This window comes from Mustela putorius, unplaced genomic scaffold (genome assembly GCF_011764305.1).
Source record: "Mustela putorius furo isolate JIRA1106 unplaced genomic scaffold, ASM1176430v1.1 tig00000835_pilon_pilon_pilon, whole genome shotgun sequence".
NCBI lineage: Eukaryota > Metazoa > Chordata > Mammalia > Carnivora > Mustelidae > Mustela > Mustela putorius.
The window spans coordinates 2,426,798-2,498,886 of record NW_025421492.1 but is presented as its reverse complement, the minus strand read 5'-3'; positions in this window follow the sequence as shown (position 1 = coordinate 2,498,886).

Genomic DNA, 72,089 nt, shown 5'->3' with positions numbered 1-72,089 from the left:
TCAAAGAACAAATCAAAAACACAAGGAACAAATGAAAATGAAAACACAACGGTCCAAAATATTTGGGATGCAGCAAAAGACTGGACAGGATGTCCATCTGCCCTTGGCATATTAATATAATACTAATTAACTACATTAACTGACAGCTTTTCACCTAAGGTCAGGAACAAGATAAATATATTCACTCTCACTCCTTTTTTTTCATGTAGTACTAGAAGTCCTAGCCACAGTGACAACAAAAAGAAATAAAAGACATTCAAACTGATACAGAAGAAATAAAAGTTTCACAATTTGTAGATGACATGCCACTACGTGCAGAAAATGCTAAAGACTCCATCAAAAACTGCCAGAACTAATAAATTCAATTAAGTTGTAGAACACAAAATCAATACACAGAAATCTGTTGCATTTCTATGAAATAATAATAATAAAGTAACAGAAAGACAAAATTAAGAAAATACTCCCAGTTACTGGGAGTTGTACTGAAAATTTTACTGAAATTGTACAATTGTACTGAAAATAATAAAACACCTAGGAATAAACTTAGCCAAGAAGCTGAAAGACCTGTACTCTGCAAACTATAAAACACTGATGAAAGAAACTGATGACAACACAAACAAATGGAAAGATATTTCATGTTCATGGATGGGAAGAAAAAATATTGTTAAAATGTCCATACTACCCAAAGCAATCGACAGATGTAAATGCAATCCTTATCAAAATGTCAACAGCATTTTTTTTTTCACAGAGCTAGAACAAATAACTCTAAAATTTGTATGGAACCACAAAAGACTATGAATAACCCAAACAAAATTGAACTAGAACAAAACTGGAGGTATCACAGTCTCAGATTTCAAGATAAATTACAAAGCTGTAGTACTCAGCACAGTATGGTACTGGCACAAAAAGAGACCCATAAATCAATGGAAGAGACTACAGGGAGCCCAGAAATTAACCCACATTTCTATGGTCAATAAGTCTTTGACAAAGAAGGCAAGACTATGCAATGGGAAAAGAAAGTCTCTTCAACAAATGGTGTTGGGAAAACTAGAGAGTTACATGCAAAAGAATGAAATTGGACCATTTACCCACACAATGGATTAAGGACCTAAATGTGAAACCTGAAACCATAAAAATCCTCGAAGAGAGCACTGGCTATGTTTTCTCTGATATCAGCCATAGCAACATTTTTCTAGCTATGTCTCCTAAAGCAAGGGAAACAAAAGCAAAAATAAACTATAGGGACTACATCAAAATAAAAAGTTTCTGCAAAAAAAAAGGAAACAATGAAACTAAAAGATGACCTACTAAATGGGATATTTGTAAATGACATATCTGATGAAGGATTGGTATCCAAAATTTATAAAGAACACATACAACTCAACACCAAAAAGCAAACAAATTAAAAATAGGCAGAAGTCAGAAGACAACACACTGATGGCCAAGAAACACATGAAAATATATTCAACATCACTCATCATCAGAGAAATGAAAACCAAAACTACACCTCACACCTGTCAGAACAGCTAAAGTAAAAAAACACAAGATACTAGTGTTGGCAAGGATGTGGAGGAAAATGGTGCTCCTTGCACTGTTTGTGGGAATGCAAATGGATAGAGCCACTGTGGAAAACAGTATGGAGATGCCTCAAAAAAATTAAAAATAGAGTTGCCATATGATTCAGTCATTCCACTACCAAGTAATTACCCAAAGAATATGAAAACACTCACTTGAAAAGATATGTGCACCCCAATGATTACTGCAGCACTATTTATAATAGCCAAATTATGAAAGCAACTCAGGTGTCCATTACAAGATGAATAAAGATGTGCAAACCCACTCACACACACACACTGGACTATCAGTCATAAAAAGAATGAAATCTTGCCATTTTCAATAACACGCATGGATCTAGGGAGTATAGTGCCTCAGCCAAATAAGTCAGAGAAAGACAAATTCTATATGGTCTTACTCACGGGAAACTGAAGAATCAGACAAACAAAGAAAAAAGGATATAAACCAAAAAACAGATAAACTATAAACAACAAACTAATGGTTATCATAAGGAAGATGGCTGTGGGGGGGGGAGTAAAATAGATAAAGGGGAATGAACAGTACACTATCATTATGAGCACTAAGTAATGCCAATTGTTGAATTACTATCTCGCATACCTGAAACTAATATAACACTGTACATTACACTAGAATTAAAATTAGGGAAAATATTTGTGGAAATACACCTACAGTATCTCTTTTGTTCCCTTACCTACCACACTTCTGAAAAATTCAATTTTATAAAATAAAACTTCATCCACAGAGTGAGATCTAATGATTTACCTGGAAAAATCACTCCTGTAAAGTAACCTCTATGAGATGTTCTTTCAAGCTTATGGAATGCATGATTTAAAAAATTCATTGCCTTGGGGTGCCTGGGTGGCTCAGTAGGTTAAAGCCTCTGCCTTCAGCTCGGGTCATGATCTCAGGTCCTAGGATCAAGCCCCACATCCGGCTCTCTGCTCGGCAGGGAACCTGCTTCCCCCCCCCCCCTGCCTGCTTGTGATCTCTCTCTCTCTCTCTGTTAAATAAATAAATAAACTCTTAAAAAATTAATTGCCTTTATGTTTTGGAGCCCAAGTATTCAAGAACCATCCTAAGCCTTAAGTCAAGGAAGGGTTAATGAGTGATACCTCAACCTTCTCTTCAGAAGCACTGTAGTGTTTGCAGAGGAGGGAGGCATACTTCTTTAATTTTCCCATCTCACCCTTCTCTTTCCTTTTACAAATGCCCATTTGTTTCAGGGTCATATATCAGCAGTTAGCTTTTATTTTCTGTTGCTATTATTCTGCATAACACTAGATGGTTGTTGAGTTTGCTGAACTGCAAATACCCAGGGGTGCTTCTCTCACATAGCCACATCAGATGAAGACATCAGGCATTCTGGTGGCCCCTCTTCAAAGCTCTTCTTAAGTATAACTCTGCCCCCCCATACCCCTAATCAATGTCACCCATGCTGGCATTTTGATCAGATTAGAGAGATCTTGAAGTAAGCATCTTACATTTATTTTCCTGGAGTCCAGTCTATCAGTGGCTGCTTGCCTTAGAGTAACGGAGGAGAATAGCATTTGCCTGGCTTACTCCCCAAGTAATCTCTCAACGCCCAAAGGCTCATTCCCTCGTACTCACAGCTTCTGTGTGAGAGTCAAACAATGATGTGAGACTTCCCTTCAGAGGAAATAAGGATTGCTATCTCTGCCCTTCCCATCAGGGTTGGGGGTATCTGTGGGAGAAATGGATAAGGTAGTAGTATTTTATAAATACTTTTCTTGAGCTCTATCTGCCTGGGGACTCCTCTTCTTGTAGGTCCCCTCTTAAGCTCCCTCATCTTTCAAAGTCTACTTCACAATGTGGGCTTCACGGAAACCAGATGCCTATTGCAATCTCTCCAGAAAATACTAGATGGCAAAATATCAGAAGGCTAAAACATAATAAAATTACATTAAACGTTGAAGATTTTTTTTTAAGTTTAATTTTCCTTAAAAGTCATCTCTTTCTGAATCAAGCAGGAAATGGTGCTGTTTTGTGAGGGTAAACTAAAGGGACTAATATTAGCATGTCTTTTCTTTGAGATCTGCCCTTGGAGGAGATAAGCCCTTAAAGGAAAAGGAAAGAATTGGTTTTTTTCAGTACAGTACCAGCCATGGTACCTGGGCTAGCACCTTCCTAACTGTCCCAGAACCGCAATCCTCAGAAATGTCCTCAGATCTCAACAATCTCATGCATAGTAGTTAGATGTCTGTCTTCTATTCAGAAGCGAATGGCTTTTCACCTGTAAAGACGTCATCACAGCGGGCCATACAAAGTGCCTTCCAGGGGACATGGAGAAGCTGCACACACAGGAGGCTATGTTTGCCGTCAAAGTGAGAAAGAACAGTTTCTAAAATAAAACCACAGTAATGACAATACAAAGATGAGTTAGAAATATGGAAGAGAATTAAAAGGGCTTAGTGACCAGTTTTGGTTGCAGCTTGAGCGGTAGTTATTAAAAATGTTTCTGAGATTCTGGATTTGTTGGTGTGTGGATATTAGAGACAAAGACCGAGAAAAAAGCAGGAGGTGCAGGCCTGAGAGAGGGAAATGTTGAGTTTATCTGTAGATATGCTGAGGGTGAAGCCCCTGCAAGATACAGAAGAGGATGCATGTTGGGCAGTTTTAAATATGGTTCTGAAGTTCCTGATATGTAAACACAGAGCCCACGGTGCCCGGTAACCAGTCGGAACTGTCACTGTGAACAGCGTGCTCGGTTGAAAAGCCCTGAGTGGGAGGAGCTGTCCAGAGGAAAACCAACATCTCAGGCAAGAGGAGAGAAGAGATATTAAATTGGTTTTGCTTAATATGAATTAATAATTAATATTTTCCATAAATATTTAATAGTTTTCTAACCATATTGCCTGAATTATTTAAAAAAAGAAGTAAAATAAATGTGAAAAGTTACACTTTTCAAAAATGGCAACATAAGGCTGTAAAATGCCAGGCTCCAATATGATGAAACAGACCGCACTCGTTAAGCACACAGAGAAAGGAAAAATAAGCAGAATGAGGGCTAATCATTAATGGCTAACTTGCAAAACTAAGGCTGCATATCACCCCACATAGAACTTATGAATAATATGCAAATTAAAGAAGAAGCCAATGAGAATGAGTGTTATGATATTTCTAGGACAATTCAGAGAAATGTTTCAAATTATTTTGTTAGTTGCTGTCTCACTGGTTTTTAATGCACACCATAAAGAAAAGAGTGGCAAGATTATATCCAGCATCTTTATGTCTCTTGACAATACTGGTAGAGAATCTTTGATTAAAAACAGCAATCAAGGCACCACTAATGGCAGATGTTTTAGATCATTGTGGGCTTAACCAACTAGTACCACATTTTTTACCAGTAAAATTGTACAAATGAACTCTCAAAGATGAATACAGAAATAATGCATCTGACATCTTAACATACTATGAAGAATCAAATAATTAAATATCAACTATACTTACTTAAAACCAGAAACGTGCATTTTAGAAAAAAAATGTTTTATTTTTAACCATTATAATCTCAGAGTATGTGAGTCTCTTCAGTCTGCAATAGTAGGTCAGGAAACAAGTGCGTATAGTTAAAGATTTCAACTTCTTTTTATTACGCTTTTTATGTTAATTCCAATATAGGTAACATATAGTATTATATTGGTTTCAGGTGTACAATATAGTAGATTCAACAATTCTACCCATTACTCAGTGCTCAGCAAAAGTGTATTCTTAATCCCCTTAAATCTAGCTCACCAATTCCACAGCTACCCCACCCCCACCCCAACCCCAACCACCTCCTCTTAGCTTGCTTAGGTTCCCATTTCCTTCTATGCTGAACTGAGTAAAGAACTAAATTAATAGCAATACATCTAGTGCCTGATAATTTTCTTCAAACACATCTTTATGAACTATGGTCAAGTAACACTAGCCCAGAAGCATTAAATTTCCGGGGCTGGGGAACATTTGCATTATTTTAGTTTACTTACTTTCAACAGCTTTTTATCAGGAACTTGGTAAAGGTTAAATCAAATGTCATTACCCTTTTTCTGCCATGACCATGAATTCTTCACAATGCATTTAATTTTTTTTTCAGAAAGATGTTACTTTAAGAATTTCCCTCAAAAATAATAAATAACATGCTTTGAGAACCTGATGCCTTTACAAAAGACAAAATGTTTTTCTTTTATGTTCCTAAAATCGAGATGTCCTGGAAAATGTCACTTATTGTTCTGCCAAAAAGAAAGTCTGTGTATTACTAAGATATCATCATTTTTACATATTCCCAATCCCCTCTATACAGAAGATCCTATGAAATGGACTAAAAGGGAAATAAGTAGACTTCATCCTCATTAATGATATTAACTGATATTCTCGAAACAAGGGTGAACACAATAGATTTATGTTTATTAATTATTTTAAACCTGACACCACAGAAGAAGAATGTGTATTCTGTATTCCTGATGTTTCCTCTCATGTGGGAGAAACTTCCACTAGAGGAACACTTCTGGCTTCCGCCTCCCTCCTTCTCAGGATATTAGACACATCCTTTCTGGTGGATGAGTTTGAGGAGCTCAAGGGAAGTAACCTAATGTGTTCATGTCAGTCCTTGTTTGGGGGGTTTTGTTTTGGTCTTTTCTTTTTCTTTCTTTGTTTCCTTTTACAGGAGCCAGTTGCCACCTTGATGCTCTTACCCTACTCACGGGGGTAAGGTATGTGGCCTTTAGCAATGTCAGTAACTGCCTGGCTATATTTGCTATTGTTGCACATCAAAGACAAGTTCAGCAAAATTTTGATCAATAAAAGAAGCTCACATTTTGACAACTGAGCATGTGAATACCTATGAACAAAATAGTAAGTCATATATTTAATAAATATTTTGTCTAACTCTCATAGGTGCTTTAAGAATGCTCATGTTAATGATAAATTTTTCACTGTATTATATAAAAACAAACTATTAAAAATAAATATTATAATTTGGCCATTTCCCCCTTAACGTCTGGGAAAACTTTGACTATATTACTTGTAGAGGAGCACGGGTTAATGTAATTAAACTAGTAATTAAAATGTGGTCATACCTCAATAAAATAGAAGCATACTAAAATAAAATATTTTTTTCCTTTCTTCCTGTATCTGGAGTTTAGAAATGTAGTGTGCATCTTTAGAATCTTTTTTTTTTTTTTTAGTAGCAAGCTACCAGGCAAATTGTACAGATTAACACTGGTTAAACAATGATCATCATTTTAAATGACAAACTATATAGCAATAAGGACATTCTGCATTTAAAAAATTACCTTTTACATCTTTAATTGTTTTAAACTGATATTAAAAGTAGATATTACAAGATGAGAATTAAAATGAATATTTTATAAGCTAGTAAGTATGAGTAATAGGTTAATTAGAATTTCAATATATTACCTGAAGCTGGCAAAATTCTAAATTTGAGCCACTCACTGTACCTAGATAGCTAGATTCAGATACAGCATAATTTTTAAATACTATACACAGACAGTATTTATTACTATATTCACACACTTCAGATAAAAGAATAGAAAGCACTTTATACAATGACAATTAATGATCAGCACACAGGTATGCTGGCTATTTCAGAGCAAATTAGGGCATATAAATAAGAGAGTGGTTTGGCTTATTTGCATTTCCATAAGAAATTTTTAAAAAATCAATTGATCTGTCCAGCTTTAATGATGAATTCTACTATGCAACAAGTTTGCCTTGTAAATGCAACAGTTATAGCTACAGAACTGTTTGGCACAATTAACAAGAATGAATTAAGCATTACCATGTGTCACCAATCGCACTATGCTCCTCACTTTGAAATTTTCACCACTTTCACAGGTGGAATCAACTCAGCATCCTGCTCCTACACCTCTTTTCTTAATCTCCTCCAGCATCACTGTATATTAATTCATCCGAGCTGGACTACATGCAGAGGATTTAGCAAATTCCTTTATGAAGCAGTCCCCTGGGCCAGGGAACATTCCCTTCTTTCCAGGATACAGGATTATCTACCAGTTCATGCACGGCGATCCTATCCTGACCATGTTTGATCTACTACCCGAACAGATCTACTCAGCAGTCATTCCTTACGCTATTGATCTTTTGTTTTCTGAATGACTCAGATTTTGCTCATCACTAAAGTTTATATATGACAGCTATAAAAGTAGATTACAGTTTACTCTATAGCCTTCTGTCTTCCAAACATTTACATAACTAAATGAAGTATCCTAGCATGAAGGACTCCTTGTATTAAGACAGGTACATGCTTGGAATCAGAGGCTTATCATTTGGAAGAGCTCATTATTTTCATCATGCAGCCTACCTAAACTTTGTTTTCGTGTGACTGTTCTATTTTCTGGAGGTGAGAGTCTCACATGAGCCATTCTCCATGTAGCCACACTCCACTCACTGCCCCCCTCACATCTTCATCCATTCCAAAGGGGCAGAGATGAAAATCACAACCACGTGGGGTCTTAACAGGTACTCCCCCTTCCCCAACAGTCCTTCCATTCACCTGTGGCTACCATGCTTGATCATTCAACGGAAGAATGAACGAGCCATCAATTTGGGCAGTTGCGACATTAGCAAAATGGCACATAATTTTATATTCCCCGCCTTCCATAGTCACTTGACTACTGCTTCTATTTGATCGCTTTATAGCAGCATCACAAGCAAGCCCTATGTTTTTTTGAAAGCACAACTTATTTATATTTTTTGAAAGAAAAGTGCTAGCAGCAGTAGGTTATTGTTGGATTAAATCTTTCTCAACATAGAATTTTCAATAGTCTACCCTACAACTGTAACTTTGAACATAGCAGAGTTGGAATTCTCAATGATATCTTGACATAATTCTTACAGAAGCACACTGGCTGCAGGGTATTGGGGATAGTTAGTTTCTCTTTAGTATCACTAGGCAAAATTAATATGTGGTTACATTTTTATAACTTTTCACTTTCACAAAAAGTTACCTGAAGTTACCCAGGTTTGAACATTTTTTAATTTCCTAAGTACAAATTACTTTAATACACTATTTCAAAATTTCCCTTAAAAAATAGATGAGATGGAGGAATTATATTTACACAAATATCTTCTGAAATAATGAACAACATTTAAGATTTTTCTATTTTTCATAAAAAACCTTTCTCAAATGCCTTCATAAAACCTATTTCTTTCTGATGATTAATAACAAATGAAATATAGGACAGCAGTATAACAAAGTTGATTATAGCTTTAGACAATAACATTACTAGTCTACAATACAGGGTTAGCAGCTTAGTAGGACTGAAATGTTTCCACATTAAAAAAATATATGCTGTATTAAAAATGAGAAAATATTTCCAAGTTAGAAAGCCACTGGATTTTATGTTCCTTACAAAAAGTAAGAATTAAATGTGTCAAAATTTAGAATTTTACAGTTTTTGTCATATTCTAAAATTAAATAAAGTAAATTAAAACATAATTCAGAGCATACCAAAATAATTCAAAGCAAAGTATCAGAAATGAGTTGGGGGAAACTGGAGGGGGAGACAAACTATGACAGACTGTGGACTCTGAGAAACAAACTGAGGGTTTTAGAGGGGAAGGGGGGTGGAGGGTTGGGTGAGCCTGGTGGTGGGTATTATGGAGGGCACCTATTGCATGGAGGACTGGGTGTGGTGCATAAACAATGAATTCTGAACACTGAAAAGAAATAAAATGAAAAAAGAAAGATGAGAGGAAAGAAAGAAATGAATGAAAGAGAGAAAGGGAGAGAGAAAGAAAGAAGGAAAGAAAGAAGAAATTTTAAAATGCTTTGTTACTCATTATGTCATTAAGATTAACAAAGGACTTAATAAAGGCAAACCAGTGATCAAGGATTTTAAAAAATCATGGGACAGTTTTAGTTTTAACATTGAGGTAGAACTAAGGAGGAGGCAAAAAGACAGCACTAGGATCAGATAAATTTTCATAACTTCGAACTCTTTCCCTCCCTACAATATAAAGGAAGTTTGTTTTTGTATTTTAAGCTAAATTACTTGAAACAAAAAGTAAATAGGGACCGCTGTTCTAGACTCTGAGCAAATGAGATTATCATTTTGACCCTAAGGACATTTAGACCACAGGAACACACTGCAGGACCAGTAAGAGATAAGTGGCTTCAGAAGTCTATAGGGAAATTACCTTATTTTCCAGATTTGATTCTGCAGTCTAACAATGGAATATATATTTGAAGGAAAGGGATGGAAAAAAAAAAGAAAAATAATGTATTTATAGAGCAAATTTATTTATGAGGCAAGTGATGTGTTGAATGTCTTTTGTAGACCACATTACAGTATTTCAAGCTTCAATGTCTCAGGGAAGACTACTCATTTTTCCCAATCTAGACTCATTACACCTGGCCTCCTCTTGGCACTTATCCTTGAAGACAAACCCTTTCTATTGCTGACTCCTCAGTGCTATTAAGCACTCATTGTTATGGGTTGAAATGTGTCTCCCCAAAAACACGTTGGTGTCCCATAGTACACCAGAATGTATCCTTATTTGGAAATCAAGTCTTTGTAGAAGTAAGAAAGTTAAAATGAGGTTATTATGAAGGACCCTAACCCAAAATGACTGGTGTCCTTATAAATGGGGAAAATTTAGACACAGAACACAAGAAGACAAGAAACATCATGTGACCATGAGGGCAGAGATTGAGGCGATACTTCTATAAGCCAATGAATGCCAAAATTCACAAGCAAACCACAACAAGCCAGTAGAAAGGTATGGAAGGAATTCTCCCTCACAGTCCCTGGAAGGAACCAACCCTGCCCACACCTGGATCTTAAACTTGAAACCTCTGTGAAACTATAAATTTCTGTTGTTTGAGCTACTTAGTTAGTGGAACTTTGTCACAACAGCCCCAGGGAATTAATATACTCATTGAATATTTATAAAATTTGAGAAAAATTGGTATTCACAACTCCATTGGATTTATATTAATGTCCCCATTCTAGAAAGAATAAAGTTTATCTTCAGTGATTTTTAAAAATATGTGCATGATCAAGTAATTCCTAAGCCTTAGAGCAGGGGTGTCGTATAAGAAGATATCTATAATTCGGGAGATCATGTCTTTACAAACACAGCTCTTCTTCAAATTCCAGTATCAAACCATCAGGATAAAGACAGTAATGGAAGTGAGGGCTTGCCTAAGAAAAATATGTGGGAAAAGATGGGTCCTGTGATGCAGCACAGAAAAAGACTTGCAGGGCTATTTCCTAAAAATAACTCCATGGGACTATATAGAGGTGTCAAAGTGGCAGGAGAGAACAAAGTTTACAAGAGATGGTGTTGCAGGGAATAAGAATAAATATGAATTAGTATCATTGTGAGGCATAATTCTCACAAAAACCACCATTTAGAAAACGTATTCTGAAAGCCAACTGAGAAAGAGCTGAAATTATTTAAATATATAATTTCGAATTAGAATATCAAAAGTTTAATTAGTTTACAAAAATTCAATACTGACTTAGATGTAAGGCCCTGGACATTTGAGGGAAAAGAGTAAGCCAACAAATATGTAAATGTATTAGAATATTTATCCCAATGCCTTTGCCTTAATACATTACAGAGTAAACAAGTGATCATTTTTTAGAAAGTTAAAACAATTTATATCATTATCTTGATCTGATTTGAAAATACTTAGGGTTTTGAATCATACTTGTCAACAGAGACAGCTCTGATTTCTGAAATATTATAAATGAAAATGCTTTTGAAACTGTCTAGTCCTTTGCAGATATTGTGCATTATTTCTCTAGAATCTACCTCTTGCTCTCCTTCCCTAATACTACTCATTCAAATAACACATACATAAAATCCAGAATTGGTTTTGTTTCCCTCATACATTCAGTTTCCTTAGCAATGTCCACTTACTCTTCATCACCTTCTTATATTATGTATCCCAGACTCTTTTTTACCCCAGAAAAGGAACTTCCTTTACCTTTTATGAGACTTCTAGGTTATTTTTTAAATGTATTACCTGCTCCCAGTTTCCTTATCACACTTATCGTTCTCATTACTGCTTGACAAAATTTCTAAACTAAAGCCTTGCCTCTACCTTCTCCTACTGAATGTTTAGCAATTCCTACAATCTTCCAGTATAAAATCTAAAAATCCTATCTTTACGTTTTAAGACTCATCACATGAGCAACTTCAAACAATTCATCTACTCACTGTTCCAAAAATAAATGTTACATTTATAACCTCTATAATTCTGTGCCCATCAACACTTAGAACACACTTGGAATTTCTATCAATTCATTTCCTATAATGAAAAGTACGGGAAACTACTAACAACAACAATGACAAAGAATATAAACCTACCAGAGGAATTAGCTCAGAGTTGTAGCTTTGGGAATATTATACATATATATGTGTATATATGTATAATACACACACACACACACACACACACATATATGTATATATACCTCTTCATAATTACTATTTGACTCTGAAAATCACATGCCAGAATTAATGTACTGGTAAACACTAATAATAATGGCATCCTATTATAGAATTAACAAATTATATATCATATAGTTTTGTTTTGAACTAAGCTATATTAAAAATAAAATTTATTGGGGTGTCTCAGTGGATAAGGCACTTAAGAACCTGACTTTTAGGGGCACCTAGGTGGCTCAGTGGGTTAAAGCCTCTGCCTTTGGTTTGGGTTATGATCCCAGGGTCTCACATTGGGCTCTCTTCTCAGTGGGGAGCCTGCTTCCCTTTCTTTCTGTCTGCCTCTCTGCCTACTTGTGATCTCTGTCTGTCAAATAAATAAATAAAATCCTAAAAAAAAAAAAAAAAAAAAAAAAAAAAAAAAAAAAAAAAAAAAGAACCTGACTTTTAGTTTCAGCTCAGGTCATGATCTCATGAGTTGTGAGACTGAACCCTGCTTTGGGTTCCCTACTCTGCAAGGATTCTGTTTAAAGATTCTCTCTCCCTTACCCTCCCCCTACCAGTGCTCTCTTCTCAAATAATATTTTTTTAAATAAAATTTATTAAAATATTAAGTTATTTTACCTCCAAGATAAAAATACAGGTTTTCACTTTAAAATTATTTGTATTTAAAATCAATTATTGGGGGCACCTGGGTGGCTCAGTGGGTTAAAGCCTCTGCCTTCAGCTCAGATCATGACCCCAGGGTCCTGGGATCGAGCCCCGAATCGGGCTTTCTGCTCAGCAGGGCCTACTTCTTCTCTCTCTGCCTGCCTCTCTACCTACTTGTGATCTCTGTCTGTCAAATAAATAAATAAAATCTTTAAACAATGAATAAATAAGTAAATAAAATCAATTATTGTCATAATCTAGGGGAAAACATTCTTTTAAAAAGTCCTCTTTCTAGGGTCTGCCCAACAAGAAGAATCTAACAATTTTAAATATGTAAGCCCCTAACATGGGAGCAGCCAATTATATAAACCAATTAATAATAAAATCAAAGAAACACATCAACAATAATATAGTAATAGTAGGGGACTTCAACATCCACCTCACTGAAATGGACAGAACATCTAAGCCAAAGATCAACAAGGAAATAAAGGCTTTAAATGACACACTGGACCAGATGGACATCAAAGATTTATTCAGAACATTCCATCCCAAAGCAACAGAATACACATTCTTCTCTAAAGCACATGGAACATTCTCCAGAATAGATCACATCCTGGATCACAAATAAGGTCTCAACTGGTACCAAAAGACTGGGATCATTCCCTGCATATTTTCAGACCACAATGCTGTGAAGCTAGAACTCAATCACAAAAGGAAAGTTGGAAAGAATTCAAATACATTGAGGCTAAAGAGCATCCTACTATAGAATGAATGGGTTAACCAGGAAATTAAAGAAGAATTGAAAAGATCCATGGAAACAAATGAAAATGAAAACACAACAGTGCAAAATCTGTAGACACAGCAAAGGCAGTCCTGAGAGGAAAGTATATAGCGTTATAAGCCTTTCTAAAGAAACAAGAAAGGTCTCAAGTACACACCCTAATCCTACACCTAAAGGAGCTAGAGAAAGAACAGCAAAGAAAGCCTAAACCCAGAAAGAGAAGAAAAGTCATAAAGCTCAGAGCAGAAATCAATGAAATAGAAACCAAAAGAACAGTAGAACAGATCATGAAACTAGGAGCTGGTTTTTTGAAAGAATTAATAAGATCGATAAACCCCTGGGAAGACTTATCAAAAACAAAAGAGAAAGGACCCAAATAAATAAAATCATGAATGAAAGAGGAGAGATTCACAACCAACACCAAAGAAATACAAACAATTATAAGAGCATATTATGAGCAATGCAATCCCAGCAAGTTTGACAATCTGAAAGAAATGGGTGCATTCCTAGAGATATATAAACTACCAAAACTGAACCCAGAGGAAATAGAAAACCTGAACAGACCCAATACCAGTAAGGAGATTGAAGCAGGCATCAAAAATCTCCCAACAAACAAGAGCTCAGGGCCAGATGGCTTCCCAGGGGAATCCTACCAAACATTTAAAGAATTAATACCTATTCTCCTAAAACTGTTCCCAAAAAATAGAAATGGAAGGAAAACTTCCAAAATCATCTTATGATGCTAGCATTACCTTGATTCAAAAACCATCAAAGACCCCATCAAGGGGCGCCTGGGTGGCTCAGTGGGTTAACCCTCTGCCTTCGGCTCAGGTCATGATTCAGGGTCCTGGGATCGAGCCCTGCTTCCCCCTCTCTCTGCCTGCCTCTCTGCCTACTTGTGATCTCTCTCTCTCTCTGTGTCAAATAAATAAATAAAATCTTAAATAAAAAAAAGACTCCATCAGAAAGGAGAATTACAGACCAATATCCCTGATGAACATGGATGCAAAAATTCTCATGAAAATACTAGCCAATAGGATCCAACAGTACATTAAAAGGATTATTCACCATGACAAGTGGGATTTATTCCTGGGCTGCAAGTTTGGTTCAACATCTGCAAATCAGTTAATGTGATACAACACATTAAAAAAAAAAAGAACAAGAACCATATGATACTCTCATTAGATGCTGAAAAAGCATTTGACAAAATACAGCATCCTTTCTTGATTGAAACTCTTCACAGCATAGGGATAGAGGGTACATACCTCAATATCATCAAAGCCATCTACATAAAACCCACTGCGAATATCATTCTCAATGGAGAAAAACTGAGAGCTTTTCCGCTAAGAGCAGGAACATGGCAGGGATGTCCATTATCACCACTGTTATTCAACATAGTACCAGAAGTCCTACCCTCAGCAATCAAACAACAAAAAGAAATAAAAGACATCCGAATCAGCTAAGAAGTCGTCAAACCCCCACTCTTTGCAGATAACGGGATACTTTACATGGGAAACCCAAAAGACTCCATTCCAAAACTTCTAGAACTCACATAAGAATTCAGTAAAGTGGGGGCGCCTCGGTGGCTCAGTGGGTTAAGCCGCTGCCTTCGGTTCAGGTCATGATCTCAGGGTCCTGGGATCAAGCCCCGCATCGGGCTCTCTGCTCAGCAGGGAGCCTGCTTCCTGCTCTCTCTCTGCCTGCCTCTCTGCCTGCTTGTGATCTCTCTCTGTAAAATAAATAAATAAAATCTTAAAAAAAAAAAAGAATTCAGTAAAGTAGCATGATATAAAATCAATGCACAGAAATCAGTTGCATTTCTATACATCAATAGCAAGACAGAAAAAAAGAGAAATTAAGGAGTCAATCCCACTTACAATTGTATCAAAACCATAAGAAACCTAGGAATAAATCTAACCAAAGAGAAAAAGAATCTGTACTCAGAAAACTAGAAAACTTATGGAAGAAACTAAGGAAGACACAACGAAATGGGAAAATGTTCCACGCTCATGGATTGCAAGAACAAATATTGTGAAAATGTCTATGCTATCTAGAGCAATCTATACATTTAATGCAATCCCTATCAAAATATCATCAACTTTTTTCAAGGAAATGGAACAAATAATCCTAAAATTTATATGGAACCAGAAAAGACCCCAAATAGAGGAATGTTGAAAAATAAAACCAAAGTCAGTGGTATCACAATTCCAGAATTCAAGCTCTATTAAAAAGCTGTAATCATCAAGATAGTACGGTACTGGAACAAAAACACACACATAGATCAATGGAACAGAATAGAAAGCCCAGAAATGCACCTTCAACTCTATGGTCAACTAATCTTCGACAAAGCAGTAAATAATGTCCAACAGAAAAAAGACTGCTTCTTCAACAAATGGTGTTGGGGAAATTGGACAGCCACATGCAGAAGAATGGAACTGGACCATTTCCACACACCACACATGAAAACAGACTCAAAATGGATGAAGGACCTCAAGGTAAGACAGGAATCCATCAAATCCTTGAGGAGAACACAGACATAAACCTCTCCAACCTCAGCTGCATCAACTTCTTCCTAGAAACACCGCCAAAGGCAAGGGAAGAAAGGGCAAAATGAATTACTAGAATTTCATCAAGATCAAAAGCTTTTGCACAGCAAAAGAAGCAGTCCACTAAACCAAAAGACAACTGACAGAATGGGAGAAGATATTTGCAAATGTCATATCAGATAAAGGGCTAGTATCCAAATCTATAAAGAACTTATCAAACTCAACACCCAAAGAACAAATAATCCAATCAAGAAATGGGCAGAGGACATGAACAGACATTTTCACAAAGAAGACAACCAAATGGCAAAGAGACACATGAAAAAGTGCTCCACATCACTCAGCATCAGGGAAATACAAATCAAAACCACTACAAGATATCACCTAATACCAGTCAGAATGGCTAAAATTAACAAGTCAGGAAATGACAGATGCTGGTAAGGATGCCAAGAAAGGGAAACCCTCCTACACTGTTGGTGGGAATGAAAGCTGGTGCAGCCCTCTGGAAAAAAGTAAGGAGGTTCCTCAAAATGTTGAAAATAGAGCTACCCTATGACCCAGCAATTGCACTACTGGGTATTTACCCTAAAGATACAAATGTAGTGATCTGAAAGGGCACATGCACCTGAACGTTTATAGCAACAATGTCCACAATAGCGAAACTATGAAAGAACCTAGACGTCCATCAACAGATGAATGGATAAAGAAGATTTGGTATAATACAATGGAATACTACGCAGCCTCCAAAAATGGAACTCTTGCTATTTGCAATGACATGGATGGAACTAGAGACTATTATGCTAAGCAAAATAAGTCAATCAGAGAAAGACAATTATCTTATGGTCTCTCTGATATGAGGAATTTGAGAAGCAGGATGGAAGTTTTGGGGGGGGTATGGAGGGAAAAAATGAAACAAGATGGGATTGGGAGGGAGACAAACCAGAAGAGACTCTTAATCTCAAGAAACTGAGGGTTGCTGGGAGTTGGGGGATAAGGGTTAGGGTGGCTGGGTTATGGACATTGGGGAAGGTATGTGCTATGGTGAATGCCGTGAAATGTGTAAGCCTAATGATTCACAGACCTGTAACCCTGGGGCAAATAATACATTATATATTAATTTAAAAAAACCCTATGTTCTAACATAGTTCCAAATTAAAAAAGAAAACTTTGATGAATCTATATTTTATCTGAACTAGAAGGAAATACTAAAATAATTAATATGACTACAAACATCAAAAACTGAATTTATATACTGATATGCATATAGCAATTTAACATAAAAATATTTAAATAGATTAAAATCCATATGAAAGCATGCTACATACTATGCATGTAGAGAAGTTGTATATTTATTTCCCTTAAAAATACTGCTCTCCACAGTTGCAAAATGCTGAAAAAAAAATCATGTTTTTCAACACTGTTTAGAATTTAACTTGCACGTATGTGAAATGATATGGGAATATCTCTCTGCATCTATTTTTTTAAAGATTTTATTTATTTATTTCACAGAGAGAGAGATCACAAGTAGGCAGAGAGGCAGGCAAAGAGAGGGGGAAGCAGGGTCCCCGTTGAACAGAGAGCCTGACGCAGGGCTCGATCCCAGGACCCTGAGATCTTGACCCAAACGAAGGCAGAGGTTTAACCCACTGAACCACTCAGGTGTCCCTCTCTGCATCTATTGAAAAAGAAAGAAACACTCCAAGATTCAAAGTGGGAATTCACACATACAGAAATGTGATTCAAACTGTACTTATCCTTTAAATACCAGAACTACTTCAGCATTGATCTGATCAGAATCTCCAATTAAACTCATTATTAGCTCTCAATAATTGGAAAAAAACTAATAAACCTGGGGTTTTGAGATCTTTAGATAATTGAGGTATTGAAATTAAGTTAAAAGTAAATATACAAATGATCTATAACTTTATTACTCAGCAATAATTACAGAGGCATGGGGTTGATTTAAAATCCTAACATTTAATAGCAGTTATTTACTCTGTTTTGTGCCTTTCAACTTAAAATTGTTTTCCATGCTTTGCCATATTTTAAAAAGAAAAAAACATAAACACGAGGTCTTTCTTCAGATTATTAGAAGAGAACAATTTGTGGAACATCTTAAAAAAAATAGAAAGTTCTGAAAATTGGCTCCATTCTTGATTAGCATTTTGACAATCATTTCAATATTCATAGTGAGTATCAGAATGTGAATCTGTTATATATTTCTTTGACTTGTTCATCTTTGAAAAATGTCATTTCTAGCAAATTATACTCTAGAATATGACAGTCTATAGAATTGACACAAACACAAAACTAGTAATTCAAGTTGCTGAATTTCTAGCAGTGTGCTGGTTTTAAAAAGGAAATACATACATATATAAAATGTACATAAATATTATAGACACATACTATGGAAGATAGAGGATTGCACTTGGAACAATGGCTCATAAAAAAGTAAGTTCCCAATAATTTTCTGGAGGAAGAATAAAGGAGCAAAGTAAATTTCTTTAGCTCTTAAATAATAACATATACAATAATCCAAGCACAAGAAATGAAATAGGTCCTGTATTTTAACAATAGAGATTTGTGGATAGTATATCCAAAAGGAATATGGCAGTAAAAGGTATCTTTCATTTAAAACTCAAATAGAAAGGATAATGAAGTTGAATTCACAAGTTAAAAAGATAAAAGACAATATAGAAATATGTGAAACAGGATAAATAAATCTATAACTATTGGATGTTAGGGCCTCTGAGGGATTCTATGACTAAGAAGTAATACTAGACAGCTTGCCACCATGCCCAGCCCATGCTGCTGGGCCTAACGTTTTGTCTCTTGGGAGTAGGCATAGGGCTCTGTGCTTCAGCCTAAATGCTCATCCTTGTTCCCCGCTCCTCCCAGAGTCACAGGAAAGACCTGGCTAAGTTACGCAGGCAACACTGAACTGGTTTCTGCACCTTGGCTTATTTGCAGGGGATAATGCTGTAAAGTGGTCCTGCTCATTATCATAGCAGGTAGGGAACACAGAATAGAAGAGGTTAGGTTTGGGAGGAGGTTGGGGGGGTATGCTCTGGCCACCTCGGGATTCTTCTCCATTGACATGATTTCATCTTTTGTTTTATACTTCATCTTCTTTGCTAAATTTGGCTTCTGAGTGGGACAGCCAGTTCGGCTCTGGTGACTGATAAGATGCACAATAACCCGAATCTCATCGCTCATGGACTGCTAGCATGGGGAGATTTCTCCTCCCTTAGGCAAACTGTACACCAACGCTTGGTTCTCTCAAAAACTCAAGCTTGAACTGAGGTTTTGCTTCCTTTCATAGCATAAGGAATGACTCAAACTTTAGTTAACACACCACAACATTATGCTTTTTTTTCTTTTTCTGCTCCTAAAATCTCCTGTCTCCAGTCCACTAACCATCTGAGTTCCAAAACACAGCAAGGGATGGCTTAATTAGCTGCTTTACTGCTCATAACAAGGATGGACAGCATCCTTGCTGGGAAAGAAAGAGCTTTACCTTACACCTCAGGTAAGTCCAGATTTTGTTGCCGATCTCTGGCAATACACTATAAACTATACCAGTTTCTGTTACAATATTTCAAGTAATTGATACCCAATTTAAATAAATATAAGCAAAAAAGTTTGAGTTTATAGTCATACATGTTTAGGGAGTCTGGGGTACTTGTGTCTTCAGAGATCATTCAATCATGTAATCCGAACTTTCATAGTCCTGCACATCTCTCTGTGGGGTGGACCAAGAATGACAGCACCCAGCCTGACATTTCCAAGTGAACAATTAAGCTTGGCTTTTCCTCTCACTGCCCAAATGGTACTCCTAGTGAAGAGCCTGAGTGATGTTTTCTGAGTATCATGACTTGAGCCATTCATTTAGCCAAAGGAATGAAATACTGTGCTCAAGTAGACCCAGATCACATGTCCACCCTTAAGAAAGAACGGGAACCTGTGTGTTCTAGGCATTATGCTAGTTTATTTTAGATATCAACCTGACTAGGCCACAGTATGCAGACATTTGGTCAAAGGTGTCTCAGTAGACTGTGGATGAGTAGACTCATGACCTGAGCCAAAACCGAATCTCTCTCTGTCAAATAAATAAAATCTTTAAAAAAAAAAAAGATTTTATTTATTTATTTGACAAACAGAGATCACAAGTAGACAGACAGACAGGCAGAGAGAGAGAGGGGGGAAGCAGGTTCCCTGATGAGCAGAGAGCCTGATGCGGGGCTCGATCCCAGGATCCTGAGACCATGACCTGAGCTGAAGGCAGAGGCTTAAGCCACTGAGCCACCCAGGCACCCCAAATAATAAATCTTTTATTTTTTTTAAGTTTTATTTTTTGAGAAAAAAGTTTGTATTGAATTTGAGCTTTAAAGAAACATACATAATATTTATAAGGACATATATACACATACACACTAAAAATTATTAATGAACTCCAGTTTTCTAAATCTATATGGAAATATATAGAGTGAATTAATATATATATATAAATATAGAAACTAGCTTTGCTGCAGAGAGGGCCAGAAACACTAATAACTTAGTAATGAAGTATACCTACCACCCAGATGTTGGTCTCATTAAAAGGAACTAGAGTTCTTTGGAGAAGTGATTGATTCCAGCACTAAAGCAGGGAAAATATAAGGTAAACCTGGAACAGGTTTTGTGATGCCAGAAAATAAGAAAACACTTTTTAAAAAAAAGTGTAGAGGAGGCTTATTTAAAGAATAGAAGAGCCAACCTGAAGGCATTCCAAAGGACTTGAAATAATTTTAGAAACAAATTAACTAAATACCCATGAGTGCCTAGTGATATAAACAAATATTTGGATAGTTAAATATATAAGAGAAAACAACTTTTCCTCACAGAATTCTAATTACAAAAAGAAGAAAACAGAGAATAACCAAGAAATAAAAAACATCACAAAAATACATGTTCTGGATAATGCACGTTGATGGATACTACAATTAATAGGAAAGTTTATATAGAATTAGGATTTTCAGAGTCTCAAGGAATCTCCTCCAAGATACTTAACAATGAAGAGAAATATAGTGATTTTAGGGTGGACAAACTGAGTAAACATTCACTGAACCAGTAACCCACTAGTAATAAGATATATGACCATCCTTAATCCCTTGATATAATAGAGTAGAACACGACGTGATTTCTAAGGTATTCTGGCAAAAAGTGCATAACCCTACTCTGATCCTGTGAAGATAGCAGACAAATCCAAATTAAGAGAGTCTACAAAATGATCTTTGGGTATCAAGGTCATGGAGTATAAGGGAAGCCTGAGGTCACAGCCTGGAGAAGGTTAGGGGGAAAGCATTACACACAGTAGGGCATCTTCAGCGGAATACTTGGGTATAAAGAACATAACTGGAAAACACTGGTGAAACTAGAATGACTCCCATGCTATAGTTAAGAAAAATATACCAATGCCGGGACACCTGGGTAGTTCAGTCATTTACAGTTCCGACACTTGATTTTGATTCAGGTCATGGTCTCGGGGCTGTGAGATTGAGCCTCACACTGGGCTCCGCACTGGGGGTGGAGCCTGCTTCAAAGTCTTGGGGCACCTGGGTGGCTCCGTGGGTTAAGCCTCTGCCTTCAGCTCAGGTCATGATCCCAGGGATCGAGTCCCACATCAAGCTCTCTGCTCCGTAGGGAGTCTGCTTCCTCCTCTCTCTCTGCCTGCCTCTCTGCCTACTTGTGATCTCTCTCTGTCAAATAAATAAATAAAAATCTTAAAAAAAAAAAGTCTCTCCTTCCCTCTTCCTCCACCCCCAAGCCATCCTGCCAGCTCTTGCACACCCTTCCTCTCTTTCTCGAAAAAAAATATAAAATAGAATAAAAATATGTCAATGTTAAGATCATTTTCTTCATAATTGTACTCTGGCTAAGTAAAATAATATCATTAGGAGATGAGAATGTGGGATATAAGGTAACTTTACATACTATTTCTGCAACTTTTCTATAAGTCTGCTGTAAATTTGAAATTAAAAGGTTTTAAAACTCCATGTGTTGGGGCGCTTGGGTTACTCAGTCTGCTAGGTGTCTGACTCTTGCTTTCAGCTCAGGACGTGGTCTTAGAGTCCTGGGACCAAGTCCCGAGACAGGCTGTGCGCTGAGTGTAGAGCCTGCTCGAGATTCTCTCTCCCCCTCTGCCCCTCCCCAACTCCTACTCGTGCATTCTCTCTCAATGACTAAAATCTTTTAAAAAAATACAATTATATGTGTATATAAACATGTGCATTCACGACAATCGTTTGCATTTTATGGTCCTGTAGCCTCTATACACACACCGTTCGAAAGTTCCTACAGAGGGAAAGTCCTCCCGGCCTCTATGTCCTGATTTATAACTATCACTGACGACAACCTCATTTCTAGCCTAACAACATAAAACTGCAGCATCATTTCAGCAGCTGAATAATTAAAAATATATATCACATAGTACAGTGGGATGAAAATTTTACTGCCATAAATAGTGAAATAGCTTTTCCATTTTATTCATAAGCATAATCAGTAACAAAGTCATTGCTAAAGAAAGCTCCCTCTCCTGCCTGTTTGTCATTGTCACTGGCACATTTCTGAACAATTCAAAGTGTCTAAATGCATGGAATTATTATCGAGAAAAGCTTATCAGAATCGGTGCATGTTGGCTACAAATAACATGGTATTTTAAAAATAATTTATGCTGTGTTTTGTTTCCCAAAACCTGCTGATACAAGCATCCCTGAGTAGAAGAGGGTAAGAGGCTAAGTAGCAGCAAAAGGCACCGTGAGGAAAAGAGAATATTTTTTTTTAAGTATCATTTGAAGAAAACTTCGGATACCCTGCCCAGAAAATAGCCTCAATCCACTCATACATAATATTTGGGGGTTACTGGGTTTAGAGTAAGCTATGTGATTTTAGTGTTGAATACAGCAGCACTTCTATGCAGAACAATGAGACAATACCAATCTCTATCAGTTAAATTATAGGATCTTTTTATGTGACCATTTTCATTAGACTAAAAATCAATCACAGCAAATGAAATCTGGCATCAAACTATATATTTAATTAATGTAACCAATTGTTTGTATTAAGAGCTTGATCAAGACAAATGAGTTAGGCACCAATACACTTACCCAAAAGTACACTTTAGGGTTTCTTTTTAGGAATGACATAAATAAGCCTTCCCACAACCGCATTCATAGTCTCACAAACTCAGTTGCCTTAAGTGTCATTGGACGTCCTCGTGATTTCCATGATTAAAGCTACAATTTAGTATGAAGGACAAAATGACTCTCTGTATGTGATTTTCCTTAAACACTGAGGAGAAACATGTGGGGAGGAACAGATGTTGATTTTGTTGAATGTCTGATGAAGGGAAGGCTGGAAGATCTTTCCATTCTGCTCACTCCCCTCGCCTGCCCTGGTGTTGTCTGCACTAGCACCACCTAACACCTTGAGCTTCCCTGGACATGGATTATTTGTCATGCTTCTTTGTAGATTCTGGTCCCTCCATTAGGAAATTTCTTGTAATGCCACAGAATTCAATTCACTCTAAAGTGTTCTTGCCTGACTGGCTACTTGTAGACTTTTAGACTCACCTCAGATCCTGCCTCCTATGTGTCTCCAGAGCAAACCTCTCCCACAAGACTTACCACACTGTTTGCAAATTATGTGTGAGAACATTCCTCCCATAAGAAGAGGGGCAGTGTGCATGTCTGTGTTAGCACCCCACATGACCCGTCTAATCTTGACGGCGTTTGCTCCCATGAGGCTCATCGGCTGTTAGACTGTGCATTGCTCTTCCAGGCTGTGCGTGAGCAAAAGGCTGGAGCAGCTCTCCTCCATCCATCTCCATCAGAGGGACAATGTCCACCTGGATTGCGCACGCTTCGTGGTGGAAGTCAGAAACTTACAAAGGCCTAAATGAAAATGCAGGGGTCTGTTTAGTCTTGAAAATGGTACCATCTCATTTCTGCTGACATTCCCTTGTACAATGGCAGTCACATGGCCAAGCTAAATATCCCCGTTGGAGACAAATCCCTTCAGTGGATGAGGAGGGGATTACATATGTGCTTACAACGGACCTGTCGCAAGCACTGTCTGAGATGGTCTCTGGATAGTAGCTGTTGGATACATTTTAGAGTGTTTACTTGTTCTCAACAAAAGATTTCAACTGTTTATCATTTTGAAAATCCTGAAAAGCAAATAGGTTAAAAGCAGAGTCAAGGGGCCCCTGGGTGGCTCAGTGGGTTAAGGCCTCTGCCTTCGGCTCAGGTCAGGATCTCAGGGTCCTGAAATCGAGCCCCGCATCGGGCTCTCTGCATAGCCGGGAACCTGCTTCCTCCTCTCTCTCTCTGCCTGCCTCTCTGCCTACTTGTGTTCTCTGTCAAATAAATAAAATCTTAAAAAAAAAAAAAGCAGAGTCAAATACAGCTCAATCATTAATTCAGAGTTTTATCACATTGCCTAGAAGTTCTTTGCTTAATTTGTCTCCTTCACTCCACCATGAGCCGCATGATGGCTTGCCTCATTAGTATCCTCACCCTTTAGTAGTGGGCTTGACATCTGGGAAGTGAACACTAAATGCTCACTGAGTAAAGAATAAAGGAACATAAGTTAGGAAAAAATAGAAAGAGATCAAAGCAAAGCTAAGACAAAGCAAAGCAAGCTGCTTATGTGCCATGAGCATCTCTTCCCTCATGGAGCTCATAACTGGCATTTACCGGAATATCTGTTCTTTCCTTTGAAGTGATAGTCAAAAACTTGTGATTTAACTGGCTGCTACCATAAGTACAATTTATCATAATGTAAGCCTCTAAATTTGCTTTGTCTTGCTAATTGATAAGTCAGGATATAAGATAAAACGCAACTGAGCAAGATGAACGTAGGTCTGAATTCACCAGAGCTACAAAATATAGAATCATAAAATGTTTATAGTTTAGTGAACTTGAGACTTAGTTGTGCTCACTGAACTAGGATACAAAGAAGCTAACTGAAAATAATATCAATAATAGACTCAAGAATATAATTGTTCATGATCACATACCAATGAAGGTATAGAATTCAGAAAGGGAACCTACACCTCCTGTCTTGGTGCTTTGCAGCTCCCTCTGACTTTCCTGATATTTGCAAATCATCTTATTACAAAAATATTACCAATATTATCATATAACAATAAAACATTAATCTCTTTTATATATATTTCATAATTGGGATTTTAGATTTGTGAAGAGATTTGGGCAACATCTTGGATAGACCTTGCGAACTTAACATTGAGCAAAAGAAAAAACTAAAAGGAAAACAGTGTATGATTGCATTCTCTATAAAAGTTAAGAAATAGGAAAAACCAGGAATGGGGTTCGAATCCACGGGTGCCTACCCTAGCTGAAGGGGAAGTGAGTGGAGAAGACAAAGCAGTGTGGGGTTTGGGGGAAAGTCCTGGGAGATGCTGTCCATTTATTCTCTCCCTCTAGGTGGTTTTCACACCGTACCCTCCTCGGTATAGACTTTCTGATTCACATCCTCGCCACCACTCTTCCCTCACTGAAGGCACCCACGCGAGTTTTCAGATAATAGGACGCTGGTGTCCTCATCTTTTAGGCACTGCACCCAGAGTTGTTTGTTCTCCCTGAAATTCCCAGCCCCCTGATCTGTGGTGCGGTCCTGTCCCAGGGTCCTTCCTCCCAGCACCAGTGCCTCTGCTGCAAATCGCCTGGGAGACACCTTTCCTGCCCTTCTTTGCAAAGATAGCGCCCAGGAAGACAGGCTCCCGTCTCTCCTGTCCTTGCAGGACTTCTCCTGGGCAATCCCATGAGGTACAATGGTAGAGTCATAGATGCTCTTCTTTTATAAGGTAGGACAAATCGGGCTGATTGGGAAAAGAGATGAAAGGGAAAATTCAAAGATCTCAAGCATACCCTTGGCAGACTTTAGGGAACTTGAAAGTTGAAGATCTAGAAATTAATTCTCCTAAATACTTCCTGATTGTCAGTTTGAAGACTGTTGCTCTAAGAAATCCTATGGTCCCTTTAAACCTTTCAGTCTAAGACTAAAAATACAAAGAAAGGGAAAAAAGCAAACTTAGATTTACTGTCAGTTTTCTTTAATGATGTATGGCTTTACTCGTCTCTGAGTAGTAGAGAAAGTCAGGACAGGGAGCAGCAGCTGTAAGGAATTTACCTCCAAAAGAAAATCTGTGTGTAGCAGCCAAAAGTTAGGTAGGCAATGTTTCCCTCTTCACTTGGAATTGGCAGTCCCCACAGTAATCACTAGCACTTACATGGCACTTACTCTGTCTGAGAACAATTCTAAGTAGTTTCCGTGTAATAATTCATTTGACATCCCCACCCAAAGAACTGGAAATGAAACTCCTATCATTCCCATCCTAAAGAGCAGAAATACAGAGGCATAAGGTTAACAGACTCATCCTAAGCTAGCCGTTCTGTATTTGCACCTGGGACATCTGGCTTTAAAACCTTTCGTTTCATTCCAGATGCAGCACTGGGGTGGCCCATTCCTCCATCTGATGTATTGCACTGTGTACTGAAGAAACGTGTGGAGCTGAGTTCTAGGAATTCAAAAATGTATAAGACTCCTTTAACATTGATTTTCATTGGTCATTTTTAATAAAAAGTAATGTTGGCATACAACTTTTAGGAATTAAAAACTAAACTATTATCTAAAACTCTAAGAACACCGAAAGCACATAAGTCCATGTGTACTTTACAAAGCTATGCTTTTTTTTTTCAAAGATTTTATTTATTTATTTGACAGAGAGAAAGATCATCAGTAGACAGAGAAGCAGGCTTCTAGCAGAGCAGAGAGTCCCATGCAAGGCTCAATCCCAGAACCCCAAGACCGTGACACGAGCTGAAGGCAGAGGCCCAACCTCTGAGCCACCCAGGTACCCCGATAAAGCTATACTTCTTGATTTACAAATATTTATTGAGAATGTATGTGGCCAAAGTGCTGGAGACTGAGGTGATATTAAAAGGTATTTAATGGGGCTCAGTGGGTTAAAGCCTCTGCCTTCAGCTCAGGTCGTGATCCCAGGGTCCTGGGATAGAGCCCTGCATGGGGCTCTCTGCTCAGCAGGGAGCCTGCTTCCTCCTCTCTCTCTGCCTGCCTCTCTGCCTCATTGTGACCTCTGTCTGTCAAATAAATAAATAAATAAAATCTTTTAAAAAAAAAAAAGGTATTTAAGACCCTTTCCACCAAACCAGAGGCCCTTTAGATGCTCAAGGGCATTGTCTCTTGGCCATCTATGCAAGAGGCAAAAACAGAGAATAATCTCAAAGAGATTTTGGGGGGTAGCTTATACCTAATGGAGTAAAACCCAGAGTTCTTGAGAAAATAATTTTGGCAAAGGCACTGCCGTTTTAGACTGAAAAGGACAGAGGAAGTATAAGCACAAGACTAAGGGGTCCCCAGAAAAAGAAAGACAAGATAGAACTTCAGTGACATAAGGCATTAGATCCAGCTAGCCACCAGCCCTCCCAACAGGATCTCAGCCCAACCTGCCAAGCATACTTCCTAGGAGGTTCAGAATTACAAAGAACTGCAAAATCCTTGGTATTAAGGAGACAAAAAGAATGCAAAAATGAAGAGTCTCTATCAGGCCAGGAAACAGCTATCAGAGACAATAAATCAGTGGTAAAACTCTCACTGCTGTCTGGGAAGTGAGCAAGGCCCTATATTCCTTATCCAAGATAAGGAGCCCAAAACCCCGATCAGCAAACACCAGCTCTCAGAGGGAATCCCTAGCTCCTTCTCAAACAGTTATGCTCGGCTTCATCACAGTGCGGAAGTCTCCGCTCTAGGAGTGCAAGGTTTGGTAACATAGCATAGGACACATACATCCACATGCTTCCAAAGTACACACGTGTGACCTCAGACCCAGCCTTACGAAGAGGGTAAAACTCCTCTTTCTGAATATTTGTCCTAACCCTAAACAGTAGGAACCCATTCGCCCCTGCTCGGGAGTCAGCTTTGGGAATGATTCCCTATTATGTCCCAGTTTGCTGCAAATAAGGTTCCTTTCATGGGACAGACACCTCCACCTGGTATGGACTCTATTTGTAACTCACCAAGGAGTGGACTCACTCTGGTTCCATTACACCAGCACAAAATAAAAGGCTATTGCAATCCCGAAATTCTACTGATACGAGCTAACGAGCCATTCAGGTACAAATACAGGTCACCTCCCATGAAAAGAAAAAGGGGACTCAGAGAGCAAAACCAGGAGAGCAGAGGATGGCCTCACTGTCCTCTAAAACATGAGGCACGTGTTGTTGGGAGCAAAGTGAAACAGGGTTAAGGCCTCTGGAGCCGTGAAGCCTTGCAATCTGGTGTTGCGCTGACCACAGACGTGGGGCACATAGCGGACAACCAGGCCTCATGTCAGGTGCTGCTGCTGTCCTGACGTACACCTCGAGTCCCACTCAGTGTTGCTGATTTCCACTCATGTCTGATGTGACACTGTGGGGACCCGAAGGAAAAAGAGAAAGAAAAGCAGTTTCCAGGACTCTGAACTCAGTGCTGCTTGGCAGTCTGTGAGGGGGTAGGGGAAAGAGTCGCCCCTTCCTAAGGTTTTCAACTCTGTGTTTCCAATCGGCGTTATTATAGTTGTGATTTTGACAGCAATTTTCCAGCGTCCCAGTTCCCCTTTTCTTTTAAATCCTGCTCCCTCTTTAGGTTTTCTTCAAATAATGTGAATCCTGATCTACCTCCCCCCCCCGCCACCATCCCATTACAGTGTCATCTTCGCACAACTTTAAATTACTTTGCCATCCTCTGCCTGAAATGCCGAGTCCAATTTCATCCACCCATCTTCCTTTCACTTCCCACGGCACAACTGAAACTACCCCAACATGTTCAACAGGTCTGGGGTTTATAAGAAAATTGGAGACTGAAAGTCATGTTTCACTGCCCGTAAGATCCTTTGGCCAGAAGTCTTCACAGGGACGCCAATACTGGGCTTCCCTCCTTTCACATATGGATACTGCTGGGCTCCTGGGACTCAATTCTCTGGACAGGAGAGCAGCCCAGATATTACACAGGGTGTCAGAAATGAGCACCTGGCAGAAAAGCATAACACTTTTGAAACAGCCTCATAAGAGTCTCAGAAATACTAATAGCACCTATGCGAGGAGATATGAAGGCTGAATTTACTTTGCAATTAATCAGATAGGGCCAGAGCAGGAATGGATCAACTATTTCCATGACACTGCTAGAGCCAAATAACTCTTTATCCTAGCTCATGCCTCTGTGGGTGGGAGGGAGACTGTCTCCGCTAGGCTGGACCACATGGGCAACTCTGCCTGAAGTCCAATGTCCAGCAAGACCTGGTCCTTTGCTCCAAGGCACACTCGGTCTCCTCCTACAGGTTTATTCTAGAGTCCAGGGTACTTCATAGAAGCTCTTTTCTTTGCATAGCAAAACCAAAAAACGGCCAACCCCATCATGCAAATGCATTTCAAACCTCTGCTTGTATTCTATCCACTAATATCCTATTGGCCAAAGCAAGTCTCATGGCCAAAAACAACATCAAGGGAGCAGGATAGAATACTTCTCCCATGTAAATCAGGCAAGGGTAAAAATTGGCTAAATATACTTTAATCTGTCAAATAGGATAATTTGACTTAAAAGTATTTATAGTTACCTTTATGGACTAGAATTTTTCACACATGCCTAGCAAGGTGTGGGCCTGGAGAGCGTGGGTAGGTGGGAAGTCTCCAGTGAATCAAATTTAGAGAGAGAGTCACTGCCCCTCATCTTCAAATTTAAAATGTAATATGATCAATACATTTAGAAATTTTAAAAATCCTAAAAATTAATAATACCCTAAAATATTCACAAAATGTCAAGGTCACTTAATTATGAAGGATAGCTTAAAGGTGCATCTATTAAAAATTAAGGCATGAGGGATGCCTGGGTGGCTCAGTGGGTTAAAGCCTCTGCCTTCGGCTTGGGTCATGATCCCAGGGTCCTGGGATGGAGCCCCGAATCGGGCTCTCTGCTCGGCAGGGAGCCTGCTTCTCCCTCTCTCTCTGCCTCTCTGCCTACTTGTGATGGCTGTCTGTCAAATAAATAAATAAAATCTTTAAAAAATTTTTTTTAAAAATTAAGGCATGAAATGCAGGGTACTATGTTTTACTAGAGAGAGCGCATAGGTAGTATATATATGATATGCAAGTATGAACTGATATCTGTAGTTATAAGTATAAATATATGTTCATAAATAGTTACTTTGCAAGTAGATAAGTAGTTTCCAGGATAAGTGAATTTTTCAGATATGTAGGTTACTGGAGTCCATGTAAAGGGAGATAATAGGAAATGGAGACTAAGCAGTTTAAACAAAATATTATTTAATGGTTTAATTTACAGTAATTTTTTAAAAAATAATGCTAGAATTTGAATACTTTCAATAAAAAAACTTTCCAATAGGATATTTTCATTATAAAGTAGCTTATGTAGGTTAAAAAAAGGTGTCATATATGTATTGTTTTCTACAATTCTCTGATGAAAACATTACAAATGTTGTCAAGCTACGTATATTTTCTAGTACATAACATGTTTTACATCCAGAGAATGTTTAATTAATTTACTGATTAATTTTCTAATGCTATTGCTATTTGGCAGCTGTTTTGACAAAACTGCCTTCCTCATTATAGAAATCCTACTTGCAAAAAGAAGTCAACCATAGCAAATGGACTTATTGAATTATCCAGTTCACCAATTATATAGTATAAAATTATTCATCCTCATATAATTTGATCAGGAAAGATCATTTATCTTTAGCAACTGTATAAAATTACATATTATGCTGCAGGATAGTTGCAGTCTTAAAAGTGTCTGTAGTTAGAAAACTTTTAAAATGTATTTGAACGCTGAATTATTGCCTATTTTCCCATACTACTTTGTTATAAAAAAAGGTTAGTCTCTAAGTAATTGCTCCACTGAGCCCACTGCTCACCATTTAAAAAGCATCACTTAGTTGTTTAAATGCAAAATGTCTATCGGTTATTATTCCTGGCTGCAATTTAGTGGAGACCTCATTCTTACTACATTTCAATGTTTATAAATTAATGAATGCAGAATCAATTCATTTCCTAATAAAACTAACATAATTTAATTGGAAACTCTTCCATATTATCATTATTATTGGTATATATTAGAAGCACTGTAGCAAAGCATTTGTAAAGGTTGAGCTGACACTTAACATTTCTTATTCGTAGTGCTATCCTCAGCATTAATATTACTTTCCAATCTATTTATAGGGTTTTTTATCTTATCTTAAAGACCATGCTTGATGTATTTGAAGATTACCTCTCTGTTACAGCTAACCAAGTGTATCTAAATAGGCTTATCAACCCAAATGAATACTCTGATGAACCAAAAGTGAGCATTTCAGCTATCATTTGAGTCTATACATATTAATTTTTCCTATTTGGTCAGTCTTTCTAAGTATTGTCCAAGTAATACATTATCGGGTGGAAGTTTTATCTAAAACTTATCTATATTTTTCTATAAACCCATACATTTATATATGTCTAATATATAATAATTACATTAACTATACATAATTTACAGGTATACATATCCACTTACTACCTAAAATTTGGGGGAAAATATGAAAAATAATAAAATATCACAGAAAAATGTTACTGAGATAACAGCCCATTGACTATAGCATTATAAAGGTAATGCACATTTTAGCATGATATATTTGTTCTTTTTTTAAGTTGGGAGTCATACAAATGGTATCATTTTTCCCCAGAAAAATTGCCGATTTGCTGACAATGGGGAGATTGAGACAGATTGCTAATAACGGAGAAAAGTCATCTAATATAAAATACGTTATTATCTTAAAATAAGATTTGTAAGAAAAACTCACTAAATGATTTGCTGTTTAGTATGCCCTCGTCCCAAAAATTCTCTAAAAATCTTTGTAAAAAAAAATCATGCATAATCAAGTAGTGATTCCAATATAGTCTTAGCACTCTAATAAATCCTGGGTTTCATAGAAAAAGCTTTATTCCTAAAAAGTCTTTACATTTTGGCTATAAACTATTTTGCTAAATCATTGCAGATCTGAAAGAAAGAATGAGTAATTTTTAATGATATTATTTTTTAAGAATTCTTATTCTCTTTATAAATCCATATAAGAAAAAAAACCTTGAATTTTCAAAACCATTATATAAAATTATGTTACAGCTTTACAAAAATAAATTTGTATATTTATATTCTAATATGTGTAAATAAGAATGGCATAAAAATCAATAAAAAATCAAGCAGAAAATCAATAAAGAAACAAGAGCATTGAATGACACACTGGACCAGATGGACTTATAGATATATACAGAACATTCCACCCTAAAACAACAAAATACACATTCTTCTCAAGTCCACATGGAGCCTTCTCAAGAATAGACCACATACTGAGTCACAAAACAGGACTCAACTGATACCAAAAGCCTGAGATTATTCCCTGCACATCCTCAGATCATAATGCTTTGAAACTGGAGCTCAATCACAAGGAAAAGTTCAGAAGGAACTCAAACACCTGGAAGCTAAATATTTTAAAAATTTAGATATTTTAAATTCACTGTTAAAAATTATTTTAAAAACATGATCTAATAATTCACTATTAAAATATTTTTCCCCCAGAAATGTATTTTATAAAATAAAGTCTATATTATTTCTGGCTCAGGATAACATGAAACCTGCAAAATTATGTTATTTCCTTAGTTGTAGTCAAAAACAGATTATGAAATCTTCTAAAATGTCAACTGCAATGTGATAATGGATGTAGCTTTCCTTTAAAAAATAAACAGAGGGCTTTCATTTCTAGTAATAACCACTCAAAAATTCCTTCTACAGCTAAAACAGCTTGACCAAATGTAGTAAGTTAAACTCAAATGAAAATCAGAAAGTACAAAGGAACAAGAACAATGAGGAAAGTGGAAGCAACGGCAGTGCGTCTGCGCTGAGGCTGAAGCCCCCTGGGTAGAGGGGGTGGAGATGGGACAGGGGTGGAGATGGGACAGGAGCTAGATTATTTAATCTTCAACCACCCCAGACCTTGGATCGTAAAGGCACGTGAATAGGAGACAATGCTTGAAGTTACCATTGAGCAAGGTGTTAGAACTGAAATTCATACACAAAAGTACAACTTTAAAACTAGCCTTTAGTTATGATGAAATTTCCTAACCCCTTTTATAAAGTATAGCACTGACACAAACAACACAAAATAATGATCATACAAAGGAAATTACAGACCAATATAATTCTGAAATGGATGCAAAACTTCTAAACAAAATATTAGCAAGGGAATCTACCACCACATTGGCAAAATAATAGGCCATGACCAACTGGGAGCTGTTCTCAGACCTCGAGGTTGGTTCGATGTTTGGATATCAATCTACAGCACCACACACTGTGTTTTTACTACCATAGTCCAAGGAGGGATGTCATATGACTAGCAATTATCTTAATACTGGCAAAGACCAACAGAATGCAAGTCATTCATTTAAGAAAAATAAATAAATAAGCCTCGGGAAATTAGAAACAAAGTACTATTGGGGGGGTTGTTTTGTTTTTCTTTGCTTTAAATCTTTTCTGTAAAATGAGAGAAGCAGAGCCTGGAAGGTTCAGTCAGTTAAGCATCCTACTCTTGATTTTGGCTCAGGTCATGTTCTCACGGTGGTAAGATCGGGACCTACAGCAGACTTCACACTCAGCACAGAGGCTGCTTGGGATTCTCTCTCTCCCTCTTCCCCTCTCACACATGCTTTCTAAATAAAGAAGATCTTAAAAAAAAAAAAAAAAAAGGGAGAGAAACAATGTCCGTTTCCCAAGGATTTTAAGGAGTCACAAACATACTATCTAAGGTACTTGTCACCTCCCCTTCCTCTGGTGCATTTGCATTTGGACAGATTTCTCATATTTTTTTTAACTTTTTGATTGTGAACTATTTTTTGGCTTATATAAAAAAAAAAGTTATAAAAACAGTGCAGAGTACTCCTATACTTCTTATGCAGAGTTCCCCAATGTTAACATATTACATAACATTATTATAATTATCATCTGAAAACTAACATTAATTTTATTAACTGGAGACCATATTAAATCTTTATCAGTTTTTCATTAATGTGAGTGGACACAGTTGCTCCCATTTTACAAAGAAGAAACTGAAGACAGAGTGAAAAAGACTTGGCAAAGATCACCAAGATAAGATACAGCAAGGGTCAGAGCTGAGCTTTGCTCAGTTTCTAAAAACTGACAGTGCTTTCCTCCTTGGTCCCTTGTGCCAGCTCTTCACTCTGCCTAGAACATATTCTTCCCCCTTCCATTTTTAGATCCAAATCCTGCTCCCACAGAGAAGCCTATCCTGAACATGCTAAGTGATGTCCCTTTACTATCTCTTAGCTTTCCTCAACTTGTAATCACCAAAAATGCTGTTAATAAGAGATATGCATAACTCATAAGGTATCAAAAATTCTGAGAGTGAAATTATGGGGGGACAAAAGCTATTCCAGAAAGTATTTGGTTTTCTTTACCAAAATGAGAGTACACAAAAAATGATTTATTGGGAGACAGGATTACCCTCCAATAAAACATTTAATCTCACAAGAAGACAGAACAACTATAAACTAACACAGCATAGTCGGGGGGGGGGGGCTAGAGTGATAAACCCTACAATCAGGACAAAATACTTCACTTTTCTTTGAATACATTAAAAATAGAAAAGAGTCTTATATTTCTGGAGCCCTGTACCTAAGAGCTAAAAAATATACACTCATTTTAAAACACTGAAAAAGGCAAAGAAAAAGGTCATCTAACTATATGGAAATTTTCACAAAAACAAAAAATTCAAGATAATATAGAACACAGTTTCTGATCAATTTTCAATTGTTGGAAAACTTCTGATTTGGAGAGGGATGGAGTACCTTATGTCTAACTTATTTCTTCACCAAGAGCAACTGGAAAACACAGGAATAATCTGTAGATATCAGTGAGTGGATGAATAGTTGGAAGATCCAGTACTCTATGGGACAAAGAGCCATAGAGAGGTGAGCTACTGCTCTGTATTCATTCTTTCCTAGGATATATCTCTTACATAAGGCAAAGGACAAGATTCCAAGAATCCCGACTCAGAGAAGATCCAAGACCTGGGGATGAGCCATCAGCAGTCCTTCTGGCTGTTTCTTGGGGAAGGAGAGAGGAGACTGGACACATGAGAGATAAATTCTCTGACTTCAGTGTGGTAGAGAATTTGTTCTGAAATATAACAAGTTCCCTGAAGAAGTCTGTCCAAGTCTGCAACAACAGAGCAAGGTGATAAAGTGCTAAGCAGAAATTCTCAGTAAAGCAGAGTCATGCTAATTAAAGACAAGAAATGATCAAAAAAGGAAAGCCTGCCCATAACTCAAAGTCCAAAATATAGGTGTATTTATACCTGAGTCAAAAACAAACAAAAACCACTTAACTTCAAATTTTTTTAGTTCCATTAAGTAATTTAGGTAATCAACCCTGTATGATCAGCAAGCAGAGAAAAGGTGACCATCTCTGATCAAAGATAATGTCATCAGGTTTTCTACAGTTATTTTGTTTGTTTTATTTTCATTCAAACCAACCTGCACTTGATCAAAAATTATTAGGCACAACTAGAGACAAGATCACATAATCAAAATCAAAAGGAAAAAATTTATTAGGAACAAACAATTCATACAGACATCAGACACAGACTTTAACAGTGTTTTACATGTTGAAGAGATTAAAAGGTAGAAACACGTGATAAAATGAATACTATATCACTCTATCTGTATCAAAGTCAGAAGCAGGCAGAAGTCAGGGTAGTGACTTCTTACCTGAAAGGACAATGACTTTGTGAAAATAGGAAGGTGTTTTCTGAGACCACAATCCATCACATTTTCTTTTTTTGATCTGAACGCTAGCTGTATAGTAGGTCGTTCACTTTAAGAAAATTCATCAGCCATACCTTTATGATTTGGGCAATTTTTCAACTGGTACTGAAATAAAATATTTACTGAAATAGAATTAACTAATCAATACAATCAACAAAAATTTAAAGAAATACCTAGAAATTAAGACACATAATAATCACATGGACACACACAGATTTAAAAACATCTGGTTCTAAATACCTACTAATTCTTCTATGAAAGAAGAGATCTTAATGGGATTATAAAACACTTAGAAGTGAAAAATAATAAAATACTAACATTAATTTAGGTGTAGTTAATTAAATTTTTTTAGGGAATTTTTAGGGCAACTATTTATAGAATGAATTATTTTTAAAAAGTGTTGAAAATAATACCTGAATATTTAACATAAAAATTTTGGTCATTAAAAGGGAATGAGAGGAAACGTTGGTAAAGATGAACTTGAGAAGAAATTACAAAAGAAAATAAAGTATTTAAAAATGTTATTTCTTTGGTTATTTGAGGAAAAATAATAGAGTAGGAAGTCTCAGACAAGAATTTAAAGGAGTTATAAGCAGCAAAGAGAAGTGAAGAAAAACTATAGTGATAGCAGATATTAGAAAAATATTAGAGTATAGTGAAATGTCACTGACAAATGCATTGGAATTAGGTGAGAAAGGTGATTTTCCTAGAAAACTATGCCAAAATATATCAAATTCAAGTAACAAGAATAAATAAGATGAATATTTCTAAAATAATTATTCAATTAATGATGAAAATATAGCCTTCAAAAAAAAAAAAAAAAGAAAAGACATATAAAGGAGTGGGGAAGACCTGGATGACTTTGCAGAAATAAGTCACCAAAGGCTTTCAAAAACTATACCAAGAAACTGAAAAATGGAACTCTACTTTTTTAAGAGACAAATACAACCCCAATGTCAAAATAAGAAAAACAAGAAAAAAAAATTGAAAATCAATTTTACTTAACTTAGAAACAAAATATCCAAAGAAGCAATTAGCAACCTGATCCAAGAATTTATAAAATGTTACTGTCATGGTTCATGCTAAGTATATAATTTTTTAATACCTAAACTCTATATGATATACTAATGCATCTATAACATGTGTTGAATAAAATATAATACTCAATTCTGATAAAAATTAAATCTCTTACAAAAGCAAGAATTTAAAATAATCACATAATCTTTAATGTGATCACAATCATATTAAAATGAATTTAACAAAGCACTCATAAAATCTATCTGGAAGAAAATCCAAGATATTATTGAAAAACACTAGGGCGCCTGCTGTCTCAGTTGGTTAAGTGGCTACCTTCAGCTTAGGTCATGATCCTGGAGTCCAGGGATTGAATCTTGCATCCAGCTTCCTGCTCAGTAGGGAGTCTGTTTCTCTCTCTGACACTCCCCTTTATCATGCTCGTTCTCTCTCTCTCTCTCTCTCTGTGTGTGTGTCTTATTCTCTATCAAATAAATAAATAAAATCTTAAAAAAAAAAAGAAAAACATTAACAAAGACCTAAATAAATTGATAATTTTATCAATATGGGATGTGGAAGAATCAATATCAAACACAAATTCATTTTTACTTCTTTAGTCATTAGTTCAATGATCATCCAATAAATATTAAATACTATTGAATACTATTAATGGAAGAAGGGATTGCTATTATCACTATAAAGTATCATTTGGCTGTAACTAGTAAATATGGAGGTTAATATGTTCTAAGACCTAATTTTCCATAGATATATGATGATACAATAAGAATATGTACAAGTATACAGAAGTATTTATGGCAACACAGTTTAAAATAACAAAACATTGATAATTAGGGAAATGACCACAGGACATAAAATGAATATTCTTTATATGCATGTCACACAGTGCTCTATAAAGGAAATAAATCAACTAAAGTTGTAATTGTCAACATGAATAAATACCAAAACACTAGTGTTGAACAAAATAAAAGCTAGTTTCTAAGTCATTTAATGACATTTATAGAAAGTGTTAAAACACAAAACAATATTAGATGCTCATAAATGTATTTACCTGTTATAACACTTTAAATTCACACAGGAATGAAAAACAAAAAATGCAGGACAGTGTTGACTTATAAGGATATATTTAAGAGGGGAAGAGATGAAAGAGGGGTGGAAAAGGGCTTCAACTGTAACTTTATTGTTTCATTTCTGAAGTTAGATTAAGTTGCATTAGTCATGATTACAAGTATTGTTCATTTATGTTTGCACTTCTCAAAAAGTGAAGTATAAATCGATACAATTATAAAGTATAATTATGCCTGGTTGGGACTGGGACCACACTTTCCTCCTACCTCACTAACACCACATGCCTTGCCTCTGCATTCTCCTGCAGACCACCCCATCCAAACTACCTGAGAAGGCAGAAGTCTCTCCAAAGCAGCTCCTGACTCACCTCACTCTGCAAGTAGCCACAACAGCAACTAGTGTCACTCCAAAGTGACTACTGCCTTGGGGAGAAGGGAAGATAAACACACACCAGATCCACTGCAGCCCCAGCAGTAGATGGGGGACAGACATCTGGTCTGACAGCAGGCCCCAACCACTAGTAAAAGCCTTTCAAGGGACAATGCAAGGACAGTGTCCTATAGTTAGGTCTGACCGCAACAGCAAATGGGCTGAGGGCAGGTACATGGTCTGACCCAATTACAAGCCCAAGGCAGTCCAAGACTGCCCCCCTGACCACACAGGGACCAAACCCTGCTCACAACAGACAAAGTGGGTCACTGTGGCCAACTTTGCTGAAGGAAAATACAGCAGAGCCATAACATTAGGGCACACACAACCCACATAAGACATACCCCTGAAGCACATGGTTTTAGTGTACAGGAGACATGGCACTACAGGACATGTGCTTCATACGGCCACTATTTTCAAGAACAGAAAACAGAGCTGACTTTTCTAATACACAAAAACAGCGTTAGACAAAATAAGGAGACAAGGAGTGTGTTCTAAATGAAAGAACAGGACAAAATCACAGCAAAGGAACTAAATGATCCAGAGATAATCAATATGTCTGATAGAGAATTTAAAGTAATAATAATAAAGATACTTACTGAACTTGAAAAAAAAAAAAAGTGGAGCATTTCAGTGAGACCCTTAATAAAGAGATACAAAATTTAGAAAAAGAACCAATCAGAGATGAACTCAACAGCTGGATTTAAAATATACTGGAAGAATCAACAGATGAGAAGAAGCAAAAGAAGAGATCAGTAAAATATAACAAATAAATATAACAAACAAAATATAACAAATAAAAAAGAAACAAATCAGAAAAATTAAGTTCTACAAAGCAAACAAGCTGAACAGGCAAAAGAAAAAAATATCAAAAAGAACAGATGAAGGGACCTCAGTGATATCAAGTGTAGTAACATTTGCATTATAGGGATCCCAAAAGAAGAAAACAAAGAAAAGCGGGCAGAAATTTGCGGGCAGGAAAATTACTTAAAGAAATAATAGCTGAAAACCTCCCTAATCTGGGAAGGAATCACCTCCAGATTCAGGAGGCACAGAGAGCTCCCAACAAAATCAACTGAAGGAAGTCCACACCAAGACACATAATAATTAAAATGGGTAAAAGTAGCAATAAAGAGAGAATTTTAAAAGCAGCACGAAACAGGAAAACAGTTACATATAAGAGAAATTCCATAAGGCTATCAGTTGATTTTTCGGCAGAAAGTGCAGGCCAGAAGGGAGTGGAATGACATACTCAAAGTGCTTACAGAAAAATACCAACAACTACAATAGCCTATCCAGCAAAGCTATCATTCAAAATTGAAGAAGTAAGAGAGACTTTCCCACAAACCAAAGTTAAAGGAATTCATCACCACTAAACCAGCCTTTCACGAAATGTTAAGCAGGACTTAAAAAAGTAGGCGAAGAAAGAATTTCACAGGTATATATAAAAATAAAAGTAGATTAATCACTTATAAAACCAGTACAGAGATTAAAGCACAGAAGAAGCTTAAAAATCAAGTATATCTATAAAATCAGTGAAGGGATTCACAAAATAAAACAATGGGAACTATGATGCCATATACATAAGCCATTGTAGGGGGAGGAGTAAAAATTTTGAGGTTTTAGAATGGGTTTACTTAAACAAACGTCAATTCGACATTGACTGCTACATGCATAGAATGTTCTATACCAACCTAATGGCAACCACACATGAAAAACCTGTAATAGATAAGTGAAAAGAAAACGAATCCAAGCATATCACTAAAGAAAGTCATCAAACCACAAGGCAAATGAATAAGAGAAGAAAAGAACACAGAACTACAAAAACTATAAAACAAGTAACAAAAATGGCAGTAAGTACATACCTCTCAAAAATTGCTTTGAATGTAAATGGACTGAATGCTTCAAAAAAAAGGACACAGGGTTACTGATGGGATAAAAAAGCAAAACCCTACGCTGCCTACAAGACATATGTCAGACCTAAAGATGAAGGTCCTGGCGCTTGGGGAAACCATCTCCGTGTTTCCTCATTGAGGGTGATTCTAGCTATGTGTTTGTGTTTGTTGTTGTTGTTGTTGTTTTCATATACGGCCCTTATTATGTTGAAATAGATTCCCTCTAGACCTCCCTTGTGGAGACATTTTAGCACGGATAGATGTTGTACTTTGTCAGATGCTTTTTCTGCATCTATTGAAATGGTCATATGGTTTCTGTCCTTTCTCTTATTGATGTGATATATCATGTTGTTTGTTATGTGAATATTAAACAACCACCTTTGCATCCTGTGAATAAATCCCACTTGATCATAGTGAACTATGTTTTTAATGTATTGTTGGATTTTGCTAGTATTTTGTTGAGGATTTTTACATCTGTATTCATTAGGGATTTTGGCCTATAGCTCTTTTTTTTTTAGCGGTGTTTTTATCTTGTTTTGAGGTCAGGTTAACACTGGACTCAGAATGAATTTGGAAAATTTCCTTCTTTTGTTGTTGGTGGTGGTGGTGTTTTGTTTTGTTTTATTTTGTTTTGGGAATAGGATGAGAAGAATAGGTATTAACTCTTCTTTAAATGTTTGGTAGAATTTACCATCTGGTTCTGAAATTTGGTTTGTTCAGTGTCTTTGCTGGTTATCGGTGTGTTCAAATTTCTTACTTCTTTCTGTATCAGTTTTGATAGTTGTACCTTTCTTGGAATTTATGCATTTCTTCTAGGTTGTCCCATTTCTTGATGTATAATTTTTCACAATATTCTTATATCATCCTTTGTGTTTCTATGGAGTCAGAAATTATTTTTTTCTCTTTTTTTCTGATGTTAATTGAATTCCCTCCCTCTTTTATGACTACTCTTTCTAAGGATTTATCAGTTTCATTGATGTTTTCAAAGAACCACCATCTGGTTTCATTTTGGTTTCTACAGTGTGTATTTCTGCTCTAATCTTTATTATTTCCTTCCTTCTGCTGCTTTTAGGTTTTATAGTTCCTTTAAGGTGTAATAGGTTAGGTTTTTTGAGAGGTAGGTCTGCATTGCTCTGTACCTCCCTCCTGGAGCAGCTTTTGCTGTATCTCAGAGGTTTTATACCATTGTGTTTTCATTTTCATTTGTTTCCAAGTACTTTTTAATTTCTTCTTTTATTTCTAGATTGACCCATTCATTGTTCAGTAGCATGTTTTTTAATCTCCATATTTTTGTGTTTTTGTTTTCCCCAGATTGAGCCCTGAATTGGGCTCCCTGCTCGGTGGGAAGCCTGCTTCTCCTTCTCCCACTCCCTCTGCTTGTGTTCCCTCTCTCACTGCGTCTCTCTCTGTCAAATAAATAAAAAAAAAAAATCTTTTAAAAAAAAGAATATGTAATGGGAAAAAATATCTTCAACAAATGCTGTTGAGAAAATTAGACAGCAATAAGAAAAAAAAAGAAACTGGACAATTTTCATATACCATATGCAAAAATTATTTGAAAATGCATTAAACACTTAAATGTGAGACCTGAAGTCATATAAATCCTAAAAGAAAACACATTCAACATCAGCCATAGCAACTTTTTTCTAGGTATGTCCCTGAGGAAAGGGAAGAAAAGCAAAAATTAACTATTTAGACTATGTCAAAATAAAAAGTTTCTGCCCAGCAAAGGAACTAGCAACAAAACCAAAAGGCAACTTATGGAATGGGGACGATATTTGCCAATGACAATATCTGATCCAGGGATAGTATGAAAAATGTATAAAGAATTTATAAAACTCAACACCCATAAGACAAATAATCCAATTTAAAATGGGCAGAGGAACTGAATAGACATTTCCCCAAAGAAGACATACAGACAGCTAACAGACTCATGAAAAGATGTTCAACATCACTCATCATCAGGGAAATGCAAATCAAAACTACAATGAGAGATCAACCTCACACCTGTCAGAATGGCTAAAATCAACAACACAAGAAGTAACATGTTGGCAAGAAGGTAGAGAGAAAGGACCCCTCCCATACTGTTGGTGGGAGTGCAAGCTGGTGTGGAAAACAGTACGGAAGTTCCTCAGAGAGTTAAAAATAAAACTACACCACCATCTAGCAATTGTACTACTCTGTTTTTACCCAAAGAACACAAAAACACCAATTCAAAGAGATACATGGACTCCTATGTTTCTAGCAGCATCATTTACAATAATGAAATAATGGAAGCAACCCAAGTGTCCATTAGTAGATTAATGGATAAAGAGGAAGCGGGGTACACACACAATGTCTCAAAAAAAAAAAAAATTGAAATCTTGCTATTTGCAACTAAGTGGATGTTGCTAGAGGGTATAATACTAGAGTGAAATGTTAGTAGGAGAAAGAACCCAAGATGATTTCACTCATATGTAGAATTTAAGAAACAGGACAAAGAAAAAAAGACATATAATATAGAGAAGAAACTGGTGATGGTCCTAGGGGAGGGTGGTGGGGAGATGATGAAATAGGGGTTGCTGATCAAGAGTACATCTACATAATGAGCACTGAGTAATGTACAGAATTGTTGAATGACAACACTGTACCCCTGAAACTAATACAATAACCCTGTGTGTTAGTTATACTGGAATTAAAAAATAAATACAATTTAAAAAGGGATAATATATACCACACCCTGGAGGACACAGAAGAGGCAGTTCACCATCCAAAATTCAGGCTGCCCCAGTTGTTTCTCTGTGCTGAAGGATCAAGAGCTCAGCACAATTTGCAACCTACCCACCTCCTCCCACTTGGAAGCTTTGATCTAGGAAACTGGGCACCCTAGCAATTCGTGGATTCCGATAGCTGGTTTACCCCATGCACAGACTAGATGTTTGCTTTGTAACCCATCCAAGATTAAGGTCCAGCTTGGAGACACAGATGCAGGGATCAAACTCACTATTTGGGAGAAAAAAAAATCAGCATACCAATCAGTTTATTAACTTGTATATATAGAACTATTGCATAGATTATGCAAGCATGCCTCTGATGGGTGTAGCTTCTGTTCTGAGAGAATTTAGAACGGAAACAAGTTATAATCAACCCATAGCACAAAATCAGGGCACACGGAATTATCTGAAAAACGCAATGGTTAAAAACATTTACTTTGATAGCATGACAATGACAGAACAGTTAGTTTGTGTCTGTAGGAACTGTGTTCTTTGTTGTCCGTGCTAAGAAGATTCTTTCAGATTAAATTAATCTACCCAAAAGTGAGAACCTGTATTTTGACAATTCTTATATTTCCAAATAGTTGAGAGCATGTTATTATACTTTTAAACAGGGAAGAGACTTTAGGACCATATCTCCTCAGAAAAAGTAACAAGATTTGCTTCAATTTTAACCTTAAAAGGCAGTTATTTTGTTGATCACTTCAGGATATCAAGTCCTCTACTCTGTCCTTAAAAATACCAGGTTTAACATAACATTAATTGGGTTGAGACCAAAAAAAAAAAAAAAAAAAAGATGGTTAACAATGACTTGAGTTTTCCTTAATCTATGATAACACTTGCAGATTTTTCCACTACACTTACACAGCAAGAATTTTCTTTATTCAACATTTCTAGATATGAATTGTACACCAAATATTGTAATTAAATTATCTGTTACACATTCGTATTCTAAAGATCTATTTCTCAAGAATTATATTCAATTTTATTTCTTGAGTCATTAAGAAATTTAAATGAGACATATACCCTCATCAATGACATTATACTTACACAGTCACAATTATGTTTCATACAATATTCAGCAGTTTCTTATAAAGAGCAATTACAACAATTATTTTTCAGACACTTGTTATTTCTACCTACTACTAAAGGAATTCATGCAGTATTATTATGCATTCTGTAAACTCTATGCTGAAATAATTAACTTTTGGTAGGTGATAGTGAACTGCAAAATAAACACTTTGCAAGACTCAGGTATCATAACAATGTGTGGCACTATTTATTTGACACCCATTTAATTTCACTGTGTAAATGACATTTTCTTGCCAACATCATTTAGTGAATAGATGTCTAGCTACTGTGGCATTTGACATTTGACCAACATGGAATATTAAGAGCTTTTTCTCAAGTGTGAGTAATTCGACATAAATAAATTATCTGGAGGACCGGGAGAACCACAGAACTCCAGGCTGGGATATTAGTTATTAGTAACAATGACCACTTTTAGCAGTAACTCACCCCTCTCTTCCACCCCATCCTAGACACTCACTAGCTTCAAAAAAGAGTCTTGTGTTCAAAGTCCCTTCTTCAATATTTCCACTGTTGGAACCGGAAGTAGAGTATCAATAAAACAATCTAGGTGCAATGGTTATTAGAACTGTAATGGTCAGTATATGGCCAGTGTACCTTCATGCTTCTACTCTAGAAGCTAAGGGTTCAACATGACCCTTACTTTGGGGTTAAAAGAGACTGTAATTGGGATGACCTGGAGATCCTGGGTGATCTGAGTTATAACATCAAACTCAGGAGTCAGATGTACATCCAGAGAAGACACTTCAGTCAGAATTAAGGAAGGTGTTTTCATGGGGTATACCCCTCACCTACTGATTCACAGAAATCAAAACTGATGCCTAATCAGAGTAGCCAGATCTGATTATAAGGAAGGAAATTTAACATCTGAAAAATACCCAACAGTTTTTACTGGCTAAACATTAAGAAAATATAATTTTATATACTTACTTTGTTATCATTGCATTAGAATAGATATTAAATTCAGGCAAATTATCCTCAATTTGGAAAGCATTCAAGAAGAAGAGGATGTACTCTATCTTATGGTGGTATAAAAAGTAACATATTTTAGTAGATGTATCAGACCATGTAAATGCAAAGAAGTCAGCATTTTGCCTTTATTTGCCTCTTAATATAATTGATACTTGATCATATACTAAATAAGAAATACATATAATCATTGTAGAAATAACCATTATCTTGCATAAAGACTCCAAAATAAAAAATATTAGAGATTAACATATATTTATATAAAATCTTATTTTCCTGGAAATTGGATTACATTTAAAACTCATATAACTTTTATTTTTTTATTTATTTTTTTTTTTTTAAAGATTTTATTTATTTATTTGACAGAGAGAGATCACAAGTAGACAGAGAGGCAGGCAGAGAGAGAGAGGGAAGCAGGCTCCCCGCTGAGCAGAGAGCCCGATGCGGGCCTCGATCCCAGGACCCCGAGATCATGACCTGAGCCGAAGGCAGCGGCTTAACCCACTGAGCCACCCAGGCGCCCTAAAACTCATATAACTTTTAAAAAATAGCAAAAAAAAAATAAACAATTCCATCTATTTTATACATAAGCTTTTTCTGAGCAGTTTTATAGTGCCCCATGATAAAACACTGCACCAATTAATTTAACCATATCAAATATATATTCACATATATATTCATATATCATATGACATATTCATACATAATCAAATTTGGTTGTTTTCCATCCAAACTGTTAAATATTATTCTTGAATAAATATGGATCAAGACAATAATTACCAATGAATGCTAACTCTTTATGTGACATACTGTTGAAGAACAGATGGCTAATGCCACCTTGTAATACTAATCAATGTTAGCATCATTAAAAGGGATACATGCAGTCATTCTGTACTTTGTGCAATAGAAAAGCAAGAGAAATTTCACAGCACCACTTACAAAGTATTCTAAAAGTTGAGCAACGTATATAACCAAGCCTCTAGATCTTTTAGCATTTACAGGAAATACCCAAGATAAAGGAATAATTTAAATGCTATCCACAGAAGCTTTTAACCAAATTCAGGACAAGAGACCTTCAACAGATTAAATAACCAGATTTCCCCAACAAATCCTTGGCACTTTTTTTATTTAAAAAAAAAAAAAAGGAATGCTGTAAGATGAAGACTTAACTTGGATTCTAATAAGAGGGAGCACCTGGAAATAGGATAAAATCTGAGTAAAAACTGGTTATTAAAAGCAATTAAAGACATTACGAGTAATTTTAGAATATTGGGGTGTGATAATGATGAGGTGTTTAGTATTAAAAACCTTTTAAGTTAGAGATGCACATTGAAATGTCTGTTGATTCAATGACGTGTTGTCCAGGATATGTTTAAAAATACTACAGAGTAACAAAGATGGATACACACAGATAAAACTTAGCAAAATTGTTATTTGATGCAGCTGTGTGATGGGTACATAAGGGTTCATTATAGAATTTTAGTTTTGTGCACATTTGAAAAGTTTCATAATAAGAGATCAAAAATGTTATGATGGCTATTTTTGTGCTCATGGCTTTGTGCTCAAGCCCATAATATTTGTGGGTTACTTATTTGGATAAATTCTTAGGAACTGAACCACTGAATCAAAAGGAAAGTATTTCTTAAGGTTATTACACTTTATATCACAGTCAATTACATGTAGAAATAGCTATAACTCCTGTTAAAGGGTTATCATCAGTCTTCACTGTACTTGCAGACAAAAAGCAGTATACCACTACTATGTTAACTTCTATCTCTTGACTTACTACTGGGATTCACTTTTCAAGAATACAGGCTTAGTAGTTTTTGCAATCTCACACAATGACCTATTAAATTCCTATGTCTTTTTTGTTTGATTTCAAAAGGATTTATCACTTTGATCTGAAAAAGAAATTTATTACAAATACCAACCTGACTACCTTATATGTTATAAAAATTATTTTTAACATGAACATTTAAATTTTGTTTATACATTCTTTCATAGAGATTATAAAGGTTTATGTAATATCTACCCATATTCTCCATTTTAGTACCTGCCATTAGAATCACAAGTTGAAGGTGAAAAAGAATAAAGCTTCCCCTGATATCCAGGATCCTGTCTGATACTGTCACAGCTGGGCCTTAGCATTCTGTGTTGAAAACAGTAATTTCATAGAACTTCAATTTCAGAATTCTGTTCAGTGAACAAGAAGGATCCAAATAAATACAAGACTGCACCACACCAACATCTGAACACAGAATCGACTTTGTCCAAGTTGCAAAAATGATCAAATGTCTCCTAATCTGGTTAATATACGTGATCACTTCTACTTTGGCAGTTATAGCTTTGGTCATGCTTCAGTGTTCCCTCCTTGCAGATAAAGTTTTAAAAGATACACAATCAGATCTTGCTTCCTGACAGCATCCAATTCTAGAGCAAAGCCCCACTTCCTTAACTTTCCTTGCAAATCAGCTAATAAGCCTGGATCTTCCAAGTTATTGGCAGCATTCTCCTAAGACACCTTGTGGACTCCAAGATATGTGTTCTCCCATGTTGCAAAACATGACAAACCAAAATTGTTCAACTATACCTGTGTCTTTGGTGGCCTACAGCAATAGGAAGTTAACAAAAGTCATAACCTGCTCTAATGTCACACAGTTCCTTCATCATATTTTCTCTTAATATGTACTTCTCCTATTTAATTTTTTTAAGATTTTATTTTTCAGAAAGAGAGCAAGCACAAGCAGGGGAAGCAGCAGTCAGAGGGAGAAGCAGACAAAAGGAGAAGCAGGGAGCTCCATGAGTCCCAGGACCCTGGGATCATGATACAAGCCAAAGGCAGATGCTTAACTGACTGACCCACCCAGGCATAACCCCATTTAATTTTTTAAAAAATATGAATACATATAAAGTAATTTTATTTTGAATTTTGTTAAAGTACGATTTTCCCAAAATTATTAACCTATTTTAATGTATTAAACATATATTCATTTTTCATTTTTATTATATGAAATTCCATCATTTAAGTGTATTCTTCCCACTAAAGCATCAGAATAATGATATATACATAGTTTTTTAAAAAAGATTTTATTTATTTATTTGACAGAGATCACAAGTAAGCATAGAGGCAGGCAGAGAGAGAGGAGGAAGCAGGCTCCCCGCTGAGCAGAGAGCCCAATTCCCAGGACCCTGAGATCATGACCTGAGCTGAAGGCAGAGGCTTTCACCCACTGAGCCACCCAGGCATCCCAACGATATATACATACTTTTGTATATAAAACCTAACTTTAAGATTTAGCTTCATTTAGTATTGAACAATTAGGTATAAGTGAAGAAAGATAACATTCTGAAGCATTTTTTAAATCCATAATGTGTCCTCTTATACTGAGAATCTTAAAATTTTGACAAAGCCAAATTTTTGTTTGCTTTCTCTTATTAGTTTCATGCTCTCTCATACCTCGATATTTCCCCTTACTTTCCCTTTCTTTTCCCAAGAATGCGCTTACTCTCTGTTCATCAAGTCCATTTCCATCATCATTCCACCCTCCACTTGGGCAACACCATTAACTGAAGGCTGGTGCGGCCATTCTGATTCCATACTCCCCCTCAATCACACCGTACAGGTCCTGACACATCAGTCTTCTACTTCCTTCTTTTCTTTCCTAACCACTTGGGTCCAACTGATCAGTAAGCCAATGCCTCACTCGTGTCGGTTCGCCCAGTGCCAGCCAAGCACAAGGGATGCGGTGAGGGTTACTGAAACAATGGCTGCATTGGCTGCAACTAGAATGACTCCACTTAAGAACTTCTAGGAATGACACAAGGAAGACGATCTCCTCCCGAGCCTCCCTACATCGCTGTTACTTTGTCAGCTTATTACTTTCACTGTAGGGGAAAGATCCACTCCCATCTGAAGGTTTAATAAGACGTTAGAGAACTTAGAACAAAAGGATTTCATAATTGAGGATATAAAGCTAAGGCTTCATCGTCATCAAATCCCAAGTAAAGGAAAAATGATTGAGGATTCTGTACCATCCCAGCAGAGATGCCTTTCTCAACGAGGCATCAGGCCTTTCTATATGGTCCGAAACAACAAGCTTCTGGCTGCAGGCATTTTCTACAAATGGGAAGAGAGCTCAACAGCTAAGGAGATGTGCTGGGGGCCGGCAGGGGAGTTCAGAAGGTGCACGGCTTGTCCTTCTCCCCTCAGGTGTGAAATGAGCAAGGCTTTGCCTGGGGGCTGGAGCCTAAGGGACCCCTCCTTGACCTCCATAACCATTTGCTGAACTTGTCGAGTAAATGACCTTTCAGCTCTGACCAGGGTGTCTGGCCTATAACCCTCCTCTTAGGAAGATTCTTCCCAGTGAAGAATTTTTGTTTCATCTCCTGAATTGCCTTAGGGCCCCTGCCAGCAGCTTTTAGTCGGCCAGTTTAGCCAAGAACTCTTACTGGCCTTTCAGTGAGATAGCTTATTTTTTCACTGGTATTACTATTTTATAGCTTCGTTCTACTACATTCATATTATTTCTTCTTAATTTTAATATACACAGAGGAGTATTCCACTAGCGGTCCAAACTATAAACAGGCATCAATAATTTTGTTGTGATGTGCTATGCTCAGAAAATATGAATCTTTTCCAACTTGATCTCATGTTTTAGCTCAGAGGCTTTTCTTGGCATAAATGTCTGTAAGGAATGTGCATAAACACACACCTTGTTATTATTTTTTAAAAATTTATTTGAAAGAGAGAGAGTGTGTGTATGTGCATGTGCGTGCGTGGTCACACAAGTGAGGGGAGGCACCAAGGGAGAGAATCTCAAGCAGACCCCCTGCTGAGCAGGGAGCCTGACTAGGGAATTGAACTCAGGACCCTGAGATCACGACCTGAGCCTAAACAAAGAGTTGGATGCTTAACTCACTGAGCCACCAGGTGCCCCAAACACAACATCTTTTAAAGCTGCAGTTTTTAGAAACACTTCTATGTACTCGTGAAAAGACATCCTGGTGCTTCAACTAAAAAAAAACTGGAGCCTTTCTCAGCTGTTAGTTCCTGCAAGCACCCAACCCAACCCAATTCTACTATCAAAACCTAAAGTCACAACCTCCAAAAAAAAAAAAAAAAAAATCCCAGAGACCTTATAATCTTTGCATCCAGAAATACCATCTTATTCCAAGCCATGTGGACAGCAGATATAGCCTAATTCAAATACTGGTTGCATCTCACATACACACAGAATGCACTTTCCAAACAACTTCCAAAATAATTTTTCAGAAATGTGAATCAGGTCAAGCCTGACATTCTCCCTGAAAACATTCCAGTGCCATGGGATTTAAAAAAAAAAATCCAACTTGTCACATAAATTATGTAAAGCCCCCATGATGTGTCCCAACCCCATCTCTCCCACTTCATCACTAGCATTCTTCTTGCCATACACTCCACAGTCAAGATGCACCAGATTTCTGTTCCGTATTACACTAACTTGTAAAGTTGCCCCTGCCTTAGACTTTCAGGATTCATCATTTCTTCAGTGCTCTCGAAGTGCTCTTGCTTTGTTAAGACTTCAGCTCTGGGGTCACCTGCTCATGAGGACTTTCTCAAAAACCCAACTTGGCCTCCCTTTCCAGTGGGTCTGTTAGTCTTTCACATACATCCCGTTATTCTTTCCATCTGACTATTTGCACTTGCTGTCATTTGCATTTTCGTTTCCTTGCCTACTACCCATTTCTCCCTATTCTAGTGGAAGCTTATCTGACCGCAGACCTTTTGTGGTTTGATTACCCGCCTCTTCCAAATATCTAGGAAAAAATAGTTGTTACTAAATGCTGTACTCAGTTACAAATAAGCCAACATTCACACAAAAGAATTTCTAGACAGGGGTGCCTGGGTGGCTCAGTGGGTTAAGCCTGTGCCTTCGGCTCAGGTCATGATCCCAGGGTCTTGGGACCGAGCCCTGCATGGAGCTCTCTGCTCAGTGGGAAGCCTGCTTCCTCCTCTCTCTCTCTGCCTGCCTCTCTGCCTACTTGTGATCTCTGTCTGTCAAATAAATAAAATCTTAAAAAAAAAAAAACGAATTTCTAGACAGGTGCCATTACGAAATTTTCTCTTTAAAATTTCTTACACAAGCCTATGATTAGACTGAATGGATTCGCTTACTATTATAACAGAGTAACACCAGAACTACACTGGAGTTCAGTTTTTGCCATGAAAGCCAAGGGGACTGCATTAGTTTCCTAGCATTTCTGGAACAAATTACCACAAGCTGAGTGGTTTAAAACATCAGAGACTGGCTCTGTCATGGTTCTGGGACCAGAAGTCTAAAACAAAGGCAGGGCCACTGCCCTCCAGAGACTCTCAGGGAACCCTTTCTAGCTGCCAGTGCTTGCCAGCATCATTCCTATCTTTGCTTCGAGAGTTATAGGCTTCCTTCCTATTGGTAGCTCTCCTCTGAATCTTCACAAGTTCTCCTAATGACACCAATCACGGGGATAAAACACACCCTAAGGGAATAAGATCTCATTTTCACTTAATTACATCTCCTAAAGCTCTATTTCTCAATAAGATCACATTCATAGATAATAGGGCTAGAACTTGATCTTTTTGAGGAACAGAGTTCATCTGGAACTGATATCATGCTCCTATCTCATGGTACCAAGGGCAATATAGTAGAAGCTGCTCATGGAAACCATACATCTCTAACACAAAACCAGTTCTTGTCAGGAAGTAAAGTTCACCTCCAATTATCCCTATGATCACTAAAGGTATTAGAAAATCTAGGGAAGTCCCAATTTAAAAGATTCTGCCCTATTGTTATTGAAAGCACATTTGAACTCATCAGAAAATAAGCTCTGATATTTAGTTCAGAATGTCTGTGCCATGATTTTAAAATCACTTCAGACATTTCCTCTAGAATTGGTTTTACAATAATGAAGTAAATATCCAGCTCCTCATTCCTCACTTGGGAATCTATTCACTATGAAGCAGACCCAAGCTGGTGAGCTCTCAAGACCATGCTAAGGTTCCCTCTTACGAAGAAAATTCCCACAGAGCTAGATGATGCTTCAAAATCCATTCAGACCAAAATAATATTGTCCATGTTATTTGTTGCAACATTCTGACTCTTTACATAAGTATTCCTTTAAGAGCTTAGATTCAAAGCCCATTTTTATTTTGCCTTTCAAAGACACTACAGCTCTTTCCTCTGCTCCAGTGAGATGCCCCACAATCTCAGTAAGAATACAATTTAGGCTTCCAAAAACTTATGATGGACTTTGGTAATGGTTTCTAAATAGTTGCATATGACCTAAAGTTCATATTTTTATATTGTTTCCTTTATGAAATTGCTTAAAATATATACTAGCACAACTTAGGAAACTTAAATGGAAAAGGTATTGAAAATCACATTCCATCAGTAGAATTTTGATTTCTTAAAATTATCTGTATAAGCAGAGTAAATTATGCCACTAATAATTAGTAGGAGAGCAATCAAGAGTCTCAAGTACTTTAATTACGTATGGTTACTGGACTCAAGAATGAGCATGTCAGTAATTCCTTCCTACCAAGATGGCACCCACGTAACTGACCAGGAGAACAGAGGTCCCCTAGAGTCTGAGGGGGCCTGGGATGTACAGCAACATGTCATCATCCAAAGTGTTCAGAAAGAAGGCAAATGCTAGGGTGGAGAGGGACTGAGATTCTGCTTGGGTTTTATTCCCCGATAAGTCATCACTATTATTTCAATGCAATCTATTTATCACTTTATGAAGACTTTTCTCACCACCCTGTTCCCCACACCAAAATTTGACTGCAACAATGAATCAATTCAAATGTCTGCCTATGCCCTTGCAACTGGGATTCTAAATACCTTTAAAAAAAAAATCATACAACCTTACTGAATAGACACCTTAAGAAATAGAACTCCAGTTTTAATGGTGCCTTCAAACACATCCCTCTCTTTTCTTCTTTGTTTCCCTAATTAGTCATTTCTTCCATTATGGAGGCTCTCACTTAAGTGGTTAAAGACATGGAGTCTGGAATGTGGCTACTTGTGCATAAATCAAGTCTTAGAAAACTTTAACTGTTTCTGTTTAAAACAAGTTCTGTAACACCTACCTGCTCTCTTTCTGAAAACACTGTAAACAATGATGATTTACATGACTAGATCAATTCTTCCCTGTGAATTCAGAGAATTTTAAATACCCTTGCAACTGGAACAAGAATAAATAATTTTAGCTCTGAAATTTAAAATAATAAACCACATGTTTGGTGAAAACGAGAATTTTTTAAGAGAATACAGTTTAATCTTTACATTTTGAAGTTTTAACATAAAGAAGTAAGACCCCTTTAAAGTAGACCATTCCACAGTTTCTTAGATGGAAGACTCATTGATCTATTTTGGCAGTGAGACATAATGAGGCAGGGAAAGACTCACAAAACTCAGAGCTTTGAAGCATATGCAGCTGCATATTAATGACTGCATCTGTTACGTTCTGCCTAGAGTTTCCTATCTGTAGAAAGTTGCATAACCACTGTCAAGAGATTTAAAAGGCTTCCATTAATTTGCAATGGCAGCAATTAGCAGAGATAATGCTATGCCTTACTAGATTTCAAACTGTCAGTGTTTGGTCATTTATATGTGGAGTTTTTGTAAACTTGTCCCTATCATTTGGTTAAATGCATTAATATATATAGATGCATTATTGGGTAAAATTTTTCTAAATATCTAAGAACATTTATAAATGACATTTGAAGTCCCAGAATTAAATCCATGTGGTATATAATTACCTTCTAAAGACAAGAAGGGAATATCAAATCACGCATTAAAAATAGTTAAGAGAAAATAAATTAGAGATCAAATTCACTGGAGTCACAGAAATAGTAAGGTAGTGTTAGAAAAATCTTGCAATGAAGTCATGGTGTGAAGGAAAAGCATAGGATCACTTGTCAGGAAAGCAGAGTTAGAAGCCCTCCCCTATTAGAAAATGTGTTGCAATAAGAAAATCCCATTTCCTAAGGTCATCAAATTTTTACTGGATGAATTTTAAAGTCAAATTAAAAAATACTTTCACATAAGAGTGACATTAGAAAAATGGCAAAGTTAGAAAACCTGGACCTTTCTTATCCCCCAAAACACACTAATGCAGCAAAAATGCATGTGGAAATTCTCTTTGTCAGAAATTCAGAAACTAAACAAAAAGCCTCTGCATCCCAGAACACGAATCCAGATTCATTAAAGTTGGTAGGGAGACTTGGGATGCCAGCTCGCTAAAGCCACTGTCCCATGACACAATGCCATAGGGCCATAAAATAATTCTGTAGCTCTCAGCTTCACCCAGGAGAGGGAAGGGCTCAATCTGTGCATCCAGTGTTCCAACTTCTACCAAAGAATGAGTAGTGTCTCCTAGAGATCTGACGGGTGTGGCATTGGCTAACCCCCTGGGTGAGAACAGAGATAATATTTCAAACTGGTGAAAGTCAGAGATCCTCTCCCATGCATCCTACAGGGAAGGCAGATGAAAAACAGCAATCCTAGCTCCCCTCTGGGAAAGAAGAGTTGGTCCACATATCCAAAGCCACAAATACTCCAGGGCTATGCCAAAAATTGGTATTTTACTTGTTTTGTTGTTCTGATGAGTCTAACACAATATGTCCACCTCGGGAAGAACACAGATAGCAATTTGGACTAATACACAACACAGCTCCCTACTCCCCAGGTCAGCACATAGCAAGTGGCCAAAGACTCTAGTTTCCTGCTTCTCCTTGGTAAGAGTTTGTAAAGGCCCCCACAGTCTCTTGCCAGACTGACTGAAAAAAGTCTTCTATACAAGGCCAGTTTGTGAGGACAGAGAAATACCTGCTTTCTCTAATGTGTAGACAGCAAAGGAGTAAATCAATGAAAATGAAGAATCAGGTAAAAATGTTCCAAACAAGGAGGAAAGACCAGTCTTCAGAAACTGACCTCATGGAGCTACTGAATTTACCTGACAGGGAATTCAGAGTAACTGTCTTAAAGACGATCACTGACATGAAGAGAACAGTGCAAGAACAAATGCAGTAACTGCACTAAAGAAATAGGAAATATAAAGCAAATAATAAACATCACAGACCTAAAATACATAAGAACTGAACTGATATATTCATGATAGATGCTCAACTTTCAGATTAGATCAAGCAGAAGAAAGAATTAATGAGCTCAAAGACAAACCATTAGAGCTAATTCAGTCAGAAAAACAAAAAGAGAGAAAATGAAAAAGCTTAAGGGACTATGGGATACCATCCAAAGAACGGATATATATATATATATATATATATATATATATATATCTCCCAGAAGGGAAGAAAGAGGGCATCAGAAATCTTATACAAAGAAAAAATGGCAAATGACTTCCCAAATCTGGGGAAGGAAATACACATCCAGACCCACGAAGCCCAAAGGACGCTAAGAAAGAGAAGTCTAAAGAAATCCACACTTTGACATATTGTAAACAACTTGTCAAAATTCTACCTTGAAGAAAAAATGTTAAAAGCACCAACAGCAAAGCAATGTGTCACTTACAAGGAAGACCCATAAGGCTGTGAGTTGGGTTTCTCAGAAGAAACAGTACAGTCCAGAAGGGAGTGAGATAATGTTTTCAAAGTGCTGGGGGTGGGGGGAACTTGACAACTAAGAATACTATACTTGTCAAAAGTGTCCTTCAAAAATAAAGGAGACAAAGATTTTTGCAGAAAAAAAATGAATGAGTTTGTCAAAACTAGGACTGTCCTACAAGAATTACTAATGGGAGTTCTTCAAGTTGAAAAGAGATTATGATAAACCGCAACATTGTAGCATAAGAAAGTTGTTGGAAAAGGTAAATATTTAAATACAGAATACTGCATTCATATAATGGGGGTGGGGAAACCATTCATAACTCTAGTATAGAAGTTAAAAGACAAAATTATTCAAAATAACGATAAAACATGTTCAAAGATAGACAATATGAATAGATGTAAATTGGGTCAATAATATCAAGTAGAAGTGAAAGTATATAGATTTAGTATGAGACTTGACTACATGTTACCAGCTCAGACTACACAGAAACTATCCAGCAATCCCTCTAGTCTAAAAGACCTGAAATCAAAATCTCAAATATTAGCACAGCTATGATCATTGCAGCACTATTCACAATATTCAAGATCTGGAAACAACATAAATACTCAAGATGTCCTTTAACAAATTAACAGGTAAAGACAGTGTGGTATATACATGAAATGGATTACTTTGCAGAATTTAAAAAAAGGAAATTCTGTAATAAGCAACAGTATGAATGGACCTTGAGGACATTACACTAACTTAAAATAAGCCAAGCACAGAAAGACAAATGTTGCAGTGATTCTACTGAGGAAACTAAAATAGACCATTCACAGCATCCAACAGTACAAGAGTGATTGCCAGGACTAAGGGGGAAAGGGGCATCCGTGGCATAAACATCTGTTCAGAATAGGCTCCAGAGATTTCATGTACAACTTTGGACCTAAAGTCAAAAATAATGTAAATTTAATATTTTAAGAGGATAAGTCTCATATTACATGTTCTTATGATAATAAAATACTCAAAAAGAAAATACCTTTACTTATGTCATCTCTCTTCTCAATGAGACAGTTAACCCAATATAAAAACAAAACAAAAAACACCACACATAGTAACTCTTAGCTTCTTATAGGCCATAATGATATCTAAGGACCCTTACCAAGTATTCTAAAATTGACAACAGTATCCAGAGATGGTATAGAAAAATGTCACAAAAATCTTAATATGTTTATTTTCTATCTGCCACTCTTAAGGATTGAGAAAAGCATTATTACAATGGAGATACTGCTTTTTAAGTTCTCAGTGATCTTAACAGAATCTGGCAAATGAAGAGTTAAAAACTGGTTAAATTAGCTATTTTTTTCTGCCACAAAGGAGGATCTATATATGGCTGATAGAGGCGAAAATTAATTTATCTGATGCATTGTGATCTGCTCCAGTGCTGAAAGTACTATGTAGTCTGCCTGAGGTCTACCAACTGCCTTAGATTTCTATCTCCATATTTCTATCTGTATCTTTACTCTAAACCCAAATTATTTGAGACAAGTCAATGAAACTCTCACTAGAGACCATAAAATCTTGCCATTGAAGAGATGGAGCTCCAAGCTTCACTACTTGGTTCAAGATGAAAACACAGGCAGAATCAAAATTTGAATTGAGATTTCACTGACTCCAAGAAGTTCATTTCTCCACCCAAGTCCCCACGTCGTGTTCTGTCTGTCCACATCACAAGAGAATCCAAACTCCATGATAGAGATTTCCCCTGTCTTGTTGCCCTTGAATTTACACTGCCTGCTCAGTATTTGGCAACTATTTGGTGCTCATAAAAAATTGTTGAATTAGGAAAGAGTTAGCCTCAATAACGGTTGGCTTATATTACAACCATCACCAACTCAGAGTAAATAGGGAACCAGTGGTTGCTCTGAAGACCCCTCTTCTTCTCTCCAGAGAGGATGGTTCTTGGGATCTCAGAGCTACAGAACATTGCCTGCCTGCCTCCTGCAGTTGTAGGGCAAGGATGTCTTGGCGGCAAAATCCTTTCATAAATGATATGAATTTTCCTCCACAGGAGGACAAGCTGCCCTCAAGGTTTCTCTGAGACAGTTGTGTCTGAAGTGAGTTTGAACATTGCAAGCATTCACATCCGCGGGGTGGGGGGGGGGGGTGGCAAACCCGAGCAGATGGACAAGAGTAAAACACCCAGTTATGGAAGCACAAAATTCCGGAATCTCTTGTGGAAGGAAAAACCTCAGCTCCAGGACCCCAGCTCCTCAGCTCCAGGACCCCAGCTCCTTCTCTGCTGTACAAAGATTAATGCATGTAATGATAATGTCAGAGGCAAGACTCATTTTAAATATTCTGTTCAGTAAATCTCTTTGAAAGACTTTGGGAAGCTGTTATTCAATTAAATTTGTATCAAGTATAATTGGATTAAAACATTTCTTGAAATAACAGTGCAGGGCGCCTGGGTGGCTCAGTGGGTTAAGCCGCTGCCTTCGGCTCAGGTCATGATCTCAGGGTCCTGGGATCGAGTCCCACATCGGGCTCTCTGCTCAGCAGGGAGCCTGCTTCCCTCTCTCTCTCTCTCTGCCTGCCTCTCTGCCTCCTTGTGATCTCTGCCTGTCAAATAAATAAATAAAATCTTGAAAAAAAAAAAAGAAAAAAAAAAAAGAAATAACAGTGCAGATTTGGGGAACATCCACATGTATATATGAAATTCTTCCTGTTTCATATCGCTGATAAATTCACGGCAAACAAAAGTTCAGTTTCAGATGCTGCACTACACAAGTCTCGAGTTCGCCTATACTATTACTGGATATTAAGTGAACCGTTACAATATAAATTCTGTTGACACCTTAACAGAAAATTGATTATGGCATAAATGTATTTGTTCAGTTGGTCTCACATATGGAAAATCTTAATTGTAGAGCTTTTGGACATAGAAATATGCCTTCACAGCAATAGGAATAAAGAGTTGATTTTATCTACTGAGCTTGCATATGGCATCTGTTATTCAGTATTCAAAGGAGTGCTTCCAGCATGCACAGATGGAAAAACAAAGCCCTTTTAAAAGTTGCATCACTTTAATGAAGTATATTTAATATAGTATGGTATTTTTCAAAAATAATGAAAAGATTCATACTAGAAGAGCATTTGGTCAGCTTTTATAAATGCTCTATTTAGTTACTCTGTTTTTAAAAGAATATGACAATTACTAACTTCAGTAAATTATAGTTTATTCCTAAAATTAGCAGAGAAGCTGTATCTATTTCCATAGTCTCATACTCCCCTAACGGTCCCCATCACCTCATCTCCTTTTTTAGGAGATACTTACCTACCAGATTTGAGTTTTACATAAAAAACTGTCAGAAGACAATGGATTCTTGCTGTTTATTCATGAGATGCCACTGTCGAGAGAAGATTGCTATTCTGAATATCTTTATTCTTCACAATCATTCTTTTCATCTGTTCTGCCTATTAATGTATTTGTATATGGGTATTTACTAGCCGGGAAGACTACTATGCTTCTTATTTTTATTGCCCCATTTTGGGGGGTTCACAGATTCCATCTCTTATTTTCCATTAAATTGCTATTATACTACTTACACCATCTTGATGAAGGCTGCTTCGTGAGCAGACAGTTTTCCATACAATTTTTCCTTAGTAATAAAGATAGTTATGTTTGGGATACTAGCCATTCATCAGGTATATAATTTGCAAATACCTTCTCCCATTCTGTAGGTTGCTTAGTTTTGTTGATTGTTTCCTTCACTTTACTTTGATAAAGAGTTAGTATCCAAAATATATAAAGAACTTTTAAAACCGAATATTCAATAAACAAATAATCCAAATAAAAAAATGGACGGAAGTCATGAATATACATTTTTCCAAAGACATCAGATGGCTAATAGACACATGAAAAGAGGTTCAACATCACCCATCATCAGGGAAATACAAGTCAAAACTATAATGAGATGTCACCTCACACTTGTCAGAATGGCCAAAACCAACAACACAAGAAACAACAGGTGTTGGTGAGGATGTGGAACAGAAGGGAACCCTGATGCACTGCTGGTGGAATGCAAACTGTGAAAAACAGTGTGGAGGTTCCTCAAAAAGTCAAAAATAGAACTACCCCATGATCTAACACTCACACACAAGGTATTTACCCAAGGATATAAAAATACTCACTCGAGAGGATGCATGTACCCAGATGTTTATAACAGCATTATTTATGATGGTAAAATTATAGAAGCAGCCCAAGTGTCCACTGACTAATGAACGGCTAAAGAAGATGTGGTTGGTATAATCTCAGCCATAAAAAGAACAAAATCTTGCAATTTACAAAGACAAAGATGGAGCTAGAGTATATTACGCCAAGCGAAGTAAGTCAGAGTCATACCATATGACTTAAAACTCACTCATATGTGTAATTTAAGAAACAAATGAGCAAAGAAGAAAGAAAGAGAGACAAACCAAGGAACAGACTTTGAACTATAGAGAACAAACTGATGGTTACAAGAAAGGAGGTGGGGGGATGGGTTAAATAGGTGATGGGGATTAAGAGGTGCAGATGTTGTGATGAGCGCTGTTTTATATAAGCGTTGAATCACGAAATTGTACACCTGAAACTAATATTAAACAGTAGGTAAATTAGAATTTAAATTAAAACTTAAGTACATATAATATGTGTATGGGGTGTGTGTGTATATATATATATATAGAGAGAGAGAGAGAAAGAAAGAAAAAAAAAGAAAGAAAAAAATCTGTGTTATTCGTGGAATATTCTAGGTATTATAATATCACCAGCACATAAGAACATTTTATTACATTCCTACTTATTTGCTCATTACTACTGTCTGGTATTCATTACTAGTCATACAATCTCAAAGACAGATGGACATTAATTAGATTAAGTCAAAATTAAGACAGTAACTAAAAAATCATTATACAAGGGTTTCAATTATATGGGAAGGTAAAAAACACATTTTTCCCCTAAGTATTATCACCTAAGCTTCATCATTATAGTTTGGTAAATATTAAATTGCACATCCCATCATGAGCTATAGCCTATCCTACGTATCCTCATACATCCTACATATCCTCATACATCCCACGTGAGGAATATCTTTGCTCTATATATGTACAGATGTCAATGATAGAATAGAGTTTAAAGAAGAATTCACAATAAGTAATTTCAAACAAGGTGTATCCGGCTGAAAATTGATTATACACTTTTTAGACTTATGTCTTTGTGTTTCTTTTCCATTTTTATTGAATGAAGACTGTATTTGACACGTTTTCTTTAAAAGTTGATAAGGAAATCTCCAATAAGCATTAACTGGCATATTTTCCAACTTAAGTGGTCCAATTTTGATGTCTGTTTTGTTTTTTCTGCCACTCTATAAAATATTCAATGGGTAAATTTAATAGAAAACTGTGATAGGAGGTAATTTCTCATATTTAAAGTGTATCCTTTTCAAACCATACAAAACAGAAACAAATGACTTGTCAATCAACATGACAAATACTTACAATATTCCTATGACACACGTTTACCTCCTTTGAAGAGAAAACGAAGAATCAACATTACCCCTTCCCTAAAGTAGCTTGCAATACAGTGGGTGAGAAGACCCAGGAATAACTTATATGTAATATGGTACATGCCAGTATGCACTAGTATTATGGTTTTGTTCATTTTCTTTTGCTATTATGATATGTCTTATTACTACAGAAAGACCAAAAATGGAGTGCCTGGGTGGCTCAATTAATTAAGCATCTAACTCTTGATGTCAGTTCAGTTCAGATCATGATCTCAGGGTCGTGAGATCAAGCCCAGCATCAGGTTCTAATGCCAGACGTGGAACCTGCTTAAGACTCTCTCTCTCCCTTTCCCTCTGCTCCTCTTCCCCCCTAAAATAAAATAAATTCTTCAAAAAGACCAAAGAAACTTGAAAATTGGTACAATTTATGAGGCCACTGAACCTCTTATGTGACAAGCATACATACAGCTATTAAAGTGGGTGCTGACTTAATGAGCTGGTGAAACTTACACTCTCACAGGAAAATAACCTGATCTCCATTGCAAAGGTACTGTTTAATAATGCACTGACTTGGGTTAATATCATAGCAATTCCTATGTTGAAAAAAAATATATATATCCATTGCTTAAGTCACATGTTCCAAAAGTATATATGACCCTATGCAAACAGTTGTGCTTATTCTTGATAAATTATTAATAGGCCACATTACTTCAAAAATAATGCCCCCTCCATGCCAGAACTCCTCTTCCCTCCTCTCCTTGGTCCCTGTATCAAGCCTGCTTTTCAAGAGCCCCGTTAGCTCTGATGACTGGTGACCAGTACTACCCTCTCCCACTTTGAGCACACTACCAAAGAGCACCTGTAATTGTCCTTATTTTCTTTGACCTTGCCCTGCTTCTTCCTCTAATCAGTAAAATATAACTGCCTGGGGTTCCAGTCTCACAAAATCGTATGAGATGACAACGTAGCTACTCAGAGTAAATAGAGGTCTACAGGAGCTTCCATCAGCATGTCAGCCTGGCAAGGGTACAAGCAGTGGAATCAGAAAGAGCGATGTTAAAACTCTAATTCTGCCATTTATTTATGCCTGAAAGTTTATACAATTTACTGAGTCTAAATATATAATTTACACAACAGGTATGCCAACACCAACATCATGGTTTTGTGGGTGATACTCATACTACAGAAAGAGGATCTAGGACAATGCCTTTCCCATGAAGGATTACTGAGCTAATTTCTTTAGACATCAATTTCCATTTTTACCAATGACCTCACTCCATGAAGCTTAAGAAAAGGATGGATATACTTGGTACCTTGATAACTAGAAGATAATTTCCAAGCACACAAAACAGGACATCTTTAAAACAATTCCATATATAATATTTATCCTAATTTTATCTACTTTTAAACCTTCAAGATAAAATGCAGATTATGAGAGGATGTCATGTGGGTCAAATTCCACAACTGACTCGCATCCCATAGTAAAAGGCTGGTACTATGATTTGTCATCATATATAAGATGAGGTTTTAACTGGGTTTATGGTTTTTACTGTGTTCGAGACTTCACTGTGTTTAGGTTTAACTGAGAAAGATCATATATCATAATCATATATCATGTCTCCACAGAGCCTGCAAGATTAAAAAAATTAATGTTGCATCACTATGATTTATGCCCCAATAGACTACTTTTCCTAAAAAATCTCAATTACGCTTCCTCTAGGGCTAGCCGTTCTAAAGACAAATATTGTAGTTTTCCCTCGCCTCCTCTACAAGAAATAGTTCTAAAGTTAAATAACACTTTTTCTTTGTAGCACCATACAGGAATACAGAAGGGCCAAACTCTTGAGATGTGTCAAATTACTTTTGGAAATAATGACTTGTTGCCATGGTAACCTGGAACCTAACGAATCTATCACAGGTTCTCGGCCCAGGTATGAAATGAGCTGCACCAGAGATTTTAAAATAGTGACTCAGTTGCCTGAATCAGAAATGAGTTTCATATTCCCTTTTTCTTCAAGGATTAATCTGAGTATCATCCAGCAAATGAACTCGGACTACTATGGATATACCTGATGTTAGAAGAGAATGTAAGATCTTCTAGGTAATCATTAAGATTTTTTTTTTTTTACTTTACTTATTTGACAGACAGAGATCACAAGCAGGCAGAGAGGCAGGCAGAGAGAGAGAGAGAGAGATGGAAGCAGGCTCCCTGCTGAGCAGAGAGCTCAATGCGGGGCTTGATCCCAGGACCCTGGGACTATGACCTGAGCTGAAGGCAGAGGCTTTAACCCACTGAGCCACCCAGGTGCCCCGCACATGTCCTTCTTGATTGTATTTTTTTTTATCACCTGTCAGACATCAGTTTTCTACTGAGATACAGGAAAAGTGCAGCCACTTTGGAGTGACTGTGTCATTTAAGACATTTCTTAGGTTGAGTTATGAACATTAATTAAGAGAGAAACAGTAGATGCACCAGGGAGCAAAAGGGTATATACTTCCATTCAGACACTGACACTGATGTCTATCCTACTTAATTCTACTTACTGTGACAAAGGACTGACTACATCTGTGCCTTTTTGTGTGATACGACGCTCTCAAGACAAATCCTAGTAGTGGCAGTTGATGCCCAAGAAAGCGGCACAGAACAGAAAAAGATATGTCACACGTGAAGCACAGGGACAAGTGTCGCTGCTGCCTACCCAGACCCTGACGCCAGCGCAAGCTTTCTTTTATTCCTTGAATGGATGCTTATTTGCATAATTTGAAGAGCATCAGGCCACGTCAGGAAATTATTTAAGCATCCAAAACCGTTTCTGATATTGAAGTCTAAATAGGTTGTTCAAGTTTAATGGCAATGGGTGAAGCTGAGAGGAAAATTAAATAAATATGAAATCTTTGAAGAATAAATAATATAGGAGCCCCTCGGCTCCTGGAAAGCCTATTAAATGTCTGTGTTGTAGAACTGCCAGTGCAGAAACTCTGGCCCCACAGCTCCCAGGGGACAGTTGTCAGGAGACATCAGCCACCACCCAGCTTAGCATAATTAGCGTGGAGAACCGAAGCGGAGTTGCACAGATGAGAGCAGAGCCCTGTGGTCAAGCGTGCCCAGCCACTGGCTTGTGCTCGTCTGGAGTAGTCGGAGCTGCAGCATCCCACGGTGTTGCAGAAATGTGGAAGGGAGGGGGAAAAAATCCAACTTCCTTTGCTCAAATACACCATTCTGTGTTAGAAAATAATAAGGATCAAAAACATCCCAATTAAAAAAGCCCCAAGCTTAAACCACAAAATCCAGTGACCACTTTTACATGAACTCCGGAGAGAAATCCTATTGTATTCTCAGGAACAGTGATGTTGGAAATCGGGAGTTTCAACCCTTTGTTCACTTCAACTGCATGTTATTATTACTTCTTCTTCTTTTTTTTTTTTTTTTTTAAGTCAACTCAAATTCTGGAGATACAGAGACTACTTGACCTCACAGAACTTACTGTCAGGAAAAGGACTTAAGCACAGATTTCTGAAGCACTATAGCATTGTTTCGACAGAGACGCCGAGATCTGGTGTTTGACAACTCTGAAGCAGCAGGCTCTTTGGCCAAGGGGCTTTGCCAAGTGCTCCCGGAAGAAAATGCGTCAGAAGGAAGTTGTAGACTCATCTGGAGCAATTTAGGAGCTTATTAGAAAGTACTACTACTTTCAAAACCGTTAGGGCATTTTGGGCAACCAAAGTTGCATTAGCGAAAGCTCCATCACGTGAGGCAAGTGTCATGAAGAGATTTGTGTTTCAGGAGAAAAAAAAAATAATATTTTAAGACTAGAGGAAGTTTTTTCTCTTTCCCTGCCCTTAATTACAGCAGTAATGACACGGGATCAAAGGGTAAGTATTTAGACTTGCTTGAATAATTACATGCAGGGTAACAGATACACCAAAATCTAGGAGTATTTCAAGTTGGGTATCTGGAAAGACCATTCACTGAGAGATGGAAGTTTTTAAAGAAGTTGGAGGACACAATGAGTTCCATTTTAAAGCCTAGTAGACCTGTGGTGTCTTTCCTTGGGATATCCAAAAGGAAATTAGAGTAGCCAATTTGCATTTCAAAGAAGACAAAAAAAAGATTTGAGAGAAACAATCATCTCTGGTTAAGAAAGCTAACGTGTAGAATGACATGATATATTAGATTTCATATATATATATATGAAATCAGATCTATGTTCCAGCTTCAGCTTAAAGATTCAGAGCACTACAAATGTTCCTTCCACCTATATAACAAGGAAAAACAAAATTAGCCAGTTTTCCTGGTTCATGGTAGAACTGAGGACATAGAGAGGTGGTTATCCCATTAGAAAGTGACAAGCAGTACCACACCACCTGAGTATACTTAAACTGAAGTGTAGGATCACCACAGCAGAAGAGTTAAAAGGGAAGGATGAGAATATACAAAGTCACTTCACTACATGGGAGGTGGTATATGATTGCAGAAAAGGGTTCCACGGTTTTTAAAAATAAATATGGCAACAATCTAACAATAATTTTAAACAATTTGAATGGAGGTAATGAATCAATAGAAGAGATTAAATGTAATTTTAAAAACTAGCATAAGAGGACAAGAGGAAAAAATGTTGCAATGAATAGAAAATAGCTAAAACAGTAGACTTTAAACCAACTTTCTCAGGGCACCTGGGTGGCTCAGTGGTTTAAGCCTCTGCCTTCGGCTCAGGTCATGATCTCAGGGTCCTGGGATCGAGTCCCGCATCGGGCTCTCTGCTCAGCAGGGATCCTGCTTCCCTCTCTCTCTCTCTGCCTGCCTCTCTGCCTACTTGTGATCTCTATCAAATAAATTAAAAAAAAAAAAATCTTAAAACCAACTTTCTCAATAATCATTTTAGACAAAGATTCTAAACTTGTTAAAACTAGTTAAAAGATAGTCCAACTGAAGCAAAAGACCCTCTATATTCTGTGTACAAGAAAACTGGAAGAGAAATTTCAGAAAAAAGTAGATTTCAGAACAAGGAAAATATCAGGGATAAAGGATATAATAAAAATGAGATGATTCTTCAAGAAATGTACAATTTTACATGCACATGCACTTTGAAAGAGAACTTCAAAATATACAAGAATGAATGGGCTCAAGTGGAGAAGTAGACACATGCATGACTTTATTCAGAGAGTTCAACACCCCTCTCTCATAACTGGTCTAACGAGTAAGGAGAAAATTATCAAAGGTAACAAATGACCTGAACAGCACTATCAAATACCTTGACCTAAATGACCCTAATAAATGCACTCCATTTAGCAAAACAGAATAAGCATTTTTCCCAAGTTCACATAGACCATTAACCAGGTAGACTATTTTCTGTTCCCTGACACAAATCTTATTTTGAAATTGAAGGCAGGCAATATATAGTTTTATACTATGTATGAATTAAGCTAGAGGACAATAACAGACATATCTGATCCTCTTTCAATAGTCAGAAAGTATACTTCTAAATCCACGGGTCAAAGAAAGTCTTGGGAAATTACCAAAAAAAGATTTAAATAAAAATAGATATATGACATAACAAAATTTGTGGGACATAGATAAGTGGGTATTTGCAGGGAAATGTATAGCACCAAGTAAATAAACGAGGAGAAAAGAAAATCTAAATTGATCATCAAAGCTTTTCCTTTAGGAAATTAAAAAATAGTAAGAAATTCAACCTAAACAAAGAAAAATGAAATAAATAAAAATTAAAGCAGACAACAACAAATTGGAACTAGAAAAATAATAGAGAAAAAAATCAATGAAACCAAAATCTGGTTCTTCAGATTGACAGGCAAGTCTCTAGCAAGACAACAAAGAAAAAAAAGAAGATACAAATTACTGATGTTAAAGTGAAACACAGGAAGGATGGTATTATAGACACTGCAGGCAGGAAGGGGACACCACAAACATTGCACTCATAAATGTGACAATGTGGATAAAAAGGACCAATTCCTCAAGAAACACAAAGTACCACAACTCGCCCAATATGAAACAAAATCTGAATAGCTTTAGATTCATTAGGAAAATTAATAATTTAATAATTCAGATGAATCCAGGGAGAAGCTACCAGGTGTCTTAAGCCAGTAGGAACTTATAAATAGTAATTCTGATGAATTGTCAAAGGCCCAGCATGGGTAGGGTGAGCATGACCAGCTCATGTGGAGGAGAATGATATGGAGGATCTCATATTTTAACAGGTTCCTCTTCTAGAACCCTTCCATACTTCTACAGGAAGAACTGGTGAAAATTATGTGGCTCTGACCTAGAAACAGGAAGAAAAGTCAATATCAAACATGCTCAGACTCTTCTCCCTTAATGAAGGGTTTATCTCCAGGAGCAAAGTGATGTTTCGGAAATGAAGGAGAATTAAAGACTTTCTCAAAAGTATAATAAATAAATAATGAATAAATAAGTCAATCAGTAAATAAAATAAAAGGTATAATTTGCAATTACAAACCTCCAAAAAAGCAATTTCCAGACCCAAACGGTTTCCCTGGTGAATTCTACCAACTATTAAAAGAAGTAATACCAATTTTGCCCCATTTCTTCTAAAATACACAAAAAGGAAGGGTGTGCCTGAGTGGCTTAGGCAGTTAAACATTTGACTTCAGCTCAGGTCCTGATCTCACGGTCCCAGTCGTGTTCTGGCTCTCTCTCAAATAAAAGAAAATAAGATACACAAGGAGGCATACTTTCAAACTCATTTTATGATACCAGTATTATCCTAACAACAAGATTCAAGAACTTTAAAATAGAACCCCTAATCAATCTCTCATAAACATGGGCAAAATACTATGCAATACAACTCACAATATAGAAAATACATGACAGTAGAGTTCTTCCTGTGAATGTGTTTCAACATTCAAGAATAGGTGAGTGTAATTCAACGTGCAAATATACATGTAAAAAACTTCTGATTGTATCAATATATGCAAGAAATACATTGGCAAAATTCTACAGCCATGCTTTATAAAATTCTAACTAGGAGCCACTTAGGAACTGAGGGGGATTTCTTAATGAGGGGAACCTATTAAACACTTATAAACTAACATAATTAATAATGAAAGATTGATGGTTCTCTCTTAAGATCTGTAACAAGACAAAGATTCTCACCACTCCCACTGAACATCTCCTAGCTAATGCAATAAAGCAAGAAAATAAAGAGAAAAAAATATAACTTTTTATTTGTGATATGACGGTCTATGTAGAAAATACCGAAGAATCTACCAAAGAAAAAAGAAAAATTTTCTCACCATGAAAGAGAGAAGTTATAGTAGCTAAGAACAAACAAAAACAAAAACAAAACAAAACAAAAACCATCTAGGAAAAGCCCTATTGAACAGCCTCAAGAGCAAGATATTACCATAAACTCAAGTTTGCTTAGTATAAATCCAGGTGGAAAATCTGGGAAACAATTACAGATATTTGGGTATATAGATGCTGGCAGACATACGCATGTTACCTCGTTTCTTTAGGAGACCGGAGAAGCAGTGACATCTCAAGCAAATCCAGTACCCACTTTGTGGTTGCTAATACCATTCTCCAACAAAAGGATTTGGGGCTCCTTGAAGAAATAGCTAATTCCAGGACTTGGACAGGGAAAGTACAAAATGAGCCTGAGGCATCTTGTAGCATCAGAAAATAATGAAGTACTCAAATAATAAAAAGGGATATTGCAAAGGACACAAAAGCCAAAATAAAGGAAGCTCTGGTAAAGATCACTTGTCTTATATATTTCAATAAGATATTTTATATAAAAATAGCCAAGTCCCATTAATGATCGAAGCTTAAACAGTACAATGGCTTTAATTTGGACACGGCAGTTAAATGCACCTTTTGTTATGTTGGGAATAATGGGGAGGGGAGGTGAAGTGGTGAGAGATTCATCCCATACATTTTTAAGTGAAAGATGAGGATTTACAGTGTTTTCAAGGAAACCCATTGAAAAAATATTAGGTTATTGAAGCAATTGCAATGTGAAACTAAGGCCCTCCTGTTCTAGACCATGCCTTTTGATATTTTATCATCAAACAAAATTCAGCCTAAGGCAAGAATTTCTATAGATTCTCATTTTGGCAGTAAACATTTTTGAAAGGATGGTTGGCTCATACATGTGGAAAGCGTTGCTGCTGAATTTAAAGGACTTCACTATTTAGGAAAGAAGGAAAAAAGGATATTTTGTTTTTCATGTCCACACAGATCCCCGGGGGACAGGACATTGTATTTTTCTCTCCTCACTAGCAGCAATGAGCCTGGAAACTATTTGTTAGGCAGTAAATACTAGGGAATAAATATGTCAATGTCTATTTAATACAGAATAAATTTAGACCATTAAAAGCAAGTCTAGGACACTAGTGACATTCTGGAAACCTATCCCCCTAGGGTAGTAGACTGGCCTTATCAGAAGCATAAGAAGGTACTAAACATTATGGAAAACCATGGCAACTGCAAAATATACATGAGTTAGATCAAAGGTGCTTTCCTGCACATGAGTCTCAACACCTACGTTACATACTTGTACACTTGAATGGTTCTCAGCACTCCCTTCATCACATTCAAAGTAGGTATTAGCTACCTTTCATCAACAGAACTCCTCACATTTGACAAGTCTCGTATCATTTTATGTCAAGTGTTTCACCAAACAACCCAATACAATATCATCGCCATTAGCAGCCAAGGAGCTTGAAATAGAGACAAATATATTGTAAAGACTCAAGCTAAGCAAGTTTTAAGAATAAAACTTACTTGGACCACTTGACTATTTTTCCGATCTGAAACACACGACATCTGGGTGTGGCATGGGAGTCGTCTTCCATCTAAACTGCATGAAACACATTAGAAAGGGACTATAAGGGCGCCTGGGTGGCTCAGTGGGTTAAGCCGCTGCCTTCGGCTGAGGTCATGATCTCAGGGTCCTGGGATCGAGTCCCACATCGGGCTCTCTGCTCAGCGGGGAGCCTGCTTCCCTCTCCCACTCTCTGCCTGCCTCTCTGCCTACTTGTGATTTCTCTCTGTCAAATAAATAAATAAAACCTTTAAAAAAAAAAGGGACTATAAACACACAAATATACTCTGTATCCATTAATGCTATGGATGTAACATTCACTCTTCCCATAGACTCCCTAAAGCTCTCCCTGTACAGTCACATTTGAGGGAACTGGTTGAATGGTGGCTTTCAGAGTCAGCATAGTTTTAATATTTTTATGAACAGGAGTTCATCTCAAATAGGGCAATTTCCCTGAAAAATCTCGTTTCCTGATTTTAGTAAGAATATGTCTGTTTTGTTGTGACCGTGAAAGTTACACTTAAAAATAAACACTGAACAGGTTTTAAAAAAAAGTTTTTTGAAAAGATATAAACATTGCTTCAGTTAAATAAAATACTTTTAATGTTTCCTCTGCAAACAGAAGGTCTCCAATTTTTGTTTGTTTGTTTGTTTTTTGTTTACAATTCCCCTTTAAAGTTTTATTTGACTACGATGCCTGGGTGGCTCAGTGGGTTAAGCCTCTGCCTTCGGCTCAGGTCATGATCTCAGGGTCCTGGGATCGAGCCCCACATCGGGCTCTCTGCTCAGCAGAGAGTCTCCTTCCTCCTCTCTCTCTTCCTGCCTCTCTGTCTACTTGCGGTCTCTGTCTGTCAAATAAATAAATAAAAATTTTTTTAAAAAAATTTTTTATTTGACTAAACCACTGGCCACAGCCTCATTTTTAAAGCATTCATATTTTGCTACTTCCCTATTCTTGTTTTTCTCTCTGCTTATTCAACATACACTCCTCACCCCACATCTTCTTTGTTCCTAATTACAGCTTTCCTATTAGATCTTCATATTGAGTTCTGGGATCTGGGATCATTCAAGAAGAAACATATTTCTAATTAGTTAAGTCTGTTCTTCACCGAGGAGTTCGGCAGGCAGCACTCACGGGTTTATTAACGAACTGGTTTCACAGTCCCTAAGCACGGCACTTCACCTCCTTCCATGCCTGTGTTCAGATGGCACTCACTTCTCAAGACACTTTTTTCTTTCACAAAACTGTCTCAATATGGAGGCTTTGTCGTTAAAAGATATTTTGTTGTCATTTGCCAGAATGAATGATAAACATACAAATCTTCCCCAGGTTGTGCATTTTAGCTGTGCTCTTGAATTTGATCTTCCACTTTGCTACTTCAAAATTCCATTCCTAAACTGCTTTAATGCTTGGCTTCCAACAGGCTAAGACCTGAACTGTTGTAATTCATATAGGACTGTGTGTATTTTAAATACCAAATTTCAAAGATTTTATTTATTAGAGAGTATGTAACACTGGTCTGGGGCAGAGGCGGGAGGGGGTACAGCACAGGGAAAGGGACAAACAGACCGCATGCTGAGTGTGTGCCGGACACCAGGCTCGATCTCACAACCTCGAGATCATGATCTGAGTGGAAATCAAGAGTTGGATGCTTAACTGACTGAGCCTCCCAGGCGCCCTTTAAACACCTAATTTTTAGACCCAGTTTAATTCTGTATGGTCAGAAATGGATTGTTTTTAGCTGCATATTGTATAACAACTGGAGAAATAAAGCATCTGTACGTTGAGGTATTTCAAAAGGATAACATTAAATTTTTCCACATTCTATGAAACTTACTACTCAGAGGTTAACAATTATTTGTAAGCATTTTCTCACAAAATGTTTTGAATAACACCAACTGGTTAATTTCTTAATTTCTTAAGATCTGACGGTCTAGGGGGGGCCTGGGTAGCTCGTTGGTTAAGAGTCCGTCCACCTCCGGCTCAAGTCATGATCCTGGAGTCCGGGAATCAAGTC